This window comes from Musca autumnalis, unplaced genomic scaffold, assembly GCF_047663935.1.
Source record: "Musca autumnalis isolate F117 unplaced genomic scaffold, ASM4766393v1 scaffold_2, whole genome shotgun sequence".
Lineage (NCBI taxonomy): Eukaryota > Metazoa > Arthropoda > Insecta > Diptera > Muscidae > Musca > Musca autumnalis.
The window spans coordinates 12,057,357-12,118,304 of record NW_027411755.1 but is presented as its reverse complement, the minus strand read 5'-3'; the positions used below and the strand labels follow the sequence as shown (position 1 = coordinate 12,118,304).

The following is a 60,948-nucleotide window of genomic DNA, read 5'->3' as shown; positions in this document are numbered from 1 at the left end:
AACAATAATTTTTTAATAAATAGAATTTTGTTAAGAGTTCAATCGATAATATTTATGCTGATTATGAATGTAAACTTTCCGTGAGCTTTGTCTTTCTGTCGTTTTAACTTAAAGGGGAAAGTGAGAAAACTCACTAGGAGTTGCTATTCATAATTGAGCTGATTATATTATAAACATTTAAAACCACCAATCAATGAAAAATTCAAAATGTTATTCTTGGTAGCAATGTTAAATTTATTTGACTTAATTTTTATTATTTTTATAAATTTTCTTTTATACTCCTATTGGTATAATATAAAACAACACTTGGCAATACAATGGAAAAATACTTTTGTTTTTTTTTTTTTGTATTATTTTTTATAGTAAAAATTTGCATATATAACAATGAAAATACAAAGCGGCATTGTTAAATTAAAAAAAATTAAAAATCGGAAAATACAAATTTGGAATGTATTTTTTCATTATTTCTTTCAGGACAATCATGAATAAAAAAAAGTCCGTGCGAAATTGATTCCCATTCCCCACTTCCACAATTTATTATTTCCTACTTATGCCCAAAAAGGGAATATTTTTGTCGATTCGGCGAGAATATACCATAATTAAGTTAATCTAATAGTTTTCAAAGTTTTAAATTATTGATTTTAAAAGAATTTCACTTTTTAAAAGTATTTTCCGCGCGGAAAATTCCAAGGGAAGTATTCATGATTGCCCTGTATATCAAACTAAATTTGAAAGCTATCCTGTGACAAAAATTTCACTGACCTTTAAGGAATAAAAACGCATTTAAAATGACAATAAAAATACCTAATCAACAAATTGTAAAAAATTAAGAGTGGAGGGTCAATCCAAATAGTTTCACATGGCATCTTTTGGTCATACGAAAAGGTATATGACATTGGTTTATATTTGAGTCAATTTCTTTATTAAAGGTATGTAATTATCCTCCTCCTAATTACAGTCAAACTTCTCTATAAAGTAGCTGTTGAAAAGGAAAACATAATATTTTATAGAGAAAAAGTTTTGATCTATAAGATAATTCGTTATAGAGATCTATACGTTACAGGGACGTGCGTTATAGAGAAGTTCGATTGTACAAACCTATTGGGTTCACATAATTAAAATACGTTTTAATAAAAATGTATATGTACATAAAAATACATACATATGTATATGCAACTTAAATTAAAATTTCCAAAATATTTTGTGCAATTAAATTGAAATATTTATTCTATATACAATAAAAAAATTATTATTTGTTTATTTTTAAAATTAATTTAATCTAAATTAAGTAAAAATAACAATTTTCAAGAGTTTTTTTCTTGTTTTCAACATCGAAAGTCGATAATGGAATATATGTTGAAGGATTCATGTCAATTTTCAAATTTGTCTTTATTATATCGCCTTTTTATCTTCCATAACAATCTCCATGATGTTGAAAAAAAAAATAATTACGAATTATTACAATTAAATGGAATGACTTGTGATTTGTTTTTGTTCGTGATTAGATATACATACTATCATGCGTTGGAGTTTCCCGCGAGTATTTGAAATCACACCTGTTTTTATATCATTTAAAGAAGAATTACCTATGATTTACAATACCCCCGATTTGAACTCCAACAAACAATGACTAATAAATTCATTTACAAAATACAATTAAAAAAACTATCATGATATTTGCCACACAAAAAATATATACTATTTATATAAATTATTAGTATTTGACTTTGTTTTAAATTGAAATATATGACAAGATTTTGTTTTATTTTTTTTTTTTCGCTTAGCTTTGTATGTAGACGTACATAGGCATGATAGCCTAAGTTTACGTCTATTGTTCCATATTTTTTGTTCTTCTTCTAGATTTTGATTAGCTTAATGTCTTTTATTTTATTTAATTTTATGTTTTTTTCCTTTTTTGTATTTTCTTTTAATTGAAAGATAGTACTAAAAGAAACAGATAGTTGTCTTTCTATTTTTTTTATATCACAGCTGCATTTCAAGATTAATTCGCAAATGGAAATAAAAATAGGTTTTGTTACAAAATTTACAAAAATAAAACCACAGAGAATGTTTTGCAAAAATTTGTAGCAAAAAGACTTTGAAAGCAATAAAAATAAAAATAATTTCTTTTGTTGTTTTTCACTTAAATATAAAGCTTAGTTATGATAGGCGGCGTTAACAGGTTCTGTTTATTTATTTAGGCGGTATTAGAATGTTTGAGGAGTTTTGGTAGGTTATACTTTTGTTGAGATTCTAATATCAAAGAAGACTAATTGGCAGTTAAATGTTTAGCTATTTGTAATTATATTGGAGAATATAATGGGCAGTGTGTATTTCATATTGGGATTGGTTTATAAACAAATACGGCAAAGAGACAAGAAGACTTGCAGTTCATAGCAAACTCAAAATTTCAGTTTCCAGTTGATTCGATCGGAAAATGTGGCTGAAAAATTCAAATTAACATGGACTTATGTCAACAATATTTTTTTTGTATGTAGGGTACAAAAGGACGAACAGACCAAAGATATATTTTACGAGCGCTTAGAAGAAACATATGACCGTTGCCCTGCCCATGACATTAAAATCATTCTAGGCGATTTTAATGCCAAAATTGGAAAGGAGAATATTTTTGGCCCAACAGTCGGGAAATTCAGTCTCCACAGTGAAACATCTGACAATGGTATGAGGCTGATAGACTTTGCAGCAGCAAAAAACATGGTAGTTAGCAGTACCAGATTTAATCATCTCGATATTCATAACGGCAACTGGCTGTCTCCAGATCAGAAAACAAGAAATCAAATTGATCATGTTGTGATAGATGGAAGACATTCATCGTTCGATCGTTCCGAGGCGCAAACATTGATTCAAACCACTACCTTGTTGCAGCAAAGGTACGCACCCGCTTAAACGTGGCAAACAAAGTACGAACAGACACAACACGAAAGTTAGACATCGGTAAGCTGCAATCACAACAGATAGCCACAGCATATTCCACTCAACTAGCCCAATTGCTTTATCAAAGCACTCCTCATCCCGATAACATATCAGCGCAATGGCAAAGCATTGCCCACTCCATGCGAACAACCGCAAAATCCATACTTTGATACCAGAGACCTCCACCAAGCAATCCATGGTATGATCAGGAGTGTCGTGCTGCCACCGAAGAGAAAAATGCGGGATATAGGGCTACTTTACAATCCGTAGCATCGCGTAGCGCACGAGAGAGATACAGGGAGAAAAGGAGAGAGGAGAAACGTCTTTTCCGCAGGAAAAAGAGAGAGATGGAAAAGCGGGAGGGTGAAAAAATCGAGATGTACAGGAGTCAGAATGAAGTCCGAAAATTCTACCAAAGAGTCAAGCATCAAACTGATGGCTTTGGTACAGGCACATCCTCCTGTAGAGACCAGCAAGGTAATTTGGTAACTGATACAGATAGTGTGGTCAGGTTATGGAAAGAGCATTTTTCAAACCTGTTGGTATCCAATAGCAGCGAAGACGACGAAGATACTACAGTCCCAATCCAAGAAGATGGTATTGAATATATACCGCCCAGCCAAGATGAGGTAAAGACATCAATAAATCGGCTGGGGAATAATAAGGCAGCAGGAGCCGAAGGCTTACCAGCCGAGCTGTTCAAAACCGGAGGCGACACGCTGATAAGGTGTATTCATCAGCTAGTAAGCACCATCTGGCAGGAAAAACGGATACCCGACGATTCTAACCTGAGTATTCTGTGCCCCGTCCACAAGAAGGGAGATAAGACTGTTTGCTCTAACTATAGGGGCATAAGTCTACACCCTATTGACTACAAGATCGTGTCAGGGATATTGTGCGAAAGACTAAAGCCCATGGTCAACGAAATAATTGGACCATACCAATGCGGATTTAGACCTGGGAAGTCCACCATTGACCAGATATTTACCCTGCAGCAAATCCTGGAGAAGACCCAAGAGATGCAGATCGACTACTACCACCTTTTTGTCGATTATGAAGCAGCCTTCGACAGCCCGCTGCGTTCAAAGGTATTCCAAGCCATCTCTGAATTTGGTATCCCCGCAAAGCTCATCCGGCTTTGTAAAATGACTTTAACTGACACGAGGTCCTCAGTTAAAATAGGAAAGAACCTCTCCGAAGAGTTTGGTACCAAAAGAGGTTTCAGACAAGAATACAGCCTTTCGTGTGACCTCTTCAACATCCTGCTAGAAAAGGTTATACGAGAGGCAAACGTCAAAAGAAGTGACAGGTGTATCAGTAAAAGAAGTAACTGATACCTTTATGAAGGTCGAAGGAGAATCTGCTAAAGTGGGTCTGGCGGTAAACGGTGAGAATACCAAGTTGATGGTGTCGACGCGCAATGCGTCCATTAAGCTCGGACCGACTGTGGAAGTTGGTTCCTATAATATTGAGGTAGTAAAAGACTTAGTCTACCTCGGCACCTCCGTAAACACAGCAAACGACATCAGTTATGAAATAAAAAGAAGAATTGTATTGGCCAACAGATGCTACTTTGGTTTAAGTAAGCAGTTTAAAAACAAAGTCACATCTCGTCAAACAAAAATAACGCTCTACAAAACACTGATACTACCCGTGCTGATGTATGGCTCCGAAGCCTGGGTACTTGCGCAAGCAGACATGGCAGTGCTTGGTGTGTTTGAGAGAAAAATTCTTCGAAAGATCGACGTCGCATGAACCACGAGCTGTATCTGCTATACAACGACATCAATATTGTTAAACGTATCGAGATGCAGCGATTGCGTTGGCTAGGCCATATCATAAGAATGAGCGATGATGAACCCGCTAAAAAGGCGTATAAATACGGACCGCTTGGCGGTGCACGCAGAATTGGCAGGCCAAGGAATAGATGGCGCAAACAAGTGGATGATGAGATGAAAAGGCGCGGTATTCCAGTGTGCGAAGCAACAAATAGAGAGAAATGGAGATCTTTTCTTAGTTCGGTCTATGGAACAAATGTTCTGTAATGGGCCTGCTAAGTAAGTAAGGGTACAAAATAGATATTCCATCGCACTACATCTACGGCGAGTGATTACAGAAATGATGATCTGTAAAATTCATTTACTCTTCGGTAAGTAAGCTTTTTTCCGGGTTTTTAGGCTACAATTTTTCGCCGGATATTAAGGCGATTTTGGCAGGATGTGGAAGTCAAACTTGTTTTGTTTACACAGGTATATTTACGAAGAAAACGAAAGCTGCTTCCATATAAGGGAAATGTGAAGCTACCAGGGGACTTATCAAGATAAGACAAAAGTTAAGAAAGTTTCCGGGACATTGGAGAGATATGCAGTGATGATTATTTCGACAATTTTATGCCACCCCTGGCGAAATATATTTAAAATCGTGCTTGCTATAAATGAAAACGGAATTCCATAGCTCTACCTGTAGTGGAATTCTGTAACTCATTTTTCGAGATATCGACAAATATCGGTAAAATTAAAATGCTTATAATTTCGGTAATTAACGAAATTTTTCTGTAAGTTAACAACCAAAATAAAGCTGTTGCTAAATCCTACCGATAGCAACAGTGTTGTCAACTTTTATTGATACTTTTCATTCATAATTTGGCGTTTTAATTTTACCGATATTTGTCGGTAACTCAAAAAATGAGTTACAGATTTCCACTACTGGAATTACTGTCTTTAATAGCAGACTTGCACTACGTGTAATTAAATTCCAAAGCGTTTAAAATCTAAATTAACAATTGTTGACACACTTCCATATTTAATCGGTATAGCCAATAGTCTCGTAAAATATAGCATTGGGTGTTAAGGTTTCAAACTTATTCGGTCTGTAAATATCTGCCGTTTTCGCTCTGGTTATCTTTTTAACTAAAATTTCTGCGGAAAAATAATAAATAGATTCTAAATAAAAAATATATACACATAAAACATACATACATATATAACTAAATTCTAAAAATGCACATTCAAATGTCAACACTTGTTGCGCTTAAGTACATTCACATAAATGCCTTGCATAAATGATTTTATTTTTATAAAAAGGTGTACTTTATATGTCGTCCCACTAAAACAACTCCTCAATCATTCAAATATCCCCACATCCTATTAATTATAAGTAGTTTTTCTCTTGTGTTGTTTTAGGTACATAAATTTAAGGAAAATTGAAGTGACAGGTAAAATTGTTATAAATATGCATAGTAAAATAGATTCTTCTTCTTGTTCGTTCGCTTGAGTTTCTTCTAAAAGTTTTCTTGTTTTTTTTTTCCTTTAGATTATCAAAAAGTTGGCAACGTAATTAATTCTATAGAAAATAAACATAAAATTTTGCTTACATACTCAGTTAACAGATTCTTGGTTTTTTTTTACATTAGCTTCTTGCATGAATGGTGTGAGAAAAGTTTAGAAAACTTCTCTTATATTCGAAATCCCTTGTTTGATTGTGTTTTGCTTCATTTATCTTCTCTTCTTATACAGCAACAAGCCTTTCTTAGGGAACATTATTGGGCAATTGTCAGTGCCATTTGGATTTTTGAGCATTAATATCGGCGCGAAGATTTTGGGTGAAAATAACGAAAAGGATCTGTAAGGAGACACGGGTAAGTATAAATATGTTTAAACAATATTTAAAGTTTTTTTAACGCATATAAAACTCTACTAAAACTTAATGAAATTTACTACAATTTTTAAAATGGAAAATTTACTACAACAATAAATTAAAGTTAACTCATTTTAAAAAATTAAAAAAAAAATGAAATAAAAAATATTAAAAATAATAATTAATAATAAATTTTAAAAATAAATAAGAATTATAAACGAAATTATTTCCTCTTAGAAAAATTAAAAAAATATTTAATAAAAAAACTCTACTAAATTTAATGAAATTTACTGCAATTTTTAAAATGTAAAATTTACTACAACAAAAATTTAATGTAATTCATTTGAAAAAAAAAATAAATAAATAAAAAATATTAAAAATAACAATAAATAATAATCTTTAGAAATTAATAAGAATTATAAATGAAATTATTTCATCTTAGAAAAATTAAAAAATAGTATTTAATAAAAATAAATAATACATTTTAATGTAAATAATTTTATTAATAAATAAAAACGTTCAAATTTATAATTAAAATAAGAATAACGAAAAACAAACCTGAAAGAAAATTGCTATAATTGCACTTGTCGAAATTAAAATAAGATTTCGTTCCATCCATTCTTCACCGGCTTGGACACAGCCTTTATCGTAAATAATTTTTGCAATTTCAAAACTCTAAACAAAAGAAACAAGAAACATCAAAAAAACCAAAAACATAAATAACAACTCAAAGACCAAATCAAATAAAAAGTGCTTATAAAAATAAGCTCTAAACCTAAAAAATCAAAACATTTCTCAATTAAGTTCCAAAAGTTTTAACCTGGCAAAACACCGTCACCATAATATATATCCATATGGAAACTATATGCATTTCCAGAAATTCTTCACCAGCCCTTAAGCATCCACGTTCGTAAATATGTCTATCAACAGGCTGTTTGGGGATGTTAGGTTAGCATGTAATTACAAACGGGAAGAAAATTAAACAGAGTTTGTTACTAATGTTTTGTAGACTTTAAAGTGAGTACAACATTTCACATAGTAGATAGAAAATTCTTCAAGGGCACAATATATCATAAACCTAGACAAGTTTCTTGCTTGGCTAACAATTTTTGATATGGATTTGGAGATTTCAAAAGGGTTTTACCCAACTTGATAGGTTATCTTGATAATAACATTTTCAAATTTTTCTTTACCTCCCTTAAAGAGTTCAATTTTATCTACATCTTTTAAAAACCCACGTTTATTGTCCCTTCGGTGCCCTAATATCTTTAAAAATTCGCGTTTATTGTTCATTTGGAGCCCTACTAAATATTATTATCCATTTTGAGCCCTATAAAATATCTTTTAAAAATCCACGTTTATTGTCCATTTGGAGCCCCACTATATATCTAAAAAAAAAAAAAAACAAGTTAATTACCAATAGGGAGCCCTACAAAATATCTTTTAAAAATCCATTTGGAGACCTATTAAATATCTTTTGAAAATCTAAGTTAATTGCCAATTTGGAGCCAAACAAAATATCTTTTAAAAATCGTAGTGTATTGTCCATTTCGAGCCTACTCTAAATGTATTTAAAAAAACCAAGATAATTGTCCATTGTGAGCCCTACAAAATATCTTTTAAAAATCAGCGTTTATTGTCCTTTTTGAGCCCTACTAAATAGCTTTTAGAAATCCAAGTTTGTCCTTGCCATTTCCAATAATTCCTATAAACATCCACGTTTATTACCCTCTTTTTCCTCCACTTGATCCCAGCTATCAACAAAATAAACATATTTATGTGTTGCGATTTTTGGATTCTTTTTTAGAACTGTTTACACTATCCACTTTTCATTTCTCTTTTCCTCTTAGAAACCAAACACTCCCACATTTTCTTTGTACTTGATTCACTTTCTAAGAAGAATGAATATCTGTGTAATTTTCTTATTAGAATTTTGATTACTAATAGCAGTTAAACAAAATCGTTTAATTGACAACATAACAATTTCATATAATTTTATTATAAACAACTTTTTTAAAAATATTCAATTTTAAATTAGATATACATATGTAGATACGATACGGAACATATACGATTTACGATCTTAAATTACAACCTATCATCTAAATACTTTTCCAAAAGTTCGACATATAAACTATGATTTTTAACTTTAAGATTTTTCCAAGCATCTGTTTTTCTGACGGTTTTAATATTGTCTACTATAAATGTAGCTGCATTTGTTTTAAGGCGAATGTTTCCAGTTTGTTCGGCACATAGAAAAATATCCATAACTGTCGCCACATTCATTGTTTTCGTTAGAATGTTTTCACAAATTGTCTCCAAATCCGAAATCATATATTTGTTACCAACCGAGAGCAGATCAATAGCCATATGTTTGGGTATTTTATTCTCACCAGTGTAAATAAAGTTTAACATTTCTTTCATTACATCGGCCGTCATGTCCGGAAGTTTTATACGATTATCGTGTAGCTTACTCTGAAGCATGGTTGCAAAAGTTTTACTGCGTGCACTTAAAATAAATTTGTGAGCCTTGATCTCAGTTCCACATGATGCAACCAGTGTTATATCGCTAAATTGTTTGTTAACTAGAATCTTTGCGAGTTCCATCCATAGATTAGATTCTACGCTGTTTTTTCCTTTCATTTCCTTGACATTGATTAGTTGCTTCCTAATATGACCACCTTTTGGCACATTGAATATAATTTCAGGTTTAGGTTGTGTTAATGTTTCTGATGTTAAAGCAAAGTATGAAATACTTTTATTTTCGTCTTCCATTAGTATACGTTTGGTAAGATTGTAACCTCTAACGTCTATCATAACATCGAAATGAGCACTTGTAGTGTTCCCCGAAATCAATTGAACTAGAATGTCACAAGCGGAGGTAGAAGTCGGTGCACGACTCTTTATAATTATTTTCCATTCAGATAAAATACCATCATTACATGCTCTTATTGTGGGGGAACTTAAACATCGGCTTGTATTCTTAGAAGATGCATCAAGATCAGCTTTATCAAAATTCCAAATAAACATGTTATCACCGATGTTGGTTATTAGTCCACGAGTGTAGCTTATTTTATATGGTGACCACATTTTGGTTAATTTTTATCAAGTGCAAAATTCGCGGCTAAATCCAATTTATTTTAATATTTAAATCATCCAATCATCCAGACAAAGATCCTCGAGGTAAACAAACGTTTGTGTTGTGTTCAACAAGTATTATTAAACTATTCACTGAAAAGAACTAGTGGAACTAAGTTCGATCCTCTAACTCATATATGCTGTGTTCCGAAACATTCAATAATCCTTTACCTAATATAAATGTTAGTGGTTTTGCATTATTTATTTATTATCCAACTTTAAAATAATTCTAAGCCATGGGACCAATTAAAATGAGTTACCTGATATTACATATTTGTATGTTATCACTACTCTCAGGATGCATATGAAACTATACACGGTGTGCCTCAACCAAATTTAAATGGAAGGTGCTTACCCCTGGGAAGTTTTTGCAGATTCTGAAACTCATAGATGAGAAATATCAAGAAACAAAAAAATCGCCGGAGGGATTTTCAAAAAAATCACGATTTAAGTTCAAATTTGTAGGGGTTCTTTAGGTTCTCACTATTGTAGCTGTGAAAATTCTCCACAAGATTGACCTTTATGATATTTTCGTAAGTTTTACCGTTTTTGAGATATAGAAGTTTAAATTGAGACAATGTACTGACTGTATCACCTCCTTATAAAACAATATCATGCTCAGTGCGCCTTAACTAACTTTTGATGAAAACCGCTTACACGTGGGAAGATTTCGCGGATTCTGAAACAGCAATGTTCATAGATAAGAAAAATAAAAAAAAAAACAGAAAAATCGCCGGAGGGATTTTTTAAATAAATCGCGATCAAAATTCACAATTTTATGATTTTTTAGGTTTTCACGATTTTGCTTGGAAACCGCAAGTCGTATCAAAAGGAGTCTAAAGAAGATGCTGTAGCTGTGAAAATTCTCTACAAGACTGACCTTTAGGTTTTTTCGTAGGTTTTGCCATTTTTGTGATATAGAGGTTCAGTTCAAATTTTTAGGGTTTTATCTTAAGTCTTCAAGATTTTGCTTGGAAACCGCAAGTCATATCAATATGAGACTAAAGAAAATGTTGAAGGTGTGAAAATTCTCTACAAGATTGGATAATTTATTTTTACTAGGTTGTACCATTGGGTGCCACCGTGGTGCAATGGTATGCACGCCCGCCTTGCACGCAGAAGGTCGGGGGTTCGATTCCCCGGCCAAACAACATCAAACATTTTTCAACGGTGGCAAAATACCCCTCAGTAATGTTGGCGACATTTCCTGAGTATTTCAGCCTTAAAAAACTTCTCCATAAGTGGTGTCTTAAGACACGCCGTTCGGACTCGGCGATAAACAGTAGGTCCCATATCATTGAGCTAAATATGAATCGGGGTGCACTCATTGATATGAGAGAAGTCTCCCTTGTCCCGTATGAGATGTTGTGGAACAATGTTTTTTTTTAGGTTGTACCATTTTCAAGATATATAAGTTTAATTTGGGAAATTGCAGTAATGACATTGTTTTATAAGGAGGCGATACACTCAGTGCATTGTCTCAATTTGAACTACTATATCTCAAAAACGAAAAAACCTACGAAAATATCATAGAGGTCAATCTTGTGGAGAATTTTCACAGCTACAACATTTTCTTTTTACCCATTTACAAAGGGCTCGCGGTTTCCAAGCAAAATCGTGAAAACCTAAAGAACCCCTAAAAATGTGAACTTAAATCGCGATTTATTTGGAAATCCCTCCGGTAATTTTTTTTGTTTCTTGATATTTCTCATCTATGAGCATTGTAGTTTCAGAATCTGCAAAAACTTCCCAGGTGTAAGCACCTTCCATTTGAAATTAGTTAAGGCGCACCGTGTATACTTAAAGCCATGGTAGAACAAACAAGGTAAAGTAAATACTACAACAAATATCCCTATTGCTCCCATCCCTGAAACAGCATTTCCACCTTGCTTCGCACCAACATGGTTTCAGGGAAGCTCATAGCACAACCACGGCTTTGCAAGAGATAACCACAAAGATTGCGAACGGCCTAAATCAGCGACGACCACCCAAACGGACCATTGTGGCAGCGCTTGACTTGTCCAAGGCGTTTGACACGGTCGACCATTCCATGCTGATTTCTGACGTCATGAATTCCACCCTTCCCAATGACGCCAAGCGTTGGATTGCCAATTACCTTAATGGTAGGCAAGCCTTCGTTGAATTCCGAGGCCAAAAATCCAAATTCCGCAAGATTAAAATGGGAGTACCCCAAGGTGGAGTACTATCCCCCATTTTATTAAACATCTATCTTGCTAATCTCCCTCCTCCGCCAGCAGATATTTCGGTGGTGTCGTATGCTGATGACTGCACCATAATTTCATCCGGTGTTGACATCGACGACGTAAGTGCTAGAATTTCCAACTACCTAGCCACCATCACACATTTTTTCCGGGAGCGCAATCTTCAGCTATCGCCTACAAAGTCCTCAGTGTCCTTATTCACTTCCTGGACGAAGGAAGTTAACAACCAGCTTGATGTATTTGTCGAAGGCAGGCGTATCCCCACTGTTCATAGTCCAAAGATCCTTGGGGTAGTTTTCGACAATCTTCTCCACTTCTCTTCGCACGCCACCTACATCAACCAGAAAGTGAAATCCAGGAACAAAGTCCTTAAAGCTTTAGCTGGCACCTCCTGGGGCAGAGATAAGGAGACATTGATAACGACCTATAAGGCCATCGGTCGGTCTGTCTTCAATTATGCTGCCCCGGTTTGGACTTCCTTCCTGAGTGACACCCAATGGAGAATCCTGCAGACGACGCAAAATAATGCTCTACGGGTTGCGTCCAGATGTCACAGGTGGATCATCTTCATGAGGAGACCAGGATGCTGTCAGTCAGGCAACATACTGTGTTGCTGACTAGACAGTTCCTGCTGGCTAGTCATCAGCCGAGTCACCCTAACCATCACGTAGTGATGGAAGATCCACCACCTAGACGCATCCGTAAGGACTTCAGGTGTTACCGTGATGACATCCAAGACGTCATTCCATCGGACGTCAACCGATTGTCTTACACGGACTCCCTGAACATTGTGCACCAACGGGCGGTCTCCGAAGCCATAAGTGTGTACAAAAACAATAAAGTCCTAAATCAACATCCTCCAGCAATTTCGGATAGTGAGAGGCTTCTTCCAAGGCAAACTCGTTCCATACTGGCACAACTTAGGTCTGGTTACAGTAGCATTCTCAATTCCTACAGAGAACGCATTGTTCCCGGTACCATAAACAGGTGCCCCTCCTGCCATCAAAGCCCTCACGATACTTCACATCTATTCAACTGTCCGTCCGCCCCCACAAATCTAACCCCTGTTGATTTGTGGTCACATCCAATTGAAGTAGCACAATTCCTTCAATTGCCAACATCAAATCCTGTTCACACAACTAATTAATAATATATTCCATTTTCTTTCCTTGTTCCATTCTTCCTTTATAATTTTCAGGAAAGAGCTTCCGAATACAACCGAACTGTTACAACAACAAATACAACTCAACAACAACCACATAAAATTTGTTTTTGTTTGTAATGTTAGTGTCAGCGGTATAGTATACAAAACAAGGAAATGTCTATAAATTATTGGAATTTAAAAAACTAATATTTTCTACTTTTGATTGAATATTTTGAAAAACATGAATGAAAATTCGATCCGTTTTCAATTTGCATGTTTCCATATCATTCCATAAAATGGATAATTTCTCACAGAATTTAGAATTTTTGCAAAAATATTTGGGGTTGCTGGAAACTCATTGAAAAAGAGAAGGTGTTTGAATCTTTTGTTTTTGAAATCAAAAAAACCCATGTTTATTAGGGCTTTGGTTTTTTTTTTGAATTTAACAGAATACCATACATATTACATACATGTCCCGCCTTTATAAGCGGTGTTTTAGTGTGCGGCACGTCGTTCAGAATTGGAGGAGGCTACATGTCATTGATATGAAGAAGCCTTTATGAGATATAGTTTTTTTTCTGAATGATATATTTTTCCTCAAAAAATATATGTATATCCCTAATATATATCGAAAATAGAAACCAATCTGACGTTCATCAAGCGATGGAAAGAGGAAAAGCATCTGATCAGTGTAGGGATGCAAAAGATAAGATGTCTTGTGAAAGATGTCGGTGATATATTAAATATCATTAAATTGTTGGGCAAAACATTATAAAGCCGCGCTAATCTCACTTGGAATTTTTTATACATTAGATAAGTAGTAGTATAAATATTCAATTGATTTCTTCTAGTAGAAGAGGAGAAATTGAACAGAAATTAAAAATTTAGGACATTGGTTACGAATCAACTTATAAAAAAATGTATCCAAAGCCTGATATAACTGGGAACACGATCTTAGAAAATTAACGCCAATAACACTTTGACCAGTATATACCATTAAGCAGTACAACACAGTAGGTATAACCAGACTATGGGCAAGTCGATATCTCACATTAATAGACAAAGCAAGATCTGTGCCATAAAGATATCTTAAACCGTACCGATAAAATATAATAATAGAACCTATTTCATATGGAACATTTTTGAAATACTACGAAAAAATCTGACATAAGTTGGTTATTCTACCGGCTGGCGGAAATATCTCTTAAAAATCCAAGTTAACTGTCCATTTGGAACCCTACTAAATATCTTTAAAAAATCGACGTTTATTGTCCATTTGAAGCCCTACTAAATATATGTTAAAAATTCCCGTCTTTGTCAATTTGAAGTCCTACTAAATATATTTTAAAAATTCACGTCTTTGTCAATTTGGAGTCCTACTAAATATCTTTTAAAAATCCAAGTTGTTTGTTCATTTTGAGGCCTACTATATATTTTTCAAAATTCCACGTTTATTTTCTATTTTGAGGCCTACTATATATCTTTCAAAATTCCACGTTTATTTTCTATTTTGAGCCCTAATAAATATCTTTAAAAAATCCACGTTTTATTGCCCTTTTGTAGCTTTACTAAATATCTTTTAAACCCCCACGTTGCCCATATTGAGCACTAGTAAAAATATCTTTTAAAAATCCACGTTTATTGTCCATTTGGAGCCCTATTAAATATCTTTTAAAATCCATGTTTATTGCCCATTTGGAGGCCCACTGAATATATTAAAAAATCCACGTTTATTGTCCATTTGTAAGCCCACTGAATATATTAAAAAATCCACGTTTATTGTCCATTTTTAGGCCGACTGAATATATTAAAAAAATCCACTTTTATTGTCCATTTGGACAAAACTAAATACCTTTTGTTTTAAAAATCAAAGTTTACTGTCCTTTGATTACTAATCGCAGATAAACAAAATCCTTTAATTGACAACTCAACAAATTCATAGATTTTTTATTAAAAATAACTTATTTACAAACATTCAGTTTGTAATCCAATTTTATATTGGATATACATAGCTACGATATGGATACATATAAGATTTACAATCTTATTTTAAAAGCTATCGTTTAAATACTTTTCCAAAAGTTCGTCATATAAATCATGACTTGTATCTTTAAGATTTTTCCAAGCGTCTGTTTCCTTGATGGCTTTAATATTGTCTATTATAAATGTAGCAGCATTGGTTCTAAGGCGAGTATTTCCAGCTTGTTCGGCACATAGAAAAATATCAATAACTGTCGCCACATCCATTGTTGTCGTTAGAATGCTTTCACAAGTTGTCTCCAAATCCGGAATGACATATTTTTTAGCTACCGAGAGCAGGTCAATAGCCATATGTTTGGATATTTTATTCTCACCAGTGTAAATAAAGTTTAACATTTCTTTCATTACATCGGCCGACATGTCCGGAATTTTTATACGATCATCGAGTAGCTCACTGAGAAACATGGTTGCAAAAGTTTCACTGCGTGCACTTAAAATAACTTTATGGGCTTTGACCTCAGTTCCACATGATGCAACCAGTGTTATATCGCTAAATTGCTTGCTAGCAAGAATCTTGTCGAAATTCATCCATAGATTAGATTCTACGTTGTTTTTTCCTTCCATTTCCTTGACATTGATTAGTTGCTTCCTAATATGACCACCTTTTGGCACACTGAATACAACTTCAGGTTTAGATTGTGTTAATGTTTCTGATCTTAAAGCAAAGAATGAAATACTTTTATTTTCGTCTTCCATTAGTATACGTTTGGTAAGATTGTGACCTCAAACGTCTATCATAACATCAAAACTGGCATTTGTAGTGTTCGCCGAAATCAATTGAACTAGAATGTTACAAACGGCGGTAGTAGTCACACCAGGTCTCTTTATAATTATTTTCCATTCAGATAAAATACCATCATTACATGCTCTTATTGTGGGGGAACTTAAACATCGGCGTATTCTTAGAAGATGCATCAAGATCGGCTTTATCAAAATTCCAAATAAACATGTTATCACCGATGTTGGTTATTAGTCCACGAGTGTAGCTTACTTTATATGGTGACCACATTTTGGTTAATTTTTATCAAGTGCAAAATTCGCGGCTAAATCCAATTTATTTTAACATTTAAATCATCCAGACAAAGATCCTCGAGGTAAACAAACGTTTGTGTTGTGTTCAACAAGTTTTATTAAACTATTCACTGAAAAGAGCTAGTGGAACTAAGTTCGATCCTCTATCTCATATAGGCTGTGTTCCGAAACATTCAATAATCCTTTACCTAATATAAATGTTAGTGGTTTTGCATTATTTATTTATTATCCATCTTTAAAATAATTCTAAGCCATGGGACCAATTAAAATGAGTTACCTGATATTACATATTTGTATGTAAATTATACTTAAAGCCATGCTAGAACGAACAAGGTAAAGTAAATAATACAACATATACAACTCAACAACAACCACATAGAAATTTGTTTTTGTTTGCAATGTGTCAGCGGTATATTATACAAAACAAGGAAATGTCTATAAATTATTGGAATTTAAAAAACTAATATTTTCTACTTTTGATTGAATATTTTGAAAAACATGAATGAAAATTCGATCCGTTTTCAATTGGCATGTTTCCATATCATTCCATAAAATGGATAATTTCTCACAGAATTTAGAATTTTTGCAAAAATATGTATTTGGGGTTGCTGGAAAATCATTGAAAAAGAGAAGGTGTTTGAATCTTTTGTTTTTGAAATCAAAAAGCCCATGTTTATTAGGGCTTTGGTTTTTTCAAATTTAACAGAATACCATACATATTACATACATGTCCCGCCTCAATAAGCGGTGTTTTAGTGTGCGGCTCGTCGTTCAGAATTGGAGGAGGCTATATGTCATTGATATGAAGAAGCCTTTATGAGATATAGTTTTTTTTCTGAATAATATAATTTTCCTCAAAAAAAAAATATATATATATCCCTAATATATATCGAAAATAGAAACCAATCTGACGTTCATCAAGCGATGGAAAGAGGAAAAGCATCTGATCAGTGTAAGGGATGCAGAAGATAAGATGTCTTGTGAAAGATGTCGGTGATATATTAAATATCATTAAATTGTTGGGTAAAACATTATAAAGCCGCGCTAATCTTACTTGGAATGATTTATCCACTACATTCTGGTAAACTTTTATCGTGCAAAATTTGCGGCTAAAAATGTTTGTTGTGTTGTGTTCAAAGACTTTTATTGAATTCACTGGAAAGAACAAGTGGAACTAAGTTCGATCTTCTAATTCACATAATGGGTTCATTACGCTATATGCTTTTTACATGTGGTCTGTTGCAGAACTCCAAGAATCAACAACTTTTTTCCATAACATAAGGGAAAAATTGTTATCGTAGTAAAATGTGTTGATTCTTCCAGATTCTGGAAAAGGCATATGTATGAAACATATACGACGTGTTCCTGTACTTGAAGAATCTACTATTTTTACTATTTTTTCGATAACATAAAGGAAAAATTGTTATTGTAGTAAAAATGTGAAGATTCTTGTAGTTCTGGAACAGACCAATAGTTTAATGTACCCATAAGCTGTATTCCGGAACATACAATCACCCTTATTACGGTTGGCGTTGTCGTATAAAAAATTGGAAGTTGACGTGTCGTAACGACTAATTGGTATTATGTATTTATACAAAAATGCTAAAATATACATTTTTTTGGAAACAAAACTATATTGAATTGTTAGTAGAAAATTTTTAAACTTTTCATCCAGAAGAAAAACCAACCCTGAAGAAAAACCAACCCGCCTGCGTTCTTCTTTAGGAGGCTCTGGCATTCCTTTAAATTTGGGAAGCAAGCGACGATTGATTCTGTTCTGGCCTTTAGCCCTTAACGATAAAATTATTGCGGGGTTAAATAGTGAAGCGCGTCTTATGCCGTTAGCTTAGATTTTATTAAAGAGTTTAACACATGGTAGCTGGACACTTATCTGATCAAAACTCACAATGTGTACCTAGCTTCATGAAGATATATGTGTTGTTTAAATTCATTATTACCATGAGGCACATTTTTATAGTGTCAAGGGTATAACACGTAGAGTTTTATATAAAAGACGGTAAAACTTCTCATAAACAAGATTTGTCAGTCATTTAAAATTATTTAAAATTATCTACTATAAGTAGTCTTTTGGTATTCCACCACTATATGGCTGACTTCACAAATGCAGTATGATGCGTCAAATGACATCGTCGCGACTTCAAAAATGCAGCATGTCTTTTTATTGACATTGTCGCTACTTCATAAATGTCACGCGACACATCACACTGCGCAGCAATTTCCGAATTCGTGCAGTGTTTCCAAGTGGAATGCACACCAATTAACATTTCTTTAGTACTGTTATGCCAACTGACATTCGCAAAGAAAACAGAAAAAATACATAAGAAACTATTAGAATGGCGGATTTGTGGTAATAATTCAATATAATAAATTTATTTTCAAAAAACGGAATTTTACAAAAAGTAAAGCAATGTGTGCGTTCATGAATGACACGTCTCTTTTTTGACAATGTCAGTGTTGCCACACATATTTACTTCATCTTTTTATGATATTGTCATTTTTTGCAATGTAAATACTGCATTTATGAAGTCAGCCTATATTTTAAAAATCCGTATTTATCGTCCTTTTTGTTCCCTACTAAACATCTTTAAAAAAATTCACGTTTATCGTCCTTTTTTCCCCTACTAAATGTTTTTAAAAAAATTCACGTTTATCGTCCTTTTTGTTCCATACAAAGAACTTTTAAAGATCCCCGTTTATCGTCCTTTTTGTTTCCTACTAAATATCTTTTAAAAATCCCCGTTTATCGTCCTTTTTGTTTCCTACTTATTATCTTTTAAAAATCCACGTTTATCGTCCTTTTTGTTCCCTACAAAAAATCTTTTAAAGATCCCCGTTTATCGTCCTTTTTGTTTCCTACTAAATATCTTTTAAAAACCCCCGTTTATCGTCCTTTTTGTCTCCTACTAAATATCTTTTAAAAATCCACGTTTATCGTCCTTTTATTCCCTACTAAATTTCTTTTAAAATCCACATTTATTGTCCTTTTTGTTCCTACTAAATATCTTTAAAAATTCCACGTTTATGGTCCCTGTTGTTTCCCACTAAATATATTTTAAAAATCTACATTTGTCGTCCTATTTGTTCCCGACTAAATACCTTTTAAGAATCCACGTTTATCGTCCGTTTTGTTCTCAACTAAATTTCTTTTAAAAATCCACGTTTAGTCCCGGTCCACACTAGAGCGATTTCAATGAGATAATTTCATGAAATTAGGCGTTCTTAGATCGAGTTACCCACTAATGCAATTTCACAAAATTACTTTAGTATGGGACTCATTGAAATCACTCCAGTGTGGACCGGGACTTATCGTCCTAGTTTATTGTGCTTCTTGCCATTTCCAAGAAGTCCCATAAAAAGCCACGTTTATTACCCACTTTTTATACCCTCCACCATAGGATGAGGGTATACTAAGTTTGTCACTACGTTTGTAACTACTCGAAATAATCATTGTAGACCCCACAAAGTATATACAGTCTGTCGCAAAAATTAGTATACACCGTTGAAACAAAAATGTATTAGGGATAAATATCACTATAACTTATTGAAAACAACAAACAATTAGTTTTATTTGATAGACAAGAAGGTTGTTTTCCGTAATAACAATTAAAAGTGCGCAATATTTGCATACATTAGCAAATGTACGGTTCGAATCCCAAAAAGACCAAAATTTATGTCGCAAAAGTTAGTATACAACGGAGAATCCTCGTGGAACTGTGTAAACAATTCTTGATATTTTTGAACAAAATGAAACTAAATCAGTACTTAAGATCATAAAGAGTATATTAATTGGTTTTAATGGCAGTTATAGTACTTATAGTGACAAGTCCAACGTACACTGGATCGTAAAATCCACAAAAATTGGTCATCTACAAATAGAACAACTGTAGCGGCAAAATTCCGAGTGTTATGTCCTGTTTATGAATTCTAAAGCCATGAAATGCTCAGAAAAGCTCTAAAGTTTTAATTTGGGGTGATCTTTATCGAGTTTCGACTTGTCCTGTTTGAAAAAACGGAAATTTCTTGAAGGAAATCCATACTTTTGAGGCCATTGTCCTTTTGAAAGATGTAATAATCCTTAATCCTTACACATAAGGACTTTCCTTTTGAGTAAATTTTCTCACAAATGTTGCCCCTTTTCATATTCCCACCAAAAGTAAATAGTAGGAGAACCTAGGTCCGTTGTAAGCCCTACAGTTATACTGTCCTACCGGCCTTTCAGCAGTATCAGACATGCTTCTCGTATCCCTAGTGTTTAATTTACTACTAATGTCTAATGAACTACTTCTAACTGATCCATTTAGTTGTATTTTGGTCCTAAGTGAAGCGAACACAGCTTTTCAGAACGTTTTTGCACAATCCATGCGTTATAACAGCAGAGAAAGCTCTGTATTAAAATTTTAAATTAGCTATCATATCCTTCTGTGGTGGTGGAGTATCACTGTAGAGCTTACACCAGAACTTGAGGTTCTCCTACTATCTATTTTTGGTGGGAATGTGAAAAGGGACATAATTTGTGAGAAAATTAACTGAAAAGGAAAGTCCTTTTGAGTAAGGATTAAGGATTATTACATGTTTCAAAAGGACAACGGCCTCAAACGTATGGGTTTCCTTCAAGAAATTCCCGTTTCTTCAAAAGGGACAAGTCGAAACTGATCAAGATCACCCCATATTGAAACTTTAGAGCCTTTCTGAGCATTTCATGGCTTTAAAATTCATAAACAAGACATAACATCCGGAATTTTGGCGCTACAGTTGTTATATTTGTAGATGACCAATTTTTGTGGATTTTACGATCCAGTGTACGTTGGACTTGTCACTATAAGTACTATAACTGCCACTAAAACCAATTAATATACTCTTTATGATCTTAAGTACTGATTTAGTTTCATTTTGTTCAAAAATATCAAGAATTTTTTACACAGTTCCAGGAGGATTCTACGTTGTATACTAACTTTTGCGACATAAATTTTGGTCTTTTTGGGATTCGAACCGTACATTTGCTAATGTATGCAAATATTGCGCACTTTTAATTGTTATTACGGAAGACAACCTTCTTGTCTATCAAATAAAACTAATTGTTTGTTGTTTTCAATAAGTTATAGTGATATTTATCCCTAATACATTTTGGTTTCAACGGTGTATACTAACTTTTGCGACAGACTGTATATTCTTGATCAGCGTGCAATTCTACATCGATATAGCCATGTCCGTCCGTCTGTGGAAATCACTCTAGCGTCCGAACGGATTGACGTAGGTTGATGAAATTTTGGGAAAATATGTTATATTTACGTAGGACTTTTGGTATTGAAAGCGGGCTATGTAGGTCCACGCTTTCGTATAGCCCCCATACAAAACGACGTGACGCGTCGTCGTTTTAAGGAATTTTTAAGATATTTGGCCCATTTTACCACTGAATTGGTTGTAATTTGGTACTTTGTGTCTCCAGAGGCCAAAAAATATTCCTACCAAAGTTGGGTTATATAGGTCCACGTTTTGGTATAGCCCCCATATAAGGCCCCATATAAAGTACGCGTCATTTTAATATATTTTGAATGTATTAGACACATTTGACCACAGAATTGGTTGTAATTTGGTATTTTGTGTCTTCAGAGGCCAGAAAACATTCCTACCAAAGTTGAGTAATATAGGACCAAGTTTTGGTATAGCCCCCACATAAGGCTCCTTATAAAGTACGCGTCATTTTAATATATTTTGAATGTATTAGACCCATTTGACCAAAGAATCGGTTGTTACTTTGCATTTTGTGTTTCCAGAGGCTAAGAAACATTTCTACCATAAAATTTTTATATAGGTCCACGTGTTGATATAGCCCCTATAATACAATATCTCCCGATTTTCGATATTTTGAACGTTTTAGCCTCATTATCACACCGAGATGGCTGAAATTTGGTATTTAGTCTTCTTTAGGCGTATAAAACTTTCCCCCAGAAATTTGTAGGTATAGGTCCACGCCATCATATAGCCCCCATAGAACGGTACCTTCCGAATATCGGTATTTTGAAGGTTGTGGCCACATTAATCCACCGAAATGGCTGAAATTTGTGGTGGAGGGTATAAAAAGTTCGGCCCGACCGAACTTAACGCTTTTCTTACTTGTTTCTCCTTTCTTACGTACTGCCATCTTTATCGGGACCTTTTGCCTGTAACACTGATGGGTTGTTTTTTGACCCTGTAAATCGAAGGTCCCTGTTTATACAGGGAAAGTTGATGGGAAAGAAAATTGAGTTTATGGGCGAGGGAGTAGAGAGGAATAAGAGGGGGTACACACACCTCTGTACTGGCAAATTCTATTTTATTTCGTTCTTCTTCGTATACAACATGAAGTTGGCTGCAGATTTGTTTTTGCATTTTCTTTCATTTTATTTTCTCTGTCGAGAAACAAACAACAGCGGAGACAATTGAAAAAAAAACAATTTTTTTAATTTTCTAAGCAAAAACAATTCGAAATAAGGGTTCCTTTAATAATTAATTGTTTATCACACACGTCCATTTTTACTTTTCATTACAATTTTGTTTTGTTTTTGAACAGCGCAATGAGAAAATGAGTGTGAAAAAGAATAAGAAAAATTATAAAATTGACACAAACATGATTTCCGTGTCTAAACAACAAGGAAATTTTAAAAGAAATTGAGAAGAAAAATTTTCTTTCCAGTTTGAATGTCTAAACACGGTCATATCGCCATCTCAATCATCGTGTCTTTTCGTAAGTGTGGATGAAGATCAACATGTCCACAAAATGGTGGAAGATTATCTAAACATTGAAAGCATGGGTGTTCGAGCAGCCCCATTAATAGAATCGGATGACGATATAAGGGCAAACGAAATTCTTCATGAATCGACGAAAAGAGTTGGAAATGGATTTTAGACCGGATTATTATGGAAAAATGAGAATGTGGAGTTGCCAGATAGTTACACAATGGCACTTAGGCGACTTGAAGGATTTGAAAGGAAACTGAAAAGGGATTCAAATTTGTATGCTGCTTATGCAGAAGTTATTAAAATATCAGCCTGATATCAAATAGGAAATGGTACTTCCCACATTTTGGAGTTATTAACCCGAACAAAGAGAATAAGGTTAGAGAATGAGGTTAGTTTTTGATGCAGCCGTCAAGGTAAATGGGACGTCATTAAATGACAACCTTTTAAAGGGACCCAATATATTTCATCATTGCCTTCAATACTTTATAATTTTCGGCGTGGAAATATTGCAGTGTGTGCTGATACTAGAGAAATGTTCCATCAAGTGATATTGCAGCCAAGTGATAGAATATCTCAAAGACTTTTATGGAGAATTTGTAACTCTGATATAGAACCTGTTGAATATGAAATGACAGTCATGACTTTTGGAACCGCCAGCTCACCGTGTTCAGCCATATATGTTATGAAGACTAATGCCAATGAACATATTGACTGCCATCCCAGGGATAGAATCAATTTGTGAACATGACTATATGGATGATTTTGTTGATAGTTTCGATTCGGTGGATGAAGCTATAGAAATATCAAAGCAAGTTACAAAAATTCATAAAAATTGTGGATTTGAACTCAGAGGATTTCTATCAAATTCATATGATGTCATGTTGGCACTTGATGGTTTATCTTCGTCGAAAGCTATCGCTGCAATGGAATCAGGAGAGAAGGTATTAAGGTAGAAACAGAATCAATTGTCACTTGCTTTGCTTGCTTCGCAAATGTCAAAGTATAAAGGAATGCCAGAGCCTCCTAAGGAAGAACGCATGCGGATTTGCAAAGAGGCTCTGGCATTCCTTTATAATTTGACATTTGGGGAAGCAAGCGACGATTGATTCTGTTCTGGGCCTTAGGTCTATATTGGGACCCGGACTCCGATACATCTATGTTTAATCTAACATTTAACGAGATTTATCCTGACATTTCTGGAAAGAAAATACCCACTAAGTCCCGGGCCACACTACAGTAATTTCACTGAAATTTTGATATGAAATTATGCGTCTTTAGATCGACGTCCATAGAAGAGTAGAATCATAAAATTGCTGTAGTGGGGAATTCGATTTAAGAACACCTAATTTTATGACATTTATTAATGAAATTCACGCTAGTGTGGACCGGGACTAAACGTCAAGTATTAAGTATCATTATGTCAATGTTTGATCCTCTTGGATTTTTGAGCTATTTTATGATTGCTGGAAAATTGATTTTACGTAGCATTTGACTGATTGTGGATGGGATGAAGAGATTCCCAAGAACATCGAAGTAACCTGGCAAAATTGGAGAAACAAGCTAATTAATATAAAAGAATTTCGCCTGAATCGATATTACTTCCCTCCTGGAAAGCCTTAAAAGTTGGAATTATATATTTTTGTTGATGCTAGTGAAGAAGCATTTGCAGCTGTTGCCTATTGGAGATCTATTACCACAGAGAATGAAATTGGAGTTAGTTTTATATGTTCTTAAACAAAATGTTCGCCCTTAAAAAGGGCATCGATTCCCCGTCTGGAATTACAAGCAGCCGAATTAGGAACAAGAATAAAACAAAATATACTTGCTGAACACAATTTGGTACCAGAACAGATAACCCTATGGAGTGACTTAGAGACTGTTTTAAAATGGATTTCAAGCAGTCATAGAAATTATAAGCCGAACGTTGCCCATAGGATAGCGGAAATATTGGAATCTACAAAAATTCATAATTGGAAATGGGTAACAATATTATAATCAAATTGATTTTTCATTTCGTCAAGACGGCTAAATGGACCATCGTTCTTAAAAAGTTTTGAAGAAGATAGGCCGAACAATGACCAGATATGCCATCATCTTGATGAAGCGGATGAAGAAGAAATACGACCAAAGATGTCGCTTTTAATTTTGAAAAATATTTTTATTAATATTGAAAGGTTTTCATCATATATATTCGTTTAAAAAGAATGGTTGCACAAATACTATGTTTTATAGATATTTGCCGCAAAAAAGTCGGCGTTCGAGATCTACCTGATTTAAATGCATATTATTTAAATGAAGCTGATGCAGTATTATGCCGTCAAGTTCAAAAAGAATCATTTTCTGGAGACAACACAAATATTGAAATGGGACAGCCAGTCTCAAAAGTAAATAAATTAGAGAACTTAGCCCCTTATATTGACGAAAATGGATTATTGAGAGTATATGGAAGAATTGATGCAGCCAACTGCTTGCCATATAGCATGAAAAGACCGATTATATTGCCTAAGGATCACCATTTTTCGAGGCTTGTTGTATATTATTTATCATCATTGCCAGATGAAGCATCAAAATCATGAAAAAATTGTGGATTCCACAAATAAGACAAGTCTTATGGAAAATTGTAGCCAGCTGTGTTACTTGTCGAAAAAACAACGCCAAACTAATTGCCCCTGTTATGGGTCCACTGCCTATTGACCGATTAGAGCCTTACATCCGGCCTTTTAAATACACAGGCCTTGACTACTTCGGCCCTATAAATGTCACCATTGGACGAAGAAGCGAAAATAGATGGATAGCATTGTTTACATGCATGACAATCCGAGCTATACATTTGGAAATAGCTCATGATTTATCAACGGATTCGTGCATAATCGCTATTAGAAATTTTATAAATCGTCGTGGTGTGCCTGTAAGAAGCAGATCCGACAATGGGACGAATTTTATTGGAGCAAATGAAGAGTCCAAACGGTTTGATGACGTTTTCGAGGCCGATAGAATTCAACATGAATTAAGTGAAAAAGGCATTGAGTGGATATTTAATTGCCCAGCAAAGACTTCGGTGTGGTGGTGTGTGGGAGATGTTAGTACAAAGTGTTAAAAGAGTTTTACGACAAACCATGAAGGATACCTCTCCAAAGGAACATGTTTTGCAGTCTTTAATTATTGAAGCTGAAAATATAGTAAATTCAAGGCCATTGACTCATGTGCCCATAAGCCCTCATGAGGAGGAGCCTCTTACTCCTAGTCATTTCTTGCTTGGAACAGAAAATATTCAACAAACATCTGCAGCCAACATACCAGATGAACAAATCTTCCGCCTGAAGAAGCAGTGGCGTGTTGCTAAGAGTTTACGAGACAGATTCTGGAAACGGTGGGTTGTTGAATATTTGCCCACATTAACCAGAAGAGTAAAGTGGTGTGAACGGACGAAGCCGATAGAAGTAGGAGATGTTGTGTTTGTTTGCGATCCAAATCTTCCACGTAATCAATGGCGGCGAGGTATGGAACTCATCTGCATACCATCATCTACAGATGGTGTTGTTCGTCGAGCTGATGCTAAAACTTCCTCAGGAGTTCTCCAACGAGCTGTCTCAAAGCTAGCCGTCCTGGACTTAGATGATGGTGAAGCTGACCACTCCACGGAGGCGGGGGTGTTACAGAACGGTACTTATTAAATATTTTATTTCTTATCTGACGTCAACGCCAAGCGCTTTTATTGTGTTTACGATCGAATGTATTATTATCGATCGTCATTGTGATTTATCATATTTCTGTTTGTGATGTTGATGGTTATCGCAGTTTCCTCCATTCTCCCTCTTTGACCTTTTTTCTGATTAGGACATTTGGAATTTGCAATGGCATTACTCTTCGTATTTGTCTTTTTGCAGTCAAAGGAGAAGGTGAAAAACTGCGGTAAGCTTCAGCAATATTTGTTGTTGTAAGTTGTATTAATGACTTTACATTTTTAGAAATAAACGCATGCTACTGTATGAAGATTTTATGTTTTGCGTTAACTGCAAGCCTCCTGCTTTGACGTTAAACATAATCCATAACATCCACTTTTCTTTTCTCTAAGAAACCTTGTAAACACTCCCTCAATTTCTTTGTGCCTGACTCACTTTCAACGAACATTTCTGTGAAATTTTCTTATTGGAATTTTTCTAACTGATATAAAACTACATCTAATTACAACTTACATATCCCTCCTTGCGGACATCATAACCGCACTGTTTATTCTTGATCAGCTCATGAGGTTGACGACGGCAACATGAAAAGGGAACACCACAAGCTTCGCGGCTACCAATTGCACTTGATGAACAATTGAAATAATTATTGCTATCCCAATCTTTTGGTCCCTCAATGCCGCAGCATTGTAACCAATCTTCTTGTATCCAATCTATGAGATTTTGTTGATCAGGATCTTCACGGTAGTGGATGATGAATGCTCGCAGGCCCTCAGTTGCCTGGTCTTTTATCTAAAAACCAAAATAATTTATTATTTGTAAAATTGTTAAACGTCCATTATATTACCCATCCTTTATCCTTGAGTACTAAATACAGGACACCAAAACAAACTTCCACAATCAAAAGGGCACACATAAGAAGAATAAACTAAATAGAAAACAATATTAAGGTTTATTTTGATATATTAAGACAATTTTATCATGTTTCTGCTTACCGTTCCCAGCAAACAGGTGTTTTCCCTTAAAGCTCCAACACTGCCTGTAAATCCAATTAGAAATGCTATACTACCAGAACATATTAAAACAAAGGCAGGATCTAAGACCAATAAGGTCAATTTGAATTGATTACTAAAGGCATCTTTTTCATTCCAAGCCCAAACTCCAGCTGCCAAAATGATTAATCCCGTCATCTGTGTGTACGAAATGAAAACAAAAGTTTGCAAATAACATGACACCAACACACAATTTTGCACAGCCACTTCTTTTCAACCTACCCAAAATAATGTATTACACAGAAACAATAAATACTTCATACAACAGCTAACTTCTCGAGTTTCATGGCGATATTTTCTCACTGGCATTATTTGGAATTTTATATTTTTGATAAAGGATGAGTGGGGAGATTCTTCTGTATTCTTTGGAATGTTTGAAATGGGAATCTTGAATCTTGAATCTTGAAATGGAAAACAAATTGCTCTTGAATTTCAAGTCTTGAAAAACAATGACAATAAAACAACTAGGGATAGGTAAGTCGACTATCGATTAATAGATTAGTCGATTTTTTAGTTTGAAAGTCTAGAAATCAAAATTGAAACGTCGACTTTTCATGGTCGAATTTCGATTTGCCAACCCACGATTTTTATGTGACAAATTTTAAAAGATTTTTTTCATATCGCTTTACTTTGGTGAGCAAAGAGTTCAACGGACGAAATGAATGAATAAGACAATATAAATTAGACGATAAATATGAATAACCAAAACAATAATAACTGGGTGAGAATGGGGGAAAGCATAATGCGATTATTGGCGATCACAACATACGCATAGGAGAAGAGCAGATTCTCCCAGATGAAATGCCTCAATTATCGAGATATCTTACACACTCAAGAAAATCAAAAGATAAAACAATTTCAACAAATGGGCGGAAATATGTAGAATTCTGCAATGAAAATGGACTTATTATACTCAATGGAAGATCTGCTGGCTCATTTGCTTTAATAAACAGAAACGGCAGTTCAGTAATTGATCTTTGTGCGGTTTCGATGGACTTAGTTGATGTTATTCAAAATTTCGAAGTACTCAATCATATTTGGTCAGGGCATCTACCAATTACTTTGTGCATAAAAGCATCCCATTTTGGACAAGCTGAATCAGAAAAATTAAAATTACTACCAAAATTGAAGTGGGAACATAAAAATAAAGAATATTACTAACAAGAACTAAAAAGAAACGTAGATACACTAAAAAATGGTGCGAAGCTGTGTGACTTCACTTCAGTGATCGCGAAATCATATCCATCGAATACTTACAAAACAAAACGTATACAGTTCAATAAAATATGGTACGATAAGGAATGTTTTAAGGAAAGAGAGAGAATGACGAAAAAACTAAATAAGTTCAGATCAACGCTGGATCTCACAGACAGAGAAACTTACGCAATACAAAAAAAAAAAAAAAAAAAAAAACAATATAAACTGCTCTGTGCCCAGAAACAAAGGGACTACTACATTAGAATCGAAGCCACATTGGATGAAATAGTGGATAGCAAAGCATGGTGGTCTATGGTTAAAGAATTAAGGAACCAACATAATGAGATTGGCTGCTCTTTATCAGCAGATGCCCTTAAGGACTTTTTTTTATATACTTTTGAACCCTCATATACAATCTCCCGAAGTAGTTTATGCACAAAACTTGATTCAAAATGAGATCCTAGATTGCAATTTCTCGCTGACGGAGATAAGACAAATTCTTAAATCTGCCAAAGAAAATAAAGCCCCTGGGGAAGACAAAATTCCTTATGAATTCTTTATACACGCAACAAATGATTTTCTGAGAGAACTGTGTAGTTCATTCACAAACATTTTTAATGGCTACAATGATTATGATATGTTTCGCACAAGCATTATATTCCCAATTCATAAGAAAGGTGATCCTAACGATCCCAGTAACTATAGAGGGATATCTTTTATGAATTGTATAGCAAAAATTATGAAGGGAATGATCAATAATCGCGTAACCGAATGGGTAAACGCAAAACAAATCCTCAATGAGTACCAATCGGGATTTCGAAAAGGATACTCGACTGCTGACAAAGTATTCAATCTGATGTCAATAATTAATTTTAAGATGAATGAAAATAAAAGAGTATACGCATTTTTTTCCGACTTCAAGGCAGCCTTCGATAGAGTCCCGAGAAGTCTTCTAATATATAAATTACACGAATCTAGCTTATCCAACAAAATGTTATATTTCATTGAAAAAGTATATATGAATACCAAATCTGCAGTATGGACAGGAGAAAATCTCTCAACCTACTTTGAAACTAAATCTGGGGTAAAACAAGGTTGTTTATTATCGCCAATTCTATTTTCCTTATATTTGAATGATCTACATGATGCTCTTGAGGGTGGTCTACACATAGATGAGATAAATGTTAGACTATTGATGTATGCGGATGACATTGTAATTATGTCAGATGATCCTCAAGTATTACAACAAATGATAAATAAACTTGAAATATATTGCGAAAAATGAGGTATGCAATTAAATAAAACAAAATCAGAGATTATGATTTTCCGAAAAGATGGCGGCGTTACGACAAGCGATAAATGGTATTATAATGGAAAGGAACTAAGAGTCGTAAATGAATATAGATACCTCGGAATCTTACTAACACCAAAACTGTCATTCACCAAACATATAGCAATGAAAAACGATGCCGCTAAATCTTGTCTCAATGCAACTTGGAAACATTTTATAGGAAAACCAAACATTTCGATGGCAGCCAAGTAGAAAATGTTCCTGACAGAGCTATGGACCGCAGATATGGGGAAATATGTACTTTTTAGACATAGAAAAACTTTACAGATTTTTCATTAAACGATTCCTCCGACTGCCAGAAAATACACCGAACTACGTCTTAGCTCTTGAAACTGGTTATGAGCCAGGGTTTATATATACATACTCTTTTCATCTAAAATACATGGCAAAATTACTATTCGAACTCGACAATCAAAAACTTTAGAGATTGTTTAACCGCCTACAATATTGAAAACCAGTACATTAATGTTAATAAGGAAAACTGGTACAACGCAAGTCAAAAGTTAATATTGGAAATAAAAAAAAGAAAACTACCAGATACATCGTTTTAAATCACAAGAAAGTGAACAACGTATTTATAAATTTTTAGATCCAGATGCAGGCGCAACATATTGCAATAATCAATATACACAATGTCAAATATCGTACATAATGAGAGCTAGAGCTGGCATGCTGGGTTTAAACAACAACTTTCATAGATCTGATGTAAGCAATTTGTGTTCAATCTGCAACCTGGGAGAACCAGAAAGTACCCAACACTTCATTACAACAAAACAAAAAAAAAACAATAAAGTAATTGAATTGAATAATGCGATTAGGTGAACTGAAGTGTGAAGCAGACGACGGAATATTTGTGGGCCACAATGTTTTTTAAGACGCCGTCGGAAAGTCAGAGCGATTTTATTAGTAATTGGGAGCTTTGTTTTTGATTATATATTATATATTAAATAAATAATACTAGGTCTGTACGATAACACAAAAGTTTTTACAAATTTGTACAAACTTTTACAAAATGCTGTTCGATAACAAACATGTTCAGTAAAAGAGAAATGAGAAGTAGTTGCAAGAACTTACAAATACTTTTTACTTGCGAAGTTATCGAACATGCCTATTATTAATCAAACCAATTTTCTAGTTAAGTGGAGTACACACGATCAGTTTTGACTGTCAGTTTTGCTCAAATAATCGGTTGTTTGCCAGTGTGGCCGTTCAATTTTGTCAGTCATCAGGCAACCACAAAATATTTTGTGGTTGCTGGACTGTTTGACAATTATCGATAATTCCGAAAAATCGACAGTCAAAACTGATCGTGTGTACCCCTCTTTAGTCCCAATTTACATTGGGCGAGTTTACTTGCGGCAATTGTCATTTTGTAGGAGAGAGAGGTGAGGCATATGGTAACCCTTTGCCTCTCAGCACCCTCTCTCACCTACAAACTGACAATTGCCGCAAGTAAATTCGCCTAATGTAAAATGGGACATAGAGAGCATCTTCTTGTAAGAAAAGTCAAAAGGGACAACTGCTCCGTTGCAGTACTTTTCTAATGTCTATATCACACCATATGCTTTTTCACATCTATGGTGTGATAAAGCCATTAGAAAAGTACCGATCCACACTAGAGCGATTTCAATGAAATAATTTCTTGAAATTAGCAGTTCTTATGCCAAGTTTATACTTGCGCTCCAAAATCAACTGGATTTCACGAAATCCTGAAATACACCCCAGTGTTTACACTTATTTTTTGTTGATTTCAAACATATCACACTGATCAAGGTAGATGCATATGCGCAGCTGATCGAACATGAATTTTCAAAACAAGTTATTGTAAATTGAATTAATCATCAAAAATGTACGACAATATAGAACTTTACAACTTTATTTCGAACATTATCGTAAAATTATCTATATATCGTATTAATTATGTATAGTACTAACAAATGAAAAAATAAAAAAATTATTTTATCGTTGAGACATCATAATAATAAATTTTGATAGATAAAAGTTGTGCTCAGAACCTGCAAAATATTAGTACTTGCAGTAGTTTTCCCGTTTAGTGCTAAAAATGCGTTCCCGTACTCCGAAATCTAGCAAGACTTGCACTTCTCTTTAAACAAAAATAACACCCTCTTCTCCAGTTTTCTGCCATACAATTTTGGCCTAGTAGAAACTAGCAGCAAGCATGTTCATATGTTCATTGGTATTGAATATTATAGCTGATACATTGATTTTGACATTTCTGCTGGAGGTTTTGCAATTTCCGTAATTTTTCCGTTCCCGTATTTTTTAAGAAATTTGTATGGGGAAGCAATTTTTGACGATTCGCTCTTTTTTCTAACATTACCATTAAAAAAGTACGGGAACACAATGAAAAATAGCATTGTAACAAAGTAATTTAGTATTTTTTCACTTTGTTTACAAATTTTGATACTAACATTTTTTGTTGCAGCGATTCGCACATCTACCTTGTTTATTGTGATACGTGAAAAGTGTTGCAACTTTTGGTACTTTTCTAGACAAAAGCAAGGTTGTATATCATGTGTACTGTGATTTCGATGTTGATTTCGCTGAAATCATGAAATGAGATGATTTCATTTTTGTATGCGAAATCATGATAAATTTTGCTTGATTCCGCGCGAAATCACGAAACGCCTTCGAAATCACGAAACGACGCCGAATGTAAACCAAGCATTAGATCGAGTTCTAAACTGCATTACTCTAGTATGACCCGGGCCACACCACAGTAATTTCACTAAAATTTTGATATGAAATAATGCGTCTCTAGATCGACTTCCATAGTAGAGTAAAATCATAAAATTACTGTAGTGGGGAGGTTGATTTAAGAACACCTAATTTCATGAAAATTTTTAATGAAATTCACGCTAGTGTGGACCGGGCTTATGGAACTCTACCTAGAAACTCTTGATTCATGAAACTGTTTCAATGAAACCTCTCTAGTGTGACCAAATAATTAAAAAGATGGCTTCCCACACACATTTCTTCAAAAAGTATGTGAAAGGCAAAAATTTATCTACCAGAAATGTCAAAATCAACACACCCTAATTTTTTGAAACATGCAACAAATGAACAAATGGCCTGTTCTAGAACTGCAAGAATCTACATTTTTTCGATAACATAAAAGAAAAATTGTTATTGTAGTAAAGATTTGTAGATTCTTGCAGGTTCTGGAGCAGTCATAAAGTTTTTAACAGCTAGATAAGATTAAAGTCGAAAACAGACTGCCTGTTTCCGTACTTTATTAAACGGTAAAAGATTCAGAAGTGGTAAACGACTCCCATATAAAATGTGCCATGTTTTGGTGTAAAGCTGAAAACAGATACAACAACAACAGGGCGACGACGATACCAAAGTCCAGCGTTTATCTGTTTGTCGGCATATATTTCAAATGAATTTGAATTTTTCGGCATCATGCCCAACAGTGTAAAAACGGCCAAAACGACACAAAACTTTACCCAAACGTTGTATGTGTTTTCAGCTTAATGAAGGAAAAATGTGTAAAAGGTGTAAACATTGTAAAAACTTTTTAGTTCTGGAACACAGTTATAATAACAAATTGGTGGTCGTTTCAAGTTTTGCGTTGACGTCAAATTTTTCGTTGTCGCCAAACTTGAATCGACACAAAAACTCGACTAATCGGTTAATCGAAACTCAACTTGTGGATCCCTGCCGCATTTTTTATCTACAAATCTCTTTCGATTTTTTTTCATCGATTACTACGAAACAATCGACTTGATTGCTAAAAAAAATTTGCAAAGAATTTTATTTTTGTTCTATAAAAAGCAAATTTATAATATACTATTAAAATGTCGGATAACGATGATGATTTCATGTGCGAGGATGATGAAGATTATGGATTGGTGAGATATTAAATCCAGGCACAGCCTGCATTCGACAAAAGCCGGCAAAAAATTGCAATTGGTTCGATTGCTTGTTTTTGATCTTTTTTGCAGGAATATTCCGAAGACAGTAATTCAGAGCCGGATGTTGATTTGGAAAATCAATACTATAACAGTAAATCCTTGAAGGAAGATGATCCTAAAGCGGCATTGGCCTCATTCCAAAAAGTGTTGGATTTGGAGAATGGTGAAAAGGGGGAGTGGGGCTTTAAGGCATTGAAGCAAATGATAAAAATAAATTTTAAATTGGTAAGAGGAAGAAGATAATGATATGTTCCCACGATTTATGGTTATGTTGCTTGCAGAACAACTACGAAGAGATGATGGTTAGATATAAACAATTATTGACATACATTAAGAGTGCCGTGACACGCAATCACTCGGAAAAGTCCATCAATTCTATATTGGATTATATCTCCACATCGAAAAATGTATGTATGACTACAATCAAGAGAAACTGATAATAGAAGGCTTTAATTTTCAGATGGAATTATTGCAAAATTTCTACGAAACCACATTGGAGGCATTAAAGGATGCAAAAAATGACCGCTTGTGGTTTAAAACAAATACCAAACTGGGTAAACTTTATTTTGATCGCAACGAATTTGGTAAACTGCAAAAAATCCTAAAACAACTACACCTGTCATGCCAAACCGATGACGGGGAAGATGATTTGAAAAAGGGTACACAACTATTGGAAATCTATGCCTTGGAAATTCAAATGTATACCGTCCAAAAGAATAACAAGAAGCTAAAGGCCCTCTACGAACAATCGCTACACATCAAGTCGGCCATACCACATCCTCTGATTATGGGTGTTATACGGGAGTGTGGCGGTAAAATGCATTTGCGCGAGGGTGAATTTGAAAAGGCTCACACCGACTTCTTTGAAGCATTTAAAAATTACGATGAATCGGGTTCGCCGAGGAGGACAACATGTTTGAAATATTTAGTATTGGCAAATATGTGAGTAGAAATTTGTATACACATTTCGATAATTTTTTTTTATAAAAAATTAAGGCATTGTGAACGTCTTTGAGGGCCAAACCTATAGCTCTACAAAAAAGTTCTTATTGAACTATAGGATACTTCTACAAGTATTATGTACAGGAGACTTTTTGTAGAATCCATTACAAGGTCTTCGTCTTTAGAATGCCTATTAAAATGTTTCATTTTATTTAGAAGAAATTTTGGAGATGTTCCTTCGGCTTATTTTTCCTTTAGCAACCTATTCAAATTTTATAACTTTGAAGGCAATTTTGTTGCCTTCGCCGAAAATTGCTACTAAACATAGGAGAAAATCTTAAAAGGGAGGCTAAAGACAGATTTTTTTTTTTGAATTTTTAGTTTTGAAACAAGATATTTCCGAGAGGAGTTACTAAAGAAGATTTTTGAAAGTTTTGTGTCTATAGAAGACTTAGAAGTCCTTATCTTCATAGAAAAAGAAAAAGGTTTTGAGAAGTTTTTTTTCTATAGAGCTCCTTTAGTCGGTATTCTCTATATAGAAGAACCTTAGATGGTCTTCTATCTACAGACGCAAGAACATGTCCCTTTAGAAAGTCTTCCCTCTCTTGAAGTTGTTAAAAGGCTTCTGTCATTGAATTTGTTTGGTAGGTTTTCTGTCTGTAGAAAATCATGACAACGCCATCTCTCTCCAGCCGAATGAAGGCTTTTAAATGTCTTTTGTCTATAGAAGTACTTTAGCTATCCTGTCTTTGTATTAGCTTTAGAAGGTCTTCTGTTTATAGAAGACATTATGACGGTTTTTTTCTCTATAGAAGAGATTTTTCCATATAAATAAGTTATTTAGAAGTCTTCCGTTTTTAGAAGACCTTATGGATTTTTTCGCTATAGAACAAGTTTTTCCATACAAAGAAGTTCTTTAGAAGGTCTCTATAGAAGAAATTTGGAAGCCTCGATTAAGAAGACCCGTAGTAGGTTTCTGTCTGTAGAAGTCCATTAGATAATTTTCTGTCTTTATAAGGATTTAAGTAGGTCTACAGTCGATGGAAGACCTTTGTCTATAGAAGACCTTAAAAAGATCTTCGGCCTGTGGAACTCTTTAGTATGCCTTCTTTTATAAAAGGCCTCAATAAAGTCTTCTGTCCAGTGAAGGGAACATAGAAAACAGTTTGTCTATAGAAGATCTTGACAATTATTTTTTTTAAGAAGACTGTTAAAAGCTCTTCCGCTTGTATCCGTATTATGAAATTCCCTATCTATTAAATATCGTTTTTTAATATTACCCATTTTCCTTTGCAGGCTCATGAAATCCGGTATTAATCCTTTCGATTCCCAGGAAGCCAAGCCCTATAAAAATGACCCCGAAATTTTGGCAATGACCAATTTGGTAGTTTCCTATCAAAATAATGACATTAATGAATTTGAAACGATATTACGCACCAATCGTAGTAACATTATGGCTGATCCTTTTATACGTGAACACATTGAAGATCTACTGAGGAATATACGCACACAAGTTCTTATCAAATTGATAAGACCCTATAAAAATATTGCTATACCCTTTATTGCCAATGCACTGAATATTGAACCGGCAGAAGTTGAAAGTCTATTGGTGTCTTGTATACTCGATAAGTAAATTCTAAAAAGGTTGCTTTTTTCCCAAAAAAATATTATATTATCCTCTTTACAGTACGATCCAGGGACGCATTGATCAAGTAAATCAAGTTTTACAATTGGATAAAGAAAATAGTACAGGATCTCGTTATAATGCCATCGACAAATGGTCCAACCAAATTCAATCTCTTCAAATGGCAGTCATCAATAAAATGGCCTGAGACAGGCCTACATCCCCCACAATACGACATTGTTTATCGACATACTATTCGTAGAAATGAGTGTGTGTGCAGCACGACGTTTTTTTAAACCTACCCAAATAAACTTGAAGTCTTGTATTTGGAAACCGTTTGATGGAGTGTTTATTCTTTTTTTGTATTTCTAGGCACTTATTGAAAGTTTTGAGCTGGAACAACATTTGTTATACAGGAATCTTCTTAATTTATATAAACAAAACAATAGAAAACTAAAAACTACAACTAACAGCATACACCCCAGAATCATTAGGGTTGCCCAGCCGGGTTCATTCCAATCCAAAATTTCATAGATATAAGGATTACCATACCTGAGGAAGAGAAGAATTAAAACAATGGTAGTTAGTAATATTACTTTCAGTACTCTGTGGATCTAAAAAATTAAAAAATATTTTATGTTTATGTAGGTATATTTTAGAGGGAAATCTTAAGGAATTCGCTAAGACCCCAGTCATAAATTTCAAGGGGCTTATTGGATTTCTTTTAGCTGCAATTTGCTAAGGAAAACGACTTCGTTTTAATATTATGTAGTACCATCTTTCCTTTCATCCAATTACAAAAACTTGGGAAATTTGGAAAAGTAGGCGAATAGCATACTTTTTATACTCACATATCAGTACCTCCAGCTAGGTAGTAAACTAACGAAAATATGGCATAAATTAAACCCAATATTAGGGGATATACAAAATGCATTAAACGTGTTGGGAATGCAACCAGCATGTGATCCAAAACCATTAATATTGAATTGAAACCATGGGCCCATAGATTGTATAAATCCGAGGCATTAGCGTTATCATCTGGAAAGAGAGCAAAATAGAATGTTAAATAGGCAACAGCTCAGCTAGTCATAAACTTATCTCCTAGTCGCAATACTTACATGGATAAATAAATAACCAATACATAAAGGTTATGACCGTTGCCACAACCAAAACACACCAATGGGAACACCAATAGAACTTGAAAACTTTGCTCTTATTATCTGGAATATATTAAACGTTTTTTAATAATCCTCTTATATCTGCTATGAAGAAAAACTACTCACCAAAATATGTTGGATTAAAGTGATAAATTGTCACTAGTATAGCACCAAACCAACTTATGTACATGCACAGTAAAAACCCCCAATCGGTTAGATAAATAAACCATGTCCCGTCATTCCATTGTTGGATTAAACTTCCCAAAACACCCACACCAAAACACAACGCTAAACCCCAACGATAGATTAACCATAAGTAGGATTTTTGTGAAGTTTGCCACTAGGAAATTTTGTAATAGAATAGATTAATAATGGATATATTTTTCTTTATAGAATTCCTACTTACCTGGGATTTGAGAAAATCATCCGACGGCTCATGGTATAAACTTAATTGATGCTTTTTAAATTCTTTTATAATTGGATGGAATATTCGATAACATAAACTATTGTTACTATAGTCTGTGGTGGTATTCATCTAAAACGCAATGAAAGCACATAAAAATGGATTTTTGAAACGTGGAAACAATGCCTAGAGTTAAGCTCCCCTCAGTGAGATACTTCAAGCAATGGAGAAAATTCGAGATTCAAAGCTTTTTTGCTGTGCAAATCATAAACTGAGAGTAGATAGCGTGCGGTGACAAAGTGTTTCTTTTTGTAGCAAAAAGAGGCTGACTTCCGAAAAGTCAGTTGCATTGTATTCGTTCATGAAACTAGGGTTTCTGACATCGAGTTCAATACTAGATTAATTTTTGAAATTGCAGTTGTGGGGAACTCGATATAAGAACATCTAGTTTCATGCACCAATACAATGCAACTGACGTTTCGGAAGTCAGCCAGAATATGTTGTGTATTGAAAATTTCTTTTTAGATTTTTTTGTGTATAATTTACTTGCAATACAATGGGTTCGGCGAAAGGATGATTAACCACAGCACTCCATTCATTCATCAAATCAATCAACAGTAACAATTTACGTAAAACATTTTCAAATTTACCTTTAACACAGCCCAAACAGCACCCCAAAATATACCACAATTCACTCTTAGCCTATTGCCAGTTAACTGATGGAATAACCGTCTGGCTAAGATATCCATAACAGTTGTTTTAGCAAATCAAACAAAGTTCTTATCAACAATTACTCTCTCTCGATTGTGCAAATTGTTGTTGTGATCATTGTTATAATGTCAATAGTTTAAATTGTTGGTTTATGCGCCTCGATATTTTGATTGTTATCGGAGCATTTATAACAATGATATGATTACCAGCTACAACTATTTACATTCGCGTTTATTGTTTATGGCGCTTGGTTGGACATTTTCAAACAGTAATACGAACACTAATGATTACCTTTCACTTTTCTCTGTCTCTTCTTTATGGGTAATTGAGTAGGGAGGGGGTATGATTAGGGTGGTAGCTTGGAATCAATGTAATCAATATTTCAATAATATATACCCCCCCCCTGCTTTTTAAACTGTTTTAAATACAATATGTTGTGGTTCCCATAATTGGACAGGGTGAATACCTTAATTGAATATTTAAAAAAGGATACGAATATGCGTTAAGTACAAACGAACTTTGGTAAAATGCTAATATATAATTAAAATTTTACTTAAACTTTTTCTCCAAGTTTGGCCTTTTTAAAAATGACCTTCAACTGTCATATAATAATGACATACATTTAATGACACTTTGGTAAAAATGCTAATATATTAATAAAATTTTACTTAAACTTTTTCTCAAGTTTGGCCTTTTCAAAATGACCTTCAACTTGTCATTATAATAATGACATACATTTACTCCCAAACCCTATTTTTTTGCCAACAAGGACAAAACATTAAGAAGAGACAAAAATTTAAAAGCCCTTTTGAAAATATCCACCTTAAGGCCTTATGAAAAATCCACGCCTTAAGGCCTTTAGGAAGCTGTATAAAATTATTGAAAAAATCCACGCCTTAAGGCCTTTAGGAAGCTGTATAAAATTATTGAAAAAATCCACGCCTTAAGGCCTTTAGGAAGCTGTATAAAATTATTGAAAAAATCCACGCCTTAAGGCCTTTAGGAAGCTGTATAAAATTATTGAAAAAATCCACGCCTTAAGGCCTTTAGGAAGCTGTATAAAATTATTGAAAAAATCCACGCCTTAAGGCCTTTAGGAAGCTGTATAAAATTATTGAAAAAATCCACGCCTTAAGGCCTTTAGGAAGCTGTATAAAATTATTGAAAAAATCCACGCCTTAAGGCCTTTAGGAAGCTGTATAAAATTATTGAAAAAATCCACGCCTTAAGGCCTTTAGGAAGCTGTATAAAATTATTGAAAAAATCCACGCCTTAAGGCCTTTAGGAAGCTGTATAAAATTATTGAAAAAATCCACGCCTTAAGGCCTTTAGGAAGCTGTATAAAATTATTGAAAAAATCCACGCCTTAAGGCCTTTAGGAAGCTGTATAAAATTATTGAAAAAATCCACGCCTTAAGGCCTTTAGGAAGCTGTATAAAATTATTGAAAAAATCCACGCCTTAAGGCCTTTAGGAAGCTGTATAAAATTATTGAAAAAATCCACGCCTTAAGGCCTTTAGGAAGCTGTATAAAATTATTGAAAAAATCCACGCCTTAAGGCCTTTAGGAAGCTGTATAAAATTATTGAAAAAATCCACGCCTTAAGGCCTTTAGGAAGCTGTATAAAATTATTGAAAAAATCCACGCCTTAAGGCCTTTAGGAAGCTGTATAAAATTATTGAAAAAATCCACGCCTTAAGGCCTTTAGGAAGCTGTATAAAATTATTGAAAAAATCCACGCCTTAAGGCCTTTAGGAAGCTGTATAAAATTATTGAAAAAATCCACGCCTTAAGGCCTTTAGGAAGCTGTATAAAATTATTGAAAAAATCCACGCCTTAAGGCCTTTAGGAAGCTGTATAAAATTATTGAAAAAATCCACGCCTTAAGGCCTTTAGGAAGCTGTATAAAATTATTGAAAAAATCCACGCCTTAAGGCCTTTAGGAAGCTGTATAAAATTATTGAAAAAATCCACGCCTTAAGGCCTTTAGGAAGCTGTATAAAATTATTGAAAAAATCCACGCCTTAAGGCCTTTAGGAAGCTGTATAAAATTATTGAAAAAATCCACGCCTTAAGGCCTTTAGGAAGCTGTATAAAATTATTGAAAAAATCCACGCCTTAAGGCCTTTAGGAAGCTGTATAAAATTATTGAAAAAATCCACGCCTTAAGGCCTTTAGGAAGCTGTATAAAATTATTGAAAAAATCCACGCCTTAAGGCCTTTAGGAAGCTGTATAAAATTATTGAAAAAATCCACGCCTTAAGGCCTTTAGGAAGCTGTATAAAATTATTGAAAAAATCCACGCCTTAAGGCCTTTAGGAAGCTGTATAAAATTATTGAAAAAATCCACGCCTTAAGGCCTTTAGGAAGCTGTATAAAATTATTGAAAAAATCCACGCCTTAAGGCCTTTAGGAAGCTGTATAAAATTATTGAAAAAATCCACGCCTTAAGGCCTTTAGGAAGCTGTATAAAATTATTGAAAAAATCCACGCCTTAAGGCCTTTAGGAAGCTGTATAAAATTATTGAAAAAATCCACGCCTTAAGGCCTTTAGGAAGCTGTATAAAATTATTGAAAAAATCCACGCCTTAAGGCCTTTAGGAAGCTGTATAAAATTATTGAAAAAATCCACGCCTTAAGGCCTTTAGGAAGCTGTATAAAATTATTGAAAAAATCCACGCCTTAAGGCCTTTAGGAAGCTGTATAAAATTATTGAAAAAATCCACGCCTTAAGGCCTTTAGGAAGCTGTATAAAATTATTGAAAAAATCCACGCCTTAAGGCCTTTAGGAAGCTGTATAAAATTATTGAAAAAATCCACGCCTTAAGGCCTTTAGGAAGCTGTATAAAATTATTGAAAAAATCCACTCCTTAAGGCCTTTAGGAAGCTGTATAAAATTATTAAAAAAATCCACGCCTTAAGGCCTTTAGGAAGCTGTATAAAATTATTGAAAAAATCCACGCCTTAAGGCCTTTAGGAAGCTGTATAAAATTATTGAATAAATCCACGCCTTAAGGCCTTTAGGAAGCTGTATAAAATTATTGAAAAAATCCACGCCTTAAGGCCTTTAGGAAGCTGTATAAAATTATTGAAAAAATCCACGCCTTAAGGCCTTTAGGAAGCTGTATAAAATTATTGAAAAAATCCACGCCTTAAGGCCTTTAGGAAGCTGTATAAAATTATTGAAAAAATCCACGCCTTAAGGCCTTCAGGAAGCTGTATAAAATTATTGAAAAAATCCATGCCCTAAGGCCTTCAGAAAGCTGTGAAGACTTAATGTTATTAAACCCTCGCCTTTATTTTTCTTAAATGATGGTGTGCAGTTTCTATCCTTTTACTGTTTTGCCGGTTTCCCATGCTTTCGTTGAACTTCAAAGGAAATCAAAATTCATTCTTATTAAATTAATTTGCATATCATAAAGTTGTGCAAGTCAATGACCAGGATATACAAATTTTCTCAGAACATCTTATGTCAACGATGACCAAAGCATACAGTGGCAGACAATTTGTTTAATGTTACTGCACTTTCAGTAGACACTAGAAAGGCTTTAATACAAATGGCTGCGAAGAAATTACACCTACTTCTGAACAGTAATAGCTATGAATAGATTCTTTCTAAGCGACAATAGCTTTCAAGCTATAATTCTCTTAAATGGTACCATTCCGACTCCCATCAATTTCTAATAACTGTGTTATGTGCCATTGTTTCCCCGTGTTACCCAGTGTCCAACGTGATAGTGTCAGTGGAAATCAATTAAACAATTCAATCTGTTATTAAATTTCCATAATTTTTCATTCACCCAACCAAGCGGTCACAAAGAAAGTGTCATCGAGTGTCAGCATAATTGGCAAGTGGTCAATAATCAGTAGCCACTGATATCGGATTGATCATTGATTGGTATGTTTGCCCGAAAAAGAAAGGGAACAACAAGCCCTTGTCTAGAAATTTAATTATGATAAATGTTTAAAATATGTTAATATCAGAGCGATTGATGGCTTAATTGATCGAACAATTTCAAGTGATTTATAATTTGTAAAGATATCAGAACTTAGGGAAATTTCCTATAAATTCATTAAAGTTGATTGGAAATAAAGGTCGTGTATGGGTCAAACATTTATCATATCAACCTAAACCATCCGTTGTTGTGACCAAATATTTCACTGACTCTTTAGCCTTGGGAGGAGTTCCGATGCACCCAATTTCAGAGTAGAAATGGCGCCCAACATATATCCAAAAAAGAAGCCATTCCACAGTGGTGGCACTTACAAGGAAAGGTGTGACAAAAATACTTCTAGATAATACATTGAACTGACATTTTTATCAATTGGTCCTAGTGACCTAAAAACTCTGTAACAAAAATATTACAGTCCTAGGTCGATGTTTTCGCACGGTTCCCATGTAGGCTAGTTTAAAGGACGCGCAGCTGTCGTGTTGGACAGCCACTCCACACGGAGACCTTATGGTCCATTGTGTTCATCCTATAGTGTGGGTTGGAGAAAAGAAAAGAAATAAATTGCATAGAAGGTATCGAGGTAAGAAGTAAGAATAGTTAAGTACTATGGATTGAAAGACATTGAGAAATTATTTTAGATAGGAGAGCGAGTGAGGAGGGTTTGCCATATTAAGGTGCTGTATTTCGTTCATGTTGAAGCCTCTTCAGACCCTTGGCGAGAAGAAGCAGTGTTGTCGGCTCGGCTTGACAGAATGTTGTCAGAGATGTTGTTGTATGTTCACCCATTGTTTGAATTCTCCTGGTCATGAGCATTGGACAACGGCATAATAAGTGCTCAATCGTCTCTGTTTCTTCTTCATCTTCGCATAATCTGCAGTAGTCCGTGGAGTCATATCTATCCCATTTGTAGGTCATTGATCTTATTCTGCAGTGTGCCGTGATTATTCCAACCATTAGTTTCAAGTCGGGTTTTCTCATAGAGAGTACAGAACTTGTCTTCCGTTTGGAGAGGTTGTGTCAGATTGCCTTTGATACCTTGCAGCCAGGTTCGTTGTTCAAATCTGACCAGCCTTCTCCCTGTATACTTGGTCTAAGAGCCGCAAGAAATGACACAAGGGTGGCTTGATTGAGTTATCGATTTCGATGTCGTTTGACTCAGATCCGCGACGCGCTAGTTCATCCGGTTTTTCATTTCCCTCGATGTTGCAGTGCCCCGGGACCTAGCACAAGGTAACGATTGATCTTAGGGCCTCCAAAGCTTTCCTGCAGTGCAAGACCGCAGCAGACTTGATTGAGTGGGATCTAAGTGATTTTAGGGACGCTTGACTATCCACATAGATAGTCAACGGGCCAGCTATGTCCCCCTCCATGTTTTTTTTATCAACTCTGCTGCTTTCGTGACCGCAAAGATTTCATTTCATTTCATTTCATTTTATTATAAATATCAATACATAGGAAGCCTTATAAGGCCAATTAATAATGCATTGTACAGAAAATTCTATGCTAAAGTTGTAATTAAATAACTAAATAATCCATATATTTCATAAGAATTTATATAAACTCATTTTATATATTAGGCTCCCCAGCCAGATGAACATTGCTTAAAGATAAAAGACAATATGATGGTCCTATGGCAGCTAGCTAGCTCAAAATGTGAAAAAACTTCTTATCAATTTATTGGGATCAAACGACCATTAATGTAACCTAAGAGTTTGTCTCTGAACGAGTTATATGAGTACGAAAATAATTTAAGAGGGGTAGGCAAATAATTCCAAAAACGATAAACTCGAACAAAGAATGATTGTTCATAGATAACCGAATGAACCAAAGGGATATCGATTTGAATATTGCGAGTCGAGTTGATGAATGAAAATTCATTAACAAGAACTGCAGGAGAAGACGTTTTCATAATTTTATAGAATTGTAGAACCAAGCGGAGGTTAATATAATCACGAAATGAACACCCCAGAAAAGTATATGCACATTGCAATACACGGGTATGCTCATGCAATTTAATACCAAACACATAGCGTATAACTTTTCTGAAAATTCTTTCTATTCTATCAATACAAAATGACCATGTTCCAGAATAAATTTCAATTCCATAATTCATAAGGGACATTAATAGGGACTGAGCTAAATGGCATCTCACATGTCTCGGAGTATATACCCTTAAGCAATACAGCCTTCTTAAAATGAGACATACCTTATTACCAAGGTGGTCAATATGATCTTCAAAATTAAGATATGAATCAATAATAACACCCAGGCATCTAAGAGAGTGTACAACTTCTATCGGCTGGTCATTTATAAACAACTGATGGCACGGAAAACATCGATTTCGGGGATGAAAAATAATGGCCTTAGTTTTAAAACGATTAATTACAAGACTATTAGTAGTCATCAAGTTTGCAATAAAACCAAGGTGATCATTAATACAATTTTGAGTAGTGTGCGATGTAAACAGGAGATAAATGTCATCAGCATAGACATATGGTTGACAATGGGTATTTTGCATACTCGAAATAACGTCATTAAGATATACTAAAAAAAGAATAGGCCCCAATACGGACCCTTGAGGAACTCCCGAAGTAACCTCTCGAATTGATGAATTAATACCATTAAGAGAAACATATCGTCACCATAAATGCCGGAAGACGTAACCCACAAAAATAAAACTTTACAGGAGAAGCAAAAAACGTTATAAAATGAAAACGGTGTTATAAAATATCGAAAATTTTTAGTATCGTGTTTTAAGACAGAGAAGAAATATATTTTTGGAAAAAAATTTAATTTTTTTCCAGAATGTCAGAAGTTGTGTGGGTTACGTCTTTTGGTATTGTATTTTTCTGAAATGCCAAACGACGTAACCCACAGTTTATTGAGTATACATTTGAAAAAAGTAGTATAAATGAACAATTATAATTAAATTAGAACTAGTTTATTGGTCTACGCGGCTAAGCGAACTTTAAACTAGCAATCTGACGGTGTTGGGTTCAATTCCCAATCTTAACGGTGATATTTCAGTGGATCACAATTAGATGAACCGTCTATTCCAACCAGCACTGCAATTACTTATAATATCAAGTGTATTAGACGATATTTTAAACATCAGATCCAGAATATTATATATATTGTGGCATTTAAGTCAATTTATCGACAAAATATAGGTAATATAAATTAAGTGATGTGTAACAATTTAAATGTAACTTTTAATTCTCATAAGGAATGTTGCCATAAATGTAATGACAATCACTTGGAATTAAGTGTTTTAAATCTAGCAGGTGTTGAAGTTTCTTTTTTGAAACTTTTAGCCTCTGTGCGTATATCTAAGGAGGACCCATTGCCCCAAAATCTCCGGATCAAACGCTAATGTTTGCAGTTTATTGGATCTCCTGTCTATTTGCATAAGTAAACAATACAGAAAAGTTGCGTTTTTCTCTGGACCTGTTTGAATATCATTAAAATCAGTTGAGTTTATCCAATCTCAAGCCATTATATATGTTATACCACGGGTAGATAAGAAAATTTTTCGGCAAACTTACACTATAATCGTAGTTGTCTTTAAAAAAACATCTTTGTTTTAGACCGACGAAAAATTTGAGCATATACACGTTTTCGGGTCAACGTCGCATACGACTTGTCACGTGCATCAGTTTTTGTCATTTGTCTTCAAAATAACCACTTACTTTTTTGTTGTTCTTGGCAGGTTTATCTAAATCATGGCATAGGTCGGTCTTCAGACATCATCTTCAATTAGACACTTCAATCACTTTTTTATTAAAACTTTCGACATTTTACCAAACCTGGGTTTTGCCTATGACCTGCGTATAAGGGGAAATATCCAAAATTCCCACAAATCTGATTTTTGGTGCAAAAAGTTATTCGAGTTACAAAAACCGCCTAAAGTAAAAGTTGTAGATGTAAAAATTAGCAACAAGAATGGTCTTTATAATTTTTAAAACGGAATCACCAGTCAGGAGGTATCGTCATCTTAGAATCAAACTAAACATATAGGGAAATAAGCCGCATAAGAGTCGAACCGGTTAAAATAAACACGCCATGTGATAGGCATTTCTATAAGCTTCCAAACGACACCCACTTTGTAGTAATAGGTTCAGTAGAACCGGGTCTAACCCGGTTTTTTAATTCGGACTTTCGGATCAAATAACCGTATAACCGGATCCGCTCCAAAGGAAATTATACATTTCCGTAATCAGCTCAATATACCCTCCCTCTGGCATTATAATTGCTGCAAAAATCAAAGACTAATTTTTTTTTACTGCTGTTTAATTTTCAAATAATGTGGATTACGCCTTTTGTGTTTTATGAAAATTACAGTATGCTGTTACGTCTTTTGGCATTTCGTGAATCGGGCCGCTATTTTTAAACGCAGAACTTTGAAATTTTGCCAGAGCATGTATTTTAGCTTAATGTATCAGATTCCACCAAAAAACGAATTTAAATTTTCATGTCGGTTACGTCTTCCGGCATTTATGGTGACGATATAGAGATCTGTCAGATAGGTAAGAATAAACCAGTCTGCAGGCGGTTTTGGAAAAATTAAAACCACTCTGAAGTTTTGATACGAGAGAGCAATGATTCAGGCTATCAAAAGCCTTAGACAAATCCAGTGAAACCAAAGTGCAGCTATTATGGGTATTTAATTGTTTTCTAACTGAGTCTGTCAAAGCCAATAACGCTGATATGGTGCTGTGGTTTCGTCGAAAGGCAAATTGGTTCGGATGAAAAAGAGAGAATTTATCACAATGTTCCAGAATTTGTGCTTTCATCAGATTTTCCAAAACTTTTGACAACGGGAAGTATTGTTATAGGCCTCATTTCATTGCTATTATGATCATTTTTTGAAATAGGTGTGATCCGCCCTAATTTCCAAGCATCTGGAAAAGTGGATACCATGAAAATTGTGTTAATTAAATGTAACAAATAAGGGGATATAAGAGGAAAAATCATTTTTAAAAATTTTACCGGAATATTATCATACCCGGAAGCATTGGATTTAATTGAATAGATAGCAAAAGCAAGATCATTTTCATTGATCATATGAAACGAAAAAGAATCAGATTTTTCTACAAAATTATCAAAGCAAAAGGTAGCATTATCTTGATTCATAGTACTTGAGAATGTATCAGCTAATAATTCTACATCAGCCATATTGGCATCCATATTAGTTTTCCCTATACAACCAAGTTTACGAATATTTTTCCACATCTGGGCATTATTGCAACCCGTAAACATACGCGTTCCATATTTAAACCTTTCTCTTCTAAGAACCGATTTTGCCTTATTTCGCAACTTGCAATAAATTTTCCAGTTGTCATTCGTACGACTTCGTAGATAATTTGCATATGCTTTATCTCTATTTCTCCTTGCTTGAATTGTCAGAGTCGAGTTCATCCATTTATTATAATTAGCATCAAATCTTCTGGCTCTTGACGTTGGAACTAAAGAATGCAATTTATCAACAACTCCGTTGAGCAAATTTAATTGAAAGTTAACATCACTTGACTCCAACAACGGGGAAATATTGATGTTACTGAAACATTCATATAGATCATCAAAACACACTCTTCCATAATCTTTGAAGGTTACCCAGTCCTGTTGTACAACAAAATCAAACTCCAACGAAATAAAAATAAAGCAATGGTGAGATGAAAAAAAGGGAAAATTTAACTGTCCCTTTACTGCAAGACGATATGGTTCGCTCAACAAAAAATAATCAATTAAAGAAGTACTGTTATTTGGTAAATGAATATGAGTTGGTAAACAATTATGAGCACACTGAAGGCCACACCTGGAAACAAGTGATCTGAAATATATTGACTTCAAGGGATCAAAAAGATTAAAATTGAAATCTCCCATAATTACAATGTTTGAAAATCGGTCAAATATATCACAATGCATATCCTCAAATGAGTCAACAGAACCGGTTGGTAAATATACAACACCCACAACCACAGAAGATTCATTACCAAAAATTTCAACAAATAGCGATTCACAGATTCCATATTTAGTCCCTTTGAACACAACTTTATATTTTAGGTGTTTTGAAATATAAAGACATACACCTCCTCCTCTTTTAGGATTACCGTTTGCAGAATTATTTTGGTTATTAGGCCGATCATTTCTCACTAAATTGTAATTATGTAAATTTAAGGAACTAGAATAAATGTCCGGCTTAAACCACGTTTCTGATACTCCAATTACATCAAGGCCACAGTCATCAAATGTATTTTTAAACTCTTCAAGCTTTGCATTTGAATTAGAGGGGCAAAGGCTCTGTGCATTTATGTGACCAACATTTAAATTATTCGAGAAAGGAGACATATAATCTTTTAGTAATTGACTACCACTAGCTACAGGACCAAGGTTGCTGTCAATAGACATGATACTGTAAGCAATGTTCAAACGTATGGGGGAGCCGAGAAATAATTACAATTAAGTTTATGTAAATCAATAAAGCCTTTTTTAAGTATCTATTCATCCTCATTAAACCTTAAAAAATCCTCTCAATTGAAAGTTAAATTGGATAAATACATAGGGTGATATCAAAAATACTGTTTAATAGACCATTTGAAAATAATACATAGGGTGAGATCAAAAATACTGTTTAATAGAACAATTAAAAAAAAATATTTAAAGTTAAAGATTTGCATTAAAGGAATCAACAAACTCGATAAGACTAAAAGTCTCCTTTTCATTATTTAACATCACAATCTTTGCTTTAAGTAATTCTCTATTTATAATGCTAAATCCCTTTATTTTATTTTCTTTCCTCAGTTTTTTGCATGCTTTAAGTAGTTTATTGGCAAGAGTAGAATAATTATCATTTAAGTAGATACGGCTCATATCATCACCACCAAGAACATCAAAAACAGTAGGAGGTTTGGACTTGAAATAGGCTGACATAAGTTTGTCTCGTTTGTTGATTTCGGCTTGGAAGACGCTACAATTTTCGCTTAGCTTGTACGAGATCCGTGAGTTGAGGGTATCGCTGTAGACGTCCGCTCTTGTTCCCCTTTCCATCTTGGAGCCATCGCTATAAACCTCTATACCGGGTAGAGGTGGGGTGTTGTGGATCCAGGCCTCTCTGTCAGGTATCCGAACTTCAATTTCGTCGAAGTGTAATTGTGTTGATATATAATCACTGATTACCTCCGATCCCACTGATCGTCGTAAAATAACAGCGTGGCCATAGTCGAAGTTGCGCCATGAGCTTATCTCTTTGAGTCGGAGAGTACTCTTTGCTGCCAACTCTTGTACCACGAGATTCAACGGATGAAGATCCCGTAATACATTGAGGACAGCCTGTGGAGTGCTTTTCATGGCACCGGTAATTAAGAGAGATGTCGTTCTTTGAACTGTATTAATCTTGTGGTGAAGGGATGTCTTACTCAATGTATTACACCATACCAATGAACCATAAGTAAGAATAGGCCGAACTATGGTCGTAAAAATCCAGTGGATGACCTGTGGATTCAATCCCCAACTCTTACCAATAGAGTTCTTGCATGAATAAAGGGCTATAAGACCTGTCTTGGCACGTTCTTCGACATTGCTTTTCCACGTTAGTTGATGGTCCAGGATAATGCCAAGGTATTTGGCCTCTAGAGAGAGCTTTAGGGCCACTCCATCCAGCGTTGGTAGGGTGAATGGTTTGACTTTTCCCTTGTTCGTAAATAGAACCAGCTCTGTCTTAGATGGGTTCACCCCAAGTCCATTGTTGTATGCCCATCTTGATAAATTGACTAGAGCTCCTTGCATGAGTTCCGATAGCGTTTGTGGGAACTTCCCGCTGATCATTATGAATTCAACTCGGGGCGAGTTCTGATCCACCAACATTAGCCCTGAGTGTTGTAGTTGTTGTTGTTCTAGCAGCATTTAAACCTACGTTAAATGCTGGGTTGGTAGCCGCTGGCCGAAACACTATGGTTGCGGGTCAATCTGGTGCGAAAGAACCCGCTGCCGTGGGATTGGAGTGTTGTTGTTTTTTAGTGCTGTAATGGCGCCCAACGTATATCCAAAACATTAAAAAAATGCATTCCCTTGTTATTGCGTTGTGGTTCAACTATCCGAAATGTTGCGACCAAATATTTCACTCACTGTTAAGCTTCAGGTCGAGTTCTGATTAACTCTTCTTCAGTGTGGTAATAACGAAAATGGCGCCCAAAAGGACCAATTTCCTTGTTATATGGTTGTGCTTCGACTACACACCCTATTTTTAGGTCATAACAAATGGGTCACCCAATGTGAGTCTCATACTGTAAAAACAATCCTATCTTATGACTGAAATGGCGCCCAAAGGATACACTGTGAACACAAATTTTGGGGCAGAGATAATTCCTTTTGGAGATGAAAGCCCTTGATGAGTATACTAAGAATCCCAAAGGACAGATCCGCCGTGAGTCGAACTTCCGCGTTATGGCGTGATGAAGTTTTTGCTAGAGACCCTGTAAGGCATCAGGAATTAGCGTTATATCTTTGTTCACTGTTGTTTTAGCTTATTTTTGAGATGACATGATCGAATGAGGATTATTTTCGTAGAGCACTTAGACCTTCTGACTCGCTTCCTTCAATGTCACTTTCGTGCTTTATAAAAGTACCACAAGATGACGTTTTTCAGCTTCGAAATGTTCTGCAAAGATGTCACTCAGAAAACTTTAGGTACGGCTCTCATTGACAACAAATCGATTTTGTCTTCCCCAAGAGGAATTTTCCATGCCCCAGACTTTCACCTCCATTTTTTTGCACAGTGATATTTGTCCACCTTGGAACTATCTGCAATTTTTTGGAATAATTCCTTTCGATAGTTAACATACCAACCCTATGATTTCTTAGAGCTGTTTGTGTGATTATTTTACGAAGCATGGGCTTGTCGACGGTAAAAATAATATCACCAGGGCCACCAGGATTACCTCCAGTAAAATTGTCAAAATTATCCTCACTTAAGCAAGAATTTTAAATTTTACGATATGTAAAGGTTCGAGGAATCAGGCACTCAATTCGCAAGTTATCGTACTAATCAATCATTTTAGTTGGTGCCGGCAGGGGTTCTTAGAGCTTTACTTGCACACGAAACAAATTTTAGTGCCGAAAAAGGGACCGCAGGACAGTATGTTGCAAAATATACCTCATACACCGGGACATGTTCTCAAACTTTACCTTTGCGGACAATTGTGAAATTTTGTGTTGAAGTTACCCGAAGAAGTGGGCAAATGTAGAGTATATGCGAACCGGATCTATGCACTGGACTATGATTTACAAAGTTTGCGCCAAACGGATGAGACGATTTGGTCCAAAATTTGGCTATCGTAATATTTTGTCCAAATATAGTTTAAGTTCGAAGATGGGCCATATCGGTCTACTCCTTTAGGTACCTACCCCACAAAAGTTCGAAAATGTTCGGAAAATTTGTGCGCACGATAACTCTTGAAGGAAGTAACCGATTTGGTCCATACTTTGCACATCGTGAAATATGTACGAGACTTAGAAAGGTTTTCAATATGGACTCAATCGGTCCACTCCTTCGGGTACCTCCCACACAAAATTTCGGAAAAGTTCAGTTTATGAGCTGCTCTCGGATCGCTTTGATTTTTGTTGTAACAACTTGTATTCACTCCCCTCTATACGACGGTATAAGTTTCATCAGGGGCAAGTCCATACTTCCGGAGAAAATAGCCTGAAAGGTGCAAAAAAAACCCTATGACAGCGGTGTAGTGGTTGGAGGGCAAGATAATTCTCGAACGGATCTGCCGATTTGCTCCAAAACTTGGCCGTCGTAATATTTTGCGCAAACTTAGTTTAATTTCGAAGAAAAGCCACAACGGTTTACTCCTTCTGATACCTCCCCCGCAAAAGTTCAAAAATGTTCGGAAAATTGTGCGCACGATAACTCTTGAAGGGAGTGATCGATTTGGTACATACTTTGTACATCATAATATATCTGCCATATGGACTATATTTGTCCACTCCTTCGGGTAACTCCCACACAACATTTCGGATAAATTCTTTTTGAGACCTGCTCCCGAATCAATTAGTTGTTTGTTGAAGCAACTTGCATTCGCTGCCCCAAATACGATAGTATAAACTTTTTCAGGGCCAAACAGTCTGAGAGGGGTTAAGAGTCTGTTCGAGGATTCTGTGGAAATTTTTACCGAAGGTTTAATAGTGGCCCTGTTTACAGCCATATTATGTTTTTTTAGGCAAGTATGGTACAAAAGTCCTATCTATCGATATTTCCGCAAATATTTGATCTTTAATCCACTCCATTTTTTTGTCGGTTCATACGCCCAAAAGGAGTTTCACTCCACACATGCTGAGTGTATACATCTGTCGGTAAAGCCGACTGATACTTTTTTACTTGTTGTTTTGGAGATTGGTTTGTTTCCCCATGCCTATTTTTATACCCTCCACCATATTATGGAGGGTATATTTAAATTTGTCATTCCGTTTGTAACACATCGAAATATTCATCGGAGACCCTACAAAGTTTATATATTCTTGATCAGGGTAAAATTCTAAGTCGATATAACTATGTCCGTGTGTCCGGCCGTCTTTTGAAATCAAGATACAGCTCGCAATTTTTAAGATAGAGCTTTGTTATTTGGTATAGAAGTTTCTATTACTCCTAGGATGTTTGGTATTACAAATGAGCTATATCGATCCACGTTTTTATATACCCCCATATAACGGTACCACCCGATTTTCGGTATTTTTAAGGTTTTAGCTTCATTATCGCACCGAAATGACTGAAATTTGGCACTTAGTCTTCGTTGGGGGTATGCAGCTTTCCCCCGGAGCTTTGTCGGTATAGCCCCAATAGAACGGTACCTCCCGACTTTCGGGAAATGGCTAAAATTTGGTATTTAGTCTTCGCTGGGGGTATAATTTCCCTGGAATTTTGTTGGTATAGGTCAACGCCTTCATATAGCCCCCATAGAACGGTACCTCCCGATTTTCAGTATTTTGAATTTTAGGGCCACAATAATCCATCGAAGTGTCTGAAATTTGGTATTTAGTATTCGTTGGGGTATTTAACTTTGGGTCCATGCCTTCATATAGCCTCCATTGAACGGTACCTCCCGATTATCGGTATTTTGAAAGTTGTTGCCTAAATATTCCACCGAATTGGCTGAAATTTGGTGTTTAGTCTTCATTTGGGGTATAAAACTTTCCATATGAAATTTTTCGGTATAGGTCCACGACTTTATATAGCCCCCATATAACGGTACCTAACGATTTTCGTGATTCTATGACTGAATTTTGTTATTTAGTCTTCCAGGGGGTTATAAAGTGTTCCTGAAAAGAATTATTAGTATATGTCCACGTCTTCCTGTATCCCACATAGAAGCATACCCAGCAGCGGTAACTACTCTCAAATCCCCTTTCTTCCCCATCATTTTTACAAGCGCATGTCGCACTCAGTTTCTAGTCATTTTAAGACCACTAGAATAACTACCCAGCAAAATAAATTGGAAGTAGTGCAATGTAGATTAGTTCTTTCACGGCATGTTTTTATGCAGTTCAAACGGAGTCGTGAAAAAGGCACTCCATTCCTCACATTTTAACCGCATTTGGATGCAATCCAAAGAATCACATCCATTTGTCACATTTTAACAACATCCGAAGGCAGTTCAACGGAGTCGTGAAAAAGGCACTCCAATTCCTCACAATTTAACAGCATCCGGATGCAGTGCAAACGGAGTCGTGAAAAAGGCACTCCGTTCACTACATTTTATTAGCAGTTGTTAGAGATCCCTACATGTACATAAATCAGTTTGTACATCTCTACAGCAGCGGAATACATTTGTTAATACAAACTAAATAATATTTAATTCGTGAAAAATTTTCCGGTAACTCACGAGAAGAAAATTTCCCAATGGAGTGCTGTTGGAGTACATGTCGAAATCTTAACTGGTGATGGGAAGACAATATCAAACCCATTTAGCGGATGAAGCAGAAGCACTTAAGCTTGGATTAAATGAAAAGCGGGTGAAACACACATGTTTGCAATTAAATTCAATAGAGAATTTTCATAATTTGTGTTAATTTAATAAAGTTATTAATATTTTTATTTTACACAAATAATAAATGCATTTTATTTTGTTATTCAAAACACGTGCTCCGAACTGCCTCCTATTCTACTCCAAAGGGTCAGTTAAAATGCAATGCCAAAGGGTCAGTTAAAATGCAGTGCCAAAGGTTCAGTTAAAATGCAATGCCAAAGGGTCAGTTAAAATGCGATGCAATGGAGTGCCTCTTTCCGGGGTCACTCCCTTGTAAAAATCATGAGTGAAAATGCATAATTTGATGCACTTCCAAATCACTTGTACATATCATTTAACTGCCTCTTTGGAGGCAAACTTTTCGCTGGGTAGTTATTCTGTGGCCAATAGAAGTTGAAAAGTAAGTTAAAAAAATTCTATTTTAAGAACACACTTCATACTTTTATTTTACTTTATTTTATTTCGCTCCCTGCCCGAGTTGAACACACGAACCCTCTGATTTCTAGCCAAACACACTACACACTGTGCCACGCACACGAACATTAGGGCTTGCTTAAGTCCTTAAATGTGCAGTGCACACGTGCATCACGAACTGTTATTTTTTAATTAACAAAAAGTTTTTATTTTTGTCAAAAACTCCGTGCCGACGGTGAGCGTTGAACACACAACCCTACCATTTCTAGTCGGACACACACACACTGTGCCACCGTCCTCATTACTTAGTGAGGAGTAATGTAAGTAGGTTTACCTAGTAAATTTTTTAAGTAGTGGCCCATTACTTTTCAGATTACTTGTAATGCGAAAAGAAGCTTTTTTACATTACTTTGTAAAGGGTTACATAATGACTATCGGATCCAAATTTTTGCTGGGTACCCCTTAATTTTTGGTATTTTTTAGGTTTTAGTTACATTATTTTACCGAAATATCGGAATTTTGGTAATTAGTCTTCTTTGAGTCTAAAAATTGTCCGCAGGAATTTGTCGGTATAGATCGACGACTAATTGTTCCATTTTACTTCAAAATAAGTCGTGGTGGAGGGTATAACAAGTTCGGTCCGGCGTTCCTACTTGTTGTATCATAAGATAATCGCCACTTTTGTTCATGAAATTTTGTACTAACAGCATAAAACAATTCATACCGTACACCCCCTCCAGAGGGGGAAGAGGGGAAAATGCTACTCTCATGGTTTCTTAAAACAATCTTCGCAGCAGCACAAAGCTGTAACCAGCGTATTAGCTTGGTTGCTATTTGCACTGGAAATATTTTTAGCCACTTTCTCCATGCAAGTGGATCCACTGGGCATCGACGACGATGTTTTTAGAAAATTTTTACACATAAGACCCGATCGCAAGGAAACAGCCTAACAGAGAAGACACACTTTTATTTATTACTTTTCTGTGACTAAACTTCACGTTTCCATAAATTGTTATTTTATAATTTTTAACATGTTCTCTGTTTCTTCGAAGAGAGCACCCTTTTTGGTCAACGCAGTTATACATACATATATCCGAACAGTCCAGTAGATCGAATTTAAATTTCTTTCTTTTTACCAATGATGACCTAAATATGTATTCACTCCCTCCCTCCATTATAATAATGGCTGTGTAAATTGTTCTTTTTGTGTTGTAACGGTGGTGGTTATGGTTTGGTAACGCCTCCCCGTAACACAAAACAAGATCAGGAATAACATTTATTTAGAGAAACAATAAAAAAGTAGTAGATGACAGATGGCCAACTCTTGGAGGAAGGTGTGCTACAAAAAAAATCTCATTCACACATCATAGTTAGGTAATAAGTTAGGCCTGGGGGTAGTTGGATTTTTTCGGCATTTGAAAGGACATTGGGACAAATTGAAATTCAACCACAATTTTTACAATATTTATTTGAAATTTGTAAAAATGTGTGGCTGTTTGGTAAAAGTGTTTATAAGATGTTACCAATTAAAATGGACTATTATGTGATGGTCATGCGACATTATATGACAGTGTTTGTTCCAACTTCTGGGAATAGAAAGTGTGTTACAAAATGCTAATCAAAGGAAATAAGACACGGATGTATTAAAAATTAACACATAAAGTTTTATGATGGTAAAAATAATATTATGTTTAGAAAGGACATTAAACCTCAACTGAATATTTCAGCTTTTTCTACCCACACTGTCTTCTCCAGGTACGATAAGCTTGTCTTCTGAATAAATCTTCTTAACTTGATTTTTAATGAATTGTTTCATTTACCCTATATTGATTATGTTTTTTTACTACAAAAGCATCTTTTCAACCCTGAAAACTTTATTGTTTACGCAACACAGGTAGTGATGTAGGTTGATCACGCCACTTACATACGCATCAGGCTTTCTTAATGAAGCGTTTTACAAAAATTGCAAACATTTGCTCTTTTTTCAAAAGAACCACCAAATTTTCCACTATCCACCCCTGCCGTATGAGGGAAGAAACTGACATTACGCCTAAACTAGGCTAACTGGCGTAATTTGCGCCCGTTTGTACGGAAAGTGGCTATTGAGTTTATGTTACTAGTTGTGGTACTAGTCTGTGAGAAGAACTAATGATGTTCTATGAGAAAACCATTAGGTCTTTTTTGAAAAGGTCTTTTGGTCTTCTGTTTACGTAGAGAACAGGGCAATTTCCTAATGAAGATCATAGTTTGGCATTGGTCGTTCGAGCTGGACCAGTTCTTGGTTTCGGCCAAGAGCGCTGGAAAGCTGTGAATTTGTCTAAAGCAGTGGCGGAGTTTTATCAACTATCAACCAGTTGTGGATATTTTCCTTAAGAGAAAGAATATTCACCATGGTGCGTCAGACGGCAGCAAGAACCGAGGATGAAGTAGAGAGACGAGAACATGCTCCAATTTTTTACCATTAAAACTGAGTTGCGGAAATCAGGGACGTAGCCGGACAAATTTGAACTTTAGCAAGTAAAATTTCTAAAAAATTACATTTTGGTACTGTCTCGGCCCCCATCCCCCTTCACTGACTACATCGCTGGCGGGAAACAATGATATGAAGAAGATGGGAAAAAATCAAATTTATACCCCTGCCATGGGAGAAACTAAACTGTGAGAAGGCTCTAGAAATATAACCCCTCCAACAGGAGTTGGAACAATAGGAACGTACAACGGCGAAATTGGGAGTCATGAATACAAATCTTCAAATTGGCTGAAAGAATGCTGAAGAGGCTAAGGCTAAACTTGAAAATACGATGTGCACTCCATTTTAGATGCTACAAGTCCTACAGGATGAAGCAGTAGAGCCCCAAAAGGGAATTCGTGGCACGAAGAAACAAGTGAATCAGCTCACGTCTGAAGTGGAAACGAACAGATGAAACGCTACGCCGCTGTGGCAAATAAGAAGAAAATGGAATGTGACAAGGAAGACGTCTAGCGGCTATCCACGAGGCAGAACGCGATGACTTTGAAGGGGTGGTAAGGGACAGAAAAAATGAAATTGAACAATGATTTGGCTACCTCAGAGATAAAGAGAGGGAGAAACAGAGCCTGATGAATTGGTTGCAAAACTAGGCAGCCAACAAAGACATGGCCGTGTGTTCTTTCGTACCGGATTAACCCGAAACCATGGTGATTCGGCCAGCGGCCGCCAACCCAGCATCAAATCTATGCTTCTGCGTAGGTTTCTAAGCTGCTACAGCAACAACAGCAATAATAGCAATTAGTTAACAATTTAGAGAGGAGCGTCGAAGTGTCAAGCCTGAAAATGAGTATAGGGTCGGAGAAAATGTAATAGTACGCAGATGATGAGGCAAATGTGTCTTCTGCCAGCCGTAAATTCTTCTAAAGAAGAGTCAGAAAAAATAACAGCCCCCACACTAATAGAAAAAGCTGTCAAATGTCAGTATAAAGAAGACACCAAAGACATATGGTGAGAGTACCCGCAGAATGAAGATGCAGCAAAATTATGATGGCTCCGCCAGGAAGATGAAGACTAGAAGATCCATTGGCGTCATTAAAAAAAAATCTAATGGTCTTCCATGAGACAACTTTTAATCTTCTATGAGATAACTTTTGGTCTTCTATTAGAAGACCTTTAGGACTTCTATAAGAAGGCCTTTTGGACTTCTATGAGAAGACCTCTATGTCTTGTATGAGAAGACCTCTAAGTCTTGTATGAGAAGACCTCTTGATCTTCTCTGAGAAGATCTCTTGGTCTTCTATGAGAAGACCTCTTGGTCTTCTATGAGAAGACCTCTTGGTCTTCTATGAGAAGACCTCTTAGTCTTCTATGAGAAGACCTCTTGATCTTCTATGAGAAGAACTCTAGGTCTTCTATGAGAAGACCTCTAGGTCTTTTATGAGAAGAACTCTATGTTTTCTATGAGAAGAACTCTAAGCCTTCTATGAGACGACCTTTAGGTCTTCTATGAGACGACCTTTAGGTCTTCTATAAGACGACCTTTAGGACTTCTATAAGAGAAGACCTCTAGGTCTTCTATGAGATGACCTCTAGGTCTTTTATGAGAAGACCTCTAGGTCTTCTGTGAGAAGACCTCTAGGTCTTCTGTGAGAAGACCTCTAGGTCTTCTGTGAGAAGACCTCTAGGCCTTCTATGAGAAGACATCTAGGCCTTCTATGAGAAGACCTCTAGGTCTTCTATGAGAAGACCTCTAGGTCTTCTATGAGCAGACCTCTAGGTCTTCTATGAGAAGACCTCTAGGTCTTCTATGAGAAGACCTCTAGGTCTTCTATGAGAAGACCTCTAGGTCTTCTATGAGCAGACCTCCAGGTCTTCTATGAGCAGACCTCCAGGTCTTCTATGAGAAGACCTCTTTGAGAAGACCTCTAGGTCTCCTATGAGAAGACCTCCAGGCCTTCTATGAGATGACCTCTAGGTTTCTATGAGAATACCTCTAGGTCTTCTGTGAGAAGACCTCTAGGTCTTCTATGAGAAGACCTCTAGGTCTTCTATGAGAAGACCTCTTTGAGAAGACCTCTATGAAAAGACCTCTAGGTCTTCTATGAGAAGACCTCTAGGTCTCTTATGAGAAGACCTCTAGGCCTTCTATGAGATGACCTCTAGGTCTTCTATGAGAAGACCTCTAGGTCTTCTATGAAAAGATCTATAGGTCTTTTATGAGAAGACCTCTAGTTCTTCTATGAGAAGACCTCTAGGTCTGTGAGAAGATCTCTAGGTCTTCTATGAGAAGATCTCTAGGTCTTCTATGAGAAGACCTCTAGTTCTTCTATGAGAAGACCTCTAGTTCTTCTATGAGAAGACCTCTAGGTCTTCTATGAGAAGACCTCTAGGTCTTCTATGAGAAGACCTCTAGGTCTTCTATGAGAAGACCTCTAGGACTTCTATGAAAAGACCTCTAGGACTTCTATGAGAAGACCTCTAGGAGGACCTTTAGGTCTTCTATGAGAAGACCTCTAGGTCTTCTGTGAGAAGACCTTTAGGTCTTCTATGAGAAGACCTTTAGGTCTTCTATGAGAAGACCTCTAGGTCTTCTATGAGAAGACCTCTAGGCCTCCTATGAGAAGACCTCTAGGCCTTCTATGAGATGACCTCTAGGTCTACTATGAGAAGACCTCTAGGTCTTCTGTGAGAAGACCTCTAGGCCTTCTATGAGAAGACCTCTAGGCCTTCTATGAGAAGACCTCTAGGCCTTATATGAGAAGACCTCTAGGTCTTCTATGAGAAGACCTCTAGGTCTTCTATGAGAAGACCTCTAGGTCTCTTATGAGAAGACCTCTAGGCCTTCTATGAGATGACCTCTAGGTCTTCTATGAGAAGACCTCTAGTTCTTCTATGAAAAGACCTCTAGTTCTTCTATGAGAAGACCTCTAGGTCTTCTATGAGAAGACCTCTAGGTCTTTTATGAGAAGACCTCTAGGCCTTCTATGAGATGACCTCTAGGTCTTCTATGAGAAGACCTCTAGGTCTTCTATGAAAAGATCTATAGGTCTTTTATGAGAAGACCTTTAGTTCTTCTATGAGAAGACCTCTAGGTCTGTGAGAAGATCTCTAGGTCTTCTATGAGAAGGCCTCTAGGCCTT

At 35.4% G+C, this 60,948-nt stretch overlaps 3 protein-coding genes across 6 annotated transcripts; 1 reads left to right on the top strand and 2 right to left on the bottom strand.

Moving 5' to 3' along the window:
- Positions 1–1,861: 1,861 nt before the first annotated feature.
- Positions 1,862–28,114, bottom strand: Tsp26A (Tetraspanin 26A). 4 transcript variants are annotated; one of them, XR_012410150.1, is made up of 7 exons: positions 27,845–28,084; positions 27,566–27,760; positions 27,418–27,498; positions 27,084–27,362; positions 7,129–7,245; positions 6,312–6,555; positions 1,862–6,240 (listed from the first exon to the last, which is right to left on the bottom strand). XR_012410150.1 is itself a non-coding variant. In XM_073966963.1 (7 exons), exons 1-7 carry the CDS (start codon positions 27,929–27,931, stop codon positions 6,487–6,489), a joined length of 939 nt encoding a protein of 312 aa, XP_073823064.1. In that variant the 5' UTR covers positions 27,932–28,084; the 3' UTR covers positions 6,222–6,486. The 4 variants fall into 4 exon arrangements, 3 of the variants coding, with proteins under 3 accessions (XP_073823064.1, XP_073823062.1, XP_073823063.1); XM_073966963.1 differs by adding an exon at positions 7,391–7,501 and having other exon boundaries at positions 6,222–6,555; XM_073966961.1 differs by having other exon boundaries at positions 6,222–6,555; positions 27,845–28,114.
- Positions 28,115–33,880: 5,766 nt separating this feature from the next.
- On the top strand, positions 33,881–37,007 carry alien (COP9 signalosome complex subunit 2 alien). Its single transcript, XM_073966959.1, has 6 exons — positions 33,881–34,045; positions 34,139–34,333; positions 34,390–34,515; positions 34,569–35,050; positions 36,347–36,679; positions 36,738–37,007. Exons 1-6 carry the CDS (start codon positions 33,992–33,994, stop codon positions 36,880–36,882), a joined length of 1,335 nt encoding a protein of 444 aa, XP_073823060.1. The 5' UTR covers positions 33,881–33,991; the 3' UTR covers positions 36,883–37,007.
- Positions 37,000–39,230, bottom strand: LOC141393644 (protein rolling stone-like). The gene is made up of 6 exons (XM_073966960.1): positions 38,885–39,230; positions 38,238–38,366; positions 37,958–38,171; positions 37,793–37,894; positions 37,526–37,712; positions 37,000–37,226 (listed from the first exon to the last, which is right to left on the bottom strand). Exons 1-6 carry the CDS (start codon positions 38,981–38,983, stop codon positions 37,043–37,045), a joined length of 915 nt encoding a protein of 304 aa, XP_073823061.1. The 5' UTR covers positions 38,984–39,230; the 3' UTR covers positions 37,000–37,042.
- Positions 39,231–60,948: the final 21,718 nt, after the last annotated feature.

What these genes read in the sequence shown, in the direction of transcription:
- Tsp26A (XM_073966963.1), bottom strand. Translation starts at nt 27,931, where the DNA reads ATGCCAGTGAGAAAATATCGCCATGAAACTCGAGAAGTTAGCTGTTGT. An exon ending in TGGTGACGGTGTTTTGCCAG is followed by an intron (nt 7,246 to 7,390) that starts GTTAAAACTTTT and finishes TCTTTTGTTTAG; the next exon opens with AGTTTTGAAATTGCAAAAAT. An exon ending in TTATAGCAATTTTCTTTCAG is followed by an intron (nt 6,556 to 7,128) that starts GTTTGTTTTTCG and finishes GTCTCCTTACAG; the next exon opens with ATCCTTTTCGTTATTTTCAC.
- alien (XM_073966959.1), top strand. Translation starts at nt 33,992, where the DNA reads ATGTCGGATAACGATGATGATTTCATGTGCGAGGATGATGAAGATTAT. An exon ending in ATATCTCCACATCGAAAAAT is followed by an intron (nt 34,516 to 34,568) that starts GTATGTATGACT and finishes TTTAATTTTCAG; the next exon opens with ATGGAATTATTGCAAAATTT. An exon ending in TATTTAGTATTGGCAAATAT is followed by an intron (nt 35,051 to 36,346) that starts GTGAGTAGAAAT and finishes TTTCCTTTGCAG; the next exon opens with GCTCATGAAATCCGGTATTA.
- LOC141393644 (XM_073966960.1), bottom strand. Translation starts at nt 38,983, where the DNA reads ATGGATATCTTAGCCAGACGGTTATTCCATCAGTTAACTGGCAATAGG. An exon ending in CTGTTTGGGCTGTGTTAAAG is followed by an intron (nt 38,367 to 38,884) that starts GTAAATTTGAAA and finishes ATTGCGTTTTAG; the next exon opens with ATGAATACCACCACAGACTA. An exon ending in ATGATTTTCTCAAATCCCAG is followed by an intron (nt 38,172 to 38,237) that starts GTAAGTAGGAAT and finishes AAAATTTCCTAG; the next exon opens with TGGCAAACTTCACAAAAATC.